The 60948-nt window shown below is 38.2% G+C and overlaps 5 protein-coding genes and 1 long non-coding RNA gene across 14 annotated transcripts in view; 3 read left to right on the top strand and 3 right to left on the bottom strand.

Annotated features, from left to right (window-relative positions):
- The first annotated feature begins 5053 nt into the window (after positions 1 to 5053).
- On the top strand, positions 5054 to 9704 carry LOC110617418 (RINT1-like protein MAG2). 3 transcript variants are annotated; one of them, XR_002488371.2, is made up of 5 exons: positions 5054 to 5514; positions 5649 to 5759; positions 6827 to 6930; positions 7016 to 9026; positions 9514 to 9704. XR_002488371.2 is itself a non-coding variant. In XM_021760170.2 (4 exons), the coding sequence occupies exons 1-4, from the start codon at positions 5217 to 5219 to the stop codon at positions 8936 to 8938; spliced, it is 2436 nt and encodes an 811-aa protein (XP_021615862.1). In that variant the 5' UTR covers positions 5054 to 5216; the 3' UTR covers positions 8939 to 9221. The 3 variants fall into 3 exon arrangements, 1 of the variants encoding a protein (XP_021615862.1); XR_002488370.2 differs by having other exon boundaries at positions 9511 to 9704; XM_021760170.2 differs by lacking the exon at positions 9514 to 9704 and having other exon boundaries at positions 7016 to 9221.
- A 6393-nt stretch (positions 9705 to 16097) lies between these two features.
- LOC110618158 lies at positions 16098 to 16803 on the top strand. Its single transcript, XR_002488470.2, has 3 exons — positions 16098 to 16246; positions 16370 to 16418; positions 16533 to 16803. It is a non-coding gene; the product is annotated as an uncharacterized LOC110618158 (long non-coding RNA).
- A 1701-nt stretch (positions 16804 to 18504) lies between these two features.
- LOC110618182 (40S ribosomal protein S9-2) lies at positions 18505 to 21054 on the bottom strand. The gene is made up of 3 exons (XM_021761274.2): positions 20905 to 21054; positions 19710 to 20091; positions 18505 to 18929 (listed from the first exon to the last, which is right to left on the bottom strand). Exons 1-3 carry the CDS (start codon positions 20930 to 20932, stop codon positions 18746 to 18748), a joined length of 594 nt encoding a protein of 197 aa, XP_021616966.1. The 5' UTR covers positions 20933 to 21054; the 3' UTR covers positions 18505 to 18745.
- Positions 21055 to 22558: 1504 nt separating this feature from the next.
- Positions 22559 to 26581, top strand: LOC110617685 (microtubule-associated protein RP/EB family member 1A). The gene is made up of 8 exons (XM_021760640.2): positions 22559 to 23049; positions 24477 to 24545; positions 24642 to 24728; positions 25201 to 25307; positions 25414 to 25544; positions 25641 to 25702; positions 25964 to 26077; positions 26214 to 26581. Exons 1-8 carry the CDS (start codon positions 22942 to 22944, stop codon positions 26337 to 26339), a joined length of 804 nt encoding a protein of 267 aa, XP_021616332.1. The 5' UTR covers positions 22559 to 22941; the 3' UTR covers positions 26340 to 26581.
- Positions 26582 to 27050: 469 nt separating this feature from the next.
- On the bottom strand, positions 27051 to 30238 carry LOC110617686 (HVA22-like protein a). Of its 2 annotated transcripts, XM_021760641.2 has the most exons (5): positions 29952 to 30238; positions 29606 to 29632; positions 28235 to 28357; positions 27557 to 27803; positions 27051 to 27374 (listed from the first exon to the last, which is right to left on the bottom strand). In XM_021760641.2, exons 1-5 carry the CDS (start codon positions 30011 to 30013, stop codon positions 27312 to 27314), a joined length of 522 nt encoding a protein of 173 aa, XP_021616333.1. In that variant the 5' UTR covers positions 30014 to 30238; the 3' UTR covers positions 27051 to 27311. The 2 variants fall into 2 exon arrangements, with proteins under 2 accessions (XP_021616333.1, XP_021616334.1); XM_021760642.2 differs by lacking the exon at positions 29606 to 29632.
- A 29955-nt stretch (positions 30239 to 60193) lies between these two features.
- LOC110616563 (transcription factor bHLH47) overlaps positions 60194 to 60948 on the bottom strand; it is a 2700-nt gene continuing 1945 nt past the window's right edge. For all 6 annotated transcript variants that reach the window (XM_021758974.2, XM_021758975.2, XM_043957484.1 and 3 more), the window contains one exon: positions 60194 to 60841. In XM_021758974.2, the coding sequence (XP_021614666.1) occupies positions 60473 to 60841 (369 nt within the window). In that variant the 3' untranslated portion in view covers positions 60194 to 60472. The remainder of the gene's footprint in view (positions 60842 to 60948) is intronic.

Here is a 60948-nt window from a genome sequence, read left to right as displayed (position 1 = left end):
TTTAAACTAATTTGAATGAGTTTAAAATTTCAATAATTAATTTAATTTTTAATAAATAATATTAACAGTTCATAATAATATATTATATAATTAAATTTAGTATTTCATAAAACTTATATTTCTTATTCTCCATATAAATTTACAAATATATATCAAATAACTCCCTTCTTTTTAACGGTTTATATATAATTTTTTTACTTGTGTTCAATGACCTCTTTTCATAAATTGATAGAATATCAAGTTGGACAACTATTTTCTAATCTCTTGAAAATAAATAAAATATTTTATTATAATTATAGGATTATATGTTTACAAAATTAACAATTTAAAGAAATAAATTTATATTTTAAAAATAATTTACCAATGTAATTTGCAAACATAATATCTCAGTTTATACATATTATTACTTTATCATATAATAATTTAATTAATTATTAAAGTTTAATATTGTTACTTCTTTAACTTATTACGAGAAAAAGATAAAATTTTTATTTTTATTTGATGAAAATAATAGTACTAGTTTTTTATGCAGCTACATTTTTTAAAATGTAAAATGAAATTTGAAATTAATTAAAAACTAGACAGTACAATAAAAAATTAATTCAATTATTATTATTATAAAAAATACTATCCTAACTCTTTAAAAATCAATAAAACATCATTTTACTTTTGAGAAATTTATTATTTAATATTTAATTCTTGAATATTTTCATTATTAATAAATCAGTCCCTACATTTTTTAAAACTTTTTAAAATATTTTTATTTTTTATCTCTATTAACGAAATAATTCTTCCATCATCTGTTCCGTTAAAAATTATTTCAATCATCTTTTCCATTAAAAATAAATGAAAAATGAGAGATAAAATTTTTAACTGTCAATTTCACTTTTAAATAAAATTATTTATTTAGTCATTTGAATATTGTTATTATTAACAAATCAGTCATTGTATTTTAAGAAATCTATTAAAACTTTTTTATCTTTTTTAAAATCTATTAAAATATTTTTATTTTTTCTTTTCGTCAATGAAACAGTTCATTTTCTTTCTCAAAAAGGAGAAGAAAAGAAGAAATCTATTAAAACTTTCTTATATTTTTTTAAATCTATTTCTTCTTTTCCACCGTTACCGTGCCTCATTCAATGACTTGATATTTCTGATTCCTCATTTTACAAATTTTCGATTCCTTTGATTTTATAGTTCCTGTTGATTTTATTTTTGCAATTTCCTTATTGAATTGTCTGAGTATTGTATTATAACTTGTGATTTCTGATTCAATTCATCAATGTCATGAATGCAGAGGCCCATTTGTGCCTAATAGGTTGTCTGGTTGACTTTGTGTATGGACTTTTATGCTAGGGATTCTTATAAGCTTATTATTCAATAGTTATGCAATTAAGTTTCTGTTTCTAACATTGTTAACTTTGAGGCTGTTGATTTTGCTGCTTAGCTACAATTTTACTGAGTTTCTGTTTTTAACATTGTTAGCTTTCAATAGTTATGCAATTTTACTGAGTTGCTGTTGACCCGTGCCACTAAACCATGCATGCTTTTCTTGTTCTAGGTTAATTGAACAAGAGTTGCAATTTCCTTTTATGGCCCTGCTTATTTCTGGTAAGTAGATATATTTATGCATATTTACATCTGCTTACCTTTTCTTTAGTAAGTTATGAGGTACCTGAGAGGATGACTGATGTTTAAAGATTCGAGCATGTCATTTGAAATCCACGCAGCCTGTAAAGTTGGCCACTTTTGCTCATTTTAACAATTTCAATAAGGTATTATATGAATGACTCAACTAATGTTAGGCGAAAAAAAATGTCAACTTTTGTTGACAATATTAGCTGGAGAACATGGATTTGAGGAACTGTAGTCCTGTGACTTCTGCCAACCTTTTAAATATCAAAAACTACCTCACTTCTGATTTCTTAGAAATCTCTTTGCGTGCTTATACGGCATTGTTTCTCTGTAGACAAAATTGCTGCAGACCAAATTTAACTTAATTGTATTTTAGTTAAGTTTCCATCCTTCACCTCCTCAGGGTTTAGCTTCTTGCTGCACACATTTTGATAACTCAGTGTGTCTTTGATCCCAGGACACAATCTGCTTATTCTGGCTCGTGAACTTGGGCAATATATACAACTTGGGACCACTATAGATGATGCAATTGGTGAAGCTATGATAAGACAGCAAAATGGCTTGGTCTAGATATGAGGAGAAGTGGTGGGCCAGCACTTGAGGAACTTGCTTGAGAGGGTGATGCAGAATCAATCAAATTTTGGGTTAGTTATTATTATTGGTATTTCTTCTCATTGTAGTCTAGTCGTGTTTGATAGAATGTGTATTCTTTGGTTCAAATGGAGAAATTTATGATTCGGGAGTGCTATCTTTATGTTGTTATCTTAATGTCTGAAATGTTTGTTTCTTTATTTTCTCAAACTCCAATGAAGCAACATAAAGATTGCAATTTCTCATATGCTGGACTGAAGACTCGAGTGAGGCTGGCAATTGAATCCAGAAACATGCATGTAGGAAACATTGAAATATGCGTGTGGCTACTGCTAGGAATAAGCAGTTAATTTTCTATTACGTTTTGATTCTGATTGATGCATGTGTGGGCTTTGCCTAGCAAATGCTAACATTCCAATATCCTCTGCAATTTTAACCTCTCTACTAAACCAGAAGTTGCATATTGGTTATGCTTACACTGAAATATTTTGATGTTGCACTGCCTGTAATTATGCATATTTGTAATGATTGAACTGGTACTTCTCCACTCTATCTTATTGAATCGGTGAAAAGAGGCATCTCAATTTTCAATCTGTTTGTTGCTGAATCTCAATGAGACACAGGCAGTACAAATCATGCATAACTTTCAGCTTTTCAGTTGATGGTGCTTGGCATCTATCTTCCTGTGTAGTTCACCTCAAGCACTGTGGTGCAGGGAGGTCAATTTTGATCATGCCTGGGTTGGATTTATAATAGCCTCGCACTGAAGGAAGCTTCAAATTCCTTGGTTTAAAATCTGTTTTGTGAAGGTTGATTTCTTGTTTAGCTTGTGCATTTTTAGTGTATGCATGAATAATATTCAGTCTTTTTAACGCATCTTTTGTCAGTTACGCTATCCTCTTGCTGTTCTGCTTAGTTTTTCAGCTAGCTTATCTTGTCTACGAGATTGGGTTTCTGTGGTTATCTATAATTTTCTGTAGATTCTACACTTTTCTTAGTTTTCGGAGCCTAAAGATTCGGATTCACTATTAATACAGCATCATGACTTAATCAGGTTACTGTTAATGTAATATATTTTAGTTTTTAAAGCTTGTTATCTGCCTTTGAGTTAACTTCTAATTAGAAGGCAGTAATATCTGCCATAAATCTTACAAAACTTCTCATTCCAATCTTATTTATCACTCTTTCTACATGAGAGAGGTTCAAATTGAACTTAATCAGTTAAGTCACTGAGCCCACTACATACGAGTTGGATACATATAATCACATACAGTGTTGGTGGAATTTTCGAGATTCCATGTTGATTGTAAATACGAAACAGAGTGCAAGACTTGTACAAATTAGCATGTCTTGATAAAATTACTATGATTTTATTAAGGAAAGTATAGTATCACTAAACTATACATAAGGGTATATTAAGAATGAAAAAGAAAAAAAAAAAAAAGTAAACTCAGCCACAAGAAATGGTGACAGAAAAGTAGCCAAGGTATGAAATTGAGGAAACTGTGGGTTTTTTTTAGTAAAATATCTTGATGTGAACTTGAAACATGGACTAGCCTTGGCAGGAAAAAGAATTTAGACCAAGAATGGCTAAAACGACTTCACATCACGATGAGTCTAGTCAAAAGGACTTGGGGCCTTGTGGGGGGATAGGGGAGCCCTCTCCATCCATCTTTGGCGTGCCTGTGATTTCTATACAAGAAAAGATGGTGAAAACTGGAAAAAGAAAAATAAACGGCGAAGGCCAAGAATGTCCCAAACAGCGATGCTTGTCGTTATTGAATGTCCAGTACGTCGTCATATTGGCACATTTATAACTCTTGGATTTGTGTACTTCAGTTGTGACATCAGATACTTGGCCTATGTTGCATGAGCACGGCTGGAGTTTTGTGCACGTCAGAGGACAGAGGGCCGAAAAGGCAGTTTTTTAATTTTATTTTTTCTCTTTCTTGTTTTGTTTTTTTTCTTTCTTTCATCTTTTTCTACCTTGCCTTTTTTAAGTTGAATTTTAATTCTCCGGAGTTTTTTTTTTTTTTTTCTCAAACGTATTAAGCTTCATTAGATAACAAAATCACAGTCCAGACAAACAGCCAAACGTCTAAGCATTAAAAATAAAAATTTAGGTCTTTAAAGTTTAAAAAAAAAAAATCAAAAAGAAATTAATTCTAAAAATTCACATTCAAGACAGATTCATTATATACGAAAATCGCTTTAGAAACACTGTTGTAGCTTCTCTTTTCAATTATCTTTGGTGTCATTTTCAACGACCAAACAGCTCCAAAAAGACGTCTCACTCCACAATAGTTAGAAATTTAAAATAAAATAGAATTATAGTAATCAATTTATATATTATTATAATGAAAAAAAGTGAATAATACTTTTAAAATAATAAAAAAAATTAATAAAAATTTATGAGACAGTAATAAATTAATTTAAAATTTAAAATTTATTAATTATTGTACATGACTACATTAAATTAATTTACGCACATAAATTTATTCCTCTCAAGTGATTTTAATAATAGAATTTCCGACATTCAAAATTGTTGTACTTTATTTAAAAAAACAAAAATTGTTGAACATGCTACGTGCTTTTTTTTTTTTTTTTCTTTTGGGTCTTGCTTGCTATGCCGGGCCCAATGAAGAATTCGTAAGTCAAAGTTTCTTCCGATCCCTTCTCTCTACAAAATGAAATTTCGAGCTGCGGGGTCGTTTTGATTAAGGTGCATGGGTCTTAATTTCAGCCCGAGCACAGCCCGAGCTCAGTTACGAGTTCAAGCACAGCCCACCTGCAATCCCGAACCGATAATCCAACCCACGATCTACCGATTGATTTTGGGTCGGAGTCGGAAACAGTGCTCTCTCCCTGGAAGCCTAACAAAACAAACAAACAAGATTCGTTCATCTTCTTTGTTCGTTCTTACGGAATCCGATCAAATCCCAACCTAACATTACCCATTCGATCGAATTTACCTTGCTAATGGCTTAGCTATGGAATCCAAAATCCAAAATTTCCCTCTATTCTCGACTCTCTCCTCCTCAGTTGTCTCATTTCTCAATGAGAGACTCCACAATCAAGAAGATCTAGCGACGGCACCTACCCTAGTCTCAGAGCTCCAATCGCAGTGTTTGGATTTGGACCAAGCCCTACTCGACCTCAACTCGAGGCTTGAATTAAGTCTTCTTGCTTATGCTTCCTTCTCCGATCGAATTCATGGCCTATTCAGTGATGCCAGTTCCAAGTTGACCGATCTGGGCTCGTTGACGCGCGCTCCAACTTCACTATCAGGTCCTGTTGCCTCCGTTTATTTACAAATTGATAATATGTATATGCAGGATCATTATACGTGTTTCGCTTTAAAGATTTTTTTTAATGCTTGTTTTAAATGCTGAAATTCTTAATTTGGGAATTCGTGCGTGTAGATGGAGGAGGAGGAGGTGAGGGAGAAGGGAGGAAGGGGCAGCTATTCCGCGAGGAGCTGCCAGCTCTTGCTAAGGAGGTGGCGAGAGTGGAAACTGTTCGAGCTTATGCTGGTGATTTTTTTTTTTTACATGCTTTGAGATATGGAAATGTGAATTAAGTAAAAGATGAGAAAGGTGCTGGTTTTTCTTTTACAATTAAAAAACATTAACTAGAATGTTATCATGATGGGATAACTTCAAATTATATCTTTAGATTTTTCCTTTCTTTTCAAAAAAATAAAATAAATTTTCTGCATACTTGGTCTTATTTCTAAAGGAGAGGTGAATTGGTGCCTTCAATCAATATGCGTGCACGCGTCCAACATTTTTGGACTTTGTTGCCTTATCACTTTAAACCGAAACTGGATGGACTCATGGATGGAGAAGTGGATCCATGTAGCCAACCCTAGCTGGTTAGGTACTTAGGGTTAAGGCTTAGTTGACTTGGGTTAGTTTTTTTTGCTCTGATTGATTCTAATTTCACTTGAACCATTTCAAAGTTTTTTTTTTTGGTGCTCTCATTTTATTCTTAAACTATGCCACTGTGGAATATAGGAAAAGAGATGGAATAACTTCATTTCATTGGCAAGGTTTCTACACCTCATGCTTTTGTGCTTTTTCATGAAATGGATATCATTTTATCATTGTCGAGGCAAATATAAAGTGCTAATGTCACTAACCTTACGCCTTTGACTAGCTGTGGTGCCATACACTCTCGCTTCTCTTGTGTGAGATGGGACTTCCTTGGATAAACTGTGTAGTTATATAGATTTAAAATTAAAAGATGAATGGAACTGCATTATGATCTCCAACATGGGATTATCAGAATCAGTTAGCAGGGTCCTTGATTATTCTTTGAGGTGGTTTACATGCAGGATGTAAAGGAGGTGTAAAAGTAGCAATTGTCTGTGTTTCACTGGTGAATTGATCGGTGTTATCTTCCACTACTCAGATTATGGGTTCTGCCATTTTATTTACTTGTTTTTCCCCTTACTTTCTTACATATCAGCTGTTTTCTACTTTTACCTTTCCAAGAACTAGTCATTGGAATGCTTTCTATTGTTTAACTTATGCTCCATCAAGATTTTCTAGCCGTCTTAAACTACTTTCATTCTTTTTTTTTTTTTTGCATCTCTCAGAGACGGCATTGAAGCTTGACACTTTAGTTGGTGATATTGAAGATACTGTATCTTCTGCTATGAACAAAAACATGAGGAAACTGTCATCTACGCAGAGTTCAGAAGTGTGTGTGATTCATTTATTTTCAACTTTAATATTTTGTAGCAAAGATTGTTTTTTTACTCCATTTATTATTTTTGTATTTGCAGGAAATGCGCCTGCTTGCAATTGAAACACTTGATCAAATGGAAGATGTTTTAACTTCAATCACAAAGACACGTCCTCAGTGGACACGTCTTGTATCTGCAGTTGATCACAGAATAGATAGAGCTTTGGCCATTTTAAGACCCCAAGCAGTTGCAGATCATCGGTCTCTTCTTGCTTCTCTTGGATGGCCACCACCACTTTCCACCATGACTTCGGCAAACCTTGACACTGGGAAATCAGCTGAAGTCACCAATCCTCTCTTCACAATGGAAGGGGACCTCAAACACCAGTACTGTGAAAACTTTCTTGCATTGTGCCGCTTGCAAGCATTGCAGAGACGAAGAAAATCTCGGCAACTTGAGGGCCATAATAGGGAGGTTGCTTTGCATCAACCACTATGGGCGATTGAAGAACTGGTAAATCCTATATCAATTGCATGCCAACGACATTTCTCAAAGTGGACTGATAAGCTGGAATTTATTTTTGCTCTTGTGTATAAGATCACAAGGGATTATGTTGACACCATGGATGAATTATTGCAACCGCTAGTTGATGAAGCAAGGCTAGTTGGGTACAGTTGCAGAGAAGAATGGATTTCGGCTATGGTAACCTCTTTATCAACATACTTAGCAAAAGAAATATTCCCTGTTTATGTCAGTCAACTAAATGAAGAGAGCACTGCTGGCATGCAATCACAGGCTAGAATATCATGGCTCCAACTTGTTGACTTGATCATTGCTTTTGATAAAAGAATTCAGTCTCTGGTAACACATTCTGAAATCATGTTTTCCCTTGAGGAAGATGGGAACTTGCGGAAGATCTCGTCTCTGTCTGTGTTCTGTGACAGACCTGACTGGCTTGATCTATGGGCAGAAATAGAGCTTAGTGACACAGTTGAGAAGATAAAAACAGAGATGGAAGTTGAGCGAAATTGGACAGTGAAAATCCAAGGGGCTGCTCTTGTATCTGATCCTGAAAAGTACAGATCTCCTGCTGTTTCCAGTGCCTTTCTTCGGCGTCTATCAATGGTGGTTGATCGATGTCGATCACTGCCCACCACTTCTCTGAGGTCTAGGTTTCTCAGGTTGGCTGGTGCACCAGTTCTGCAGAGATTTTTGGATTGTGTTCTTCTGAGGTGCCAGGAGGCTGAAGGGCTGACTGCATTGACAGACGATGATGCTCTAATCAAAGTTGCGAATTCCATAAATGCTGCTCACTACATTGAGTCGGTTTTGAAGGAATGGAGTGAGGACATTTTTTTCCTTGAAATGAGACTTGATCATGGTGATCAGCTGGGAATGTCTATTCATGATGATGAAGGCAGGGAGGCTCCAGTTGATGGACCTGTTAGTGTCATTTTTTATGAGGAGGTGGGAAAGTTGGAGGAATTTAGAAAAGAGTGGGTTGAAAAGATATCAGTGGTTGTTTTGAGGGGCTTTGATGCTAGGTGTCGAGATTATTTGAAAAACAGGAGGCAATGGCAGGACAATGGTGAAGAAGGTTGGACAGTGTCCAGAAATTTGGTTGGGGCTTTAGATTATCTACAAGGTAAGATGGCAGTAGTGGAAGAAAACTTGAATGGGATAGATTTTGTTGGTGTGTGGAGAAGTTTGGCTGCTGGAGTGGATCGCTTGCTTTTCAATTGTATTCTTATGAGCAACGTAAAGTTTCATGATTGTGGAGTTGAAAGGTTTAATCATGACTTGGAGGTTTTGTTTGGGGTATTTGGAGCTTGGTGCTTAAGGCCTGAAGGCTTTTTCCCCAAATTAAGTGATGGCTTGAAGCTGTTAAATATGGAGGAGGAGAAGCTGAAGCTTCAAGGTAGTCTTATGGGAGGTGAGCAATGGATGAAGGCGATCGGAATCAGGCATTTAAGTTCGAGCGAGTCTGAGAAGATAATGAACAGTAGAGTATTCATGGGTTAAGGGCTTTTAATGCTAGAAACTTTTTTCCTTAGTATTGATCACCCAAAGGATTATTCAAACTTGGAAGTAAAACGAGAGGTTCATTCAGGTAATTGATGCAATTGTATAAATTCTTTGTTGTACATGGCTCTACCTTATGGACTGACCAATTCTTTTTTTTTTTTTTTTCCTTCTAAATGTTACAAGAAAACAATAAAATTATTTTGCTTAATTCTGAAGAACTGTTGGAGAGGAGGATTATTCTAACACGTTTTTCATATTTATAGTCAGAATTTGTAGGTCTTAAATTTGATTTTTCTTTGATATGTTTTTAGTTAAATGAGGAATTTCACTTGTTGAAAGTGTTCAATTGAGGGTATTTTAAATTTTTTGTTCAAATTAGTTCAAAGCTTTCAATTTAAGCTGAAAAATGAAAATTTTTAGACTAAATTTCTTGATTTATTGAATTAGATAAAAAAGATTAAGAAATTCAATATCATGGCTTTTCTGTACTGCGTGTTTTTGTTTAGTTGTGTGTGTTTTCAGTTATCACTAGGAATTTGATAATTTAGTATTCATTTGGTGATGTGAAGAAGGAACCAGACAATACAGCTTTATCTTTGAATTGGTAAATGGCTGTGCAATGAGATATTGTTTCCATTTACTGCATGCGCAAGTGGTTCTGCTGAGCGAATGGTCTGAAGATTACAAGGTTTAAGCTTTCTGGGCTGCCTTCCATTTTCTCTTTTTCCATTGTCCTTTCTTCAACAGTAGTTTGATATTTTTGGAAGCATTACCAAACGACACCATTATTAATGGCAAGGTACTTTGTGAAAATTGCCCTATTATTTTCAAATTTAACGTTGTATATGAATAACCTAAATTACTCCTAACTCGTTTTTTTTTTTTAAAATTGTTTAGTAATCTAAAAAGTCTTTCAAATTTAAATATAAATTCATATAGGGTATAGCTAATATAATGTATATAACTTATTTTGATATAAGAGCTCGTGTAATACTCTTCAAATCAAATATTTACTATGAGATTTAACTGTAGCTAATATCCTCATTATTTCAATTATGTTATACATCTTTTTCATAGAAAAAAATAATAATTTAAAAAGTGTTAGATTCTTTTTTATAGGAAAATTTATTGTAATTACATCGATTGTTTCTAATAAGCATTTATCAAAATTCCAAGTAAATACCAATACAATATGACTTCCCATCCTGTGACGAGTATCCTGATAACTAATAGTTTCAGGCGTCGGAACTGGAATTAGGGGGCAACAAATTCTTGTTCTAATTGCACTTTGATTTCAATTCTATCAAATACGACAGTCATTTTTCTTAAATAATTTTAATCTAGAATCAAACTAAATTTAATTCAAAATAATTTTTAAGTCCAATTCTGAAAACCCCTGACGTATCTATTAATACAATATGCTCCTCCCATTATAAAAATAAACCTAATTTTCCTTTTCATTTGTCTTAAATTATATATTATTTTTTTAAATGATAATTTATTTATTAACATCTAAATATACTCCAATTTAATATTTATTAAAAAGTAGACTTTATTAGTATTAACAATAATTTAATAATATAATGATATGAGTTGAGAGTATATTAAGAAAATCATATACAATTTGTTACTTTAACTGCATTAACTACTTTTCTTAACTTTGTGAAAATTATTAGACTTATGTTAAAGGGAGCAAAGAATTATTAAATATGGGTGAGGGCTTCTTCTTTTCTCTTTAATTTCTTAAAGAGAGAAAACTCTCCTTTATCTTCTATTTTCTTTTCTGGGGCTAAAGGCTTTTACTTTGCTGCTTAGACGTTACCTTCCCACTGCTCCTCTGACAAGGGGAAGCTTTCTTCTCAATGACCAGGTTGGTTGTAAATAGTCTTTTTTTTCCTTTTTTATTTGGTTTTTGACCAGGTTGATAGTAAATAGTCCTTTTTTTCTTTTTTATTTGATTTTTGTAGTAAAGCGGTAAATAGTCCTTTTTCTCTTTGTTATTTGATTTTTGTAGTAGAGCCGTAGTAGGATTCCATTTAAATTAAAAAATATAATTGAATTGAATTAATTTAAAATTTTATTTTAATTTTTTATTTATTTCAGTTAGATTTAATTTTTAATTTAAAAAATTTTAATTATTTTAATTTAGTTTGATTTAATTTTAATCAGAAAAATTAAAAAAATCGAATTAAATTTATTAGTAATAATAGTATATTATTTTTAATAATATAAAGGTATTATATTATAATTAAAATTAAAATATTTTCAATTAAATTTTAAAATATTAAAAGTAAAATGTAAAAAATAAAAAATTTATTAAAAATTTAAATTAAATTGAATCGAATTGAAGTCAGACCGATTTAATTCGATTTTTAACTAAAATAAATTTAATTAAATTATTATAAATAATAAATTTTTAATTATTAATTTATTTAATTTGATTTGATTTTGAATTCAAGATCAAGTAATGGAGGGTTTCTTTTGACTGCTTGGTTTCTTTTTGTGTGGTTTGCACCTCCTCCCCCTCCTGCCGGTGGTGTTTACATTTGGTACTACTTCTCTTGATAATACGTGAATGCTTGTAGCGGCTGTCAAAGCTGCTCCTCCAACCTCAATCTTTCATGTCTACCCCATATCTAGATCTCATACCTTAATTTTTTTATTCTCCTTTAACTCTGAAGAATCTGAGTTTTATCTGATTGAGCTCTCCCTTTAGATCTTAGGTGGGTAGGACTAGAAGAACTTCTTTCTCCTTGTTACTAACTGGGAGTGGCATAACTTGGATCTTTAACCGTGGTTGTTAGATCAAGTTTGGGTATTGGGGTCTAGGGCTCCGGATTCCAACTGGCACCTAATTGTTTATGGGACCCAAAGCCCATAAATTAGTTGATAATGTATTATAGATTTTGGGTCCTTTTACCTGGTATAGTATACACCTTCAAACATTTATAAAATCTTTACCTTCTATAAAAGCACAAAAAGGAATTATTAAGTATGGACAGACATCCTATATCTTGTGTTTGAAATAGCATATGTGATTGAAAATTTTGGGGAGTGAATTACTAAAAAAACATGTCATCATTCATTAGTTTTGAACTAATATCTATAATAAATAAAAAAATTGCAAATTTTATACAGATTAAATATAAAAATATTTAAATATTTAATTTTAAAAATATAAAAACTGATTCATAAATTATACTAAAACTTAAAAATTCAAGTGTAGTTTATATAATATAAAATTATTTACCCATATTGAAAAAAATTTAAATGTTTATCAAGGTATTTTAGATATTTGAAATATGAATTATCCGTTTAACCGATTGACTAAAAAAATTAGAGATGAAAAGATCTGCAATTTGAACAGATTAATTATATAGAAATTTAAACGTTGAATTTTAAAGATACATAAACTAATTTGTTAATTACGTTAATACTCAAAAATTAAATTGTAATTTATGCTAATAATAATAAACCTAGTATAAGTTGAATTAAGAAGCATGTTAACAAAGTTCGAGCTTAAAATTAAAAATCTTAACTCAAATTTGTGCTGATCTTGGAATTAATAATTATAAATTATTTTCAGTAATTATTAATTATCATTAATATAAATAATATTAAGGGAGAGTAAATAAATTAAAAAAATTATATAAATACAATTCATAACAAAATAATATAAATAAATAAAAACCACACAAATTTTAATATAAAACGACTGGAATTAAAAAATAAGCTATATAATATCATTTCTTCGTATTTATTCAACTAGTCCTTCATATCTCTTCCTATTTATTCAACTAGTCAACTCGAAGGAGAAAAATAAATCAAACTTCAACATTTATGTAACTTTAAAAAATAACATAAAAAATAATTTTTGTATTTTTTTATAATATTTTCTTTTATAAATATATATTATTTAAAATTAAAATATAATTATAATTTTTTATAAATATAATAAATATTTGTAATCTAATTAATCATTATTAATATACTTTTATAATTATTATCATCTTCAATATATTTAGTGTCAAAAATTAAAATTTTAATTTAATTAATTTAAATATAAATCATATAAATATTAAAATAAATTAATAATTTGTAGTATACATAATAATTTTTATTTAAATAACTTAATTACAAATAATATATTTGAAACTCATTGAGTAAACTATATAATTTTAGTTCAAATGACATAGTTTTAATTATTTATATAAGTTTATAGTTATTTTAATAATTTAATGTTGATTTTTGTAAGGATAATTATAGTATAATTACTATACAAATATTATTTATAAAATATAATTATTTATAATTTAATTTTAATTTTATAATAAAAAATTAAGTTAATATTATAATTATATAATGAATAATTTTAGTATATAAAATAATAAATTTTTTCTAAATATAAATATTAAATATTAAATATTAAATACTAAATATGAGATATGGATGAACGTGTTTATAAATTTACTTAATTAGTTTGTTTAACGAATTAAGTTTTGTTCACGAATTTACTCAATAAAATAGTTTACGAGTTTATTCAATGAATTAACTCGTTAATCTATTCATATTTATGAATTTGAAAATGCATTAGTTCGTGAATCTAAATAAATCGAATACTAATGAGTTTAAATTCGATTCATGTAAGTAAGATTCAATTCGAAATTAATTCACGTAAAAACCGTATCTGAGTTTGATCGAATTTTTATGGAGACGATTTTGAATAATTTAATTCATTTATGCCCTACTTTTAACTCAATAGTCTATATCTATATGATAAATCCAAAATTTGGGAGCTAAATTAAAATGTTGACAATGGAGGCTATCTTCCTTGAATTATTAAGTATTAACTGATATTTTTTTTTTATTGAAATGGAGACTGAAAATTGAAAGAATAGAATATGAAAATTTTCAAATTTAATTAGATGCACTTGTCACCTTTTTAAATTAGTGAGTGCTACTAGACGATTTATATCTTGAAATAGCACATGTGAGTGGACATTGAGGGATGGAGGTAAATGAGACTAATCCACCAAATAAAAACAACACCACACAATTATTGGGAACGGTGTCTCAAACACGTAAAAAATGAAGCTTTCCTATTCCTGATGGACTAGTATGGGGAGTTTGGTCATTCTCTTTTTATCTTGTTGTGCATGCATAGTCACATCAGAATTTAATCCAATTTTCCTTGCATCAGAGATGATAAATGTTTTTCCTTATAATAGACAAATGACCACTTGGAACTACTGTTAAATTTTCAGCATTCTTCTGGGTACCATAGTCTAGTAAGCTCAGTAGTTTCCAGGCTTGCAGGCCTATTAGTACTATCTAAAGAAATTTTCTAAGGCCTTATTTAATTGAGCTAACTAGATTAAAGAAGTGGTACTTTCTATGAAGTGCAAAAATAATTTATCAAAAAGCAAACCTTTCTTTCTCTCTGTGTTGCAGAATTGCCATCTTCTTCCAGGATGTTTCTTTTTCATACGTGGGTTGAGAAACAAATTTCAGGGTAAAATGAGTGCTTATTCCTTATTGAGTTGGGCTGTGTTGAAATACCACTCAGTAAACAAGCCATTTCATATGAATGCACTGAAAAATAATGATAATGTTAGAAACATGAGTATTGTTGCTTGAGTACAATGGTTGGGAGGTGATAACGGTCAACTCTGATGGACAAGGAATTGCTTTCTAAGCAAGTCTACAAGTGATTTTGTCTTTGTCACCCATGGCATATCATAATGCAGCAACCTCATTTATGGCATTAAAGTATAACACAAAGGTCTCTTATCTTTTTGTAAGTTTTAGTCTAAAACCAAAACAAAACTCGTTGACATATGTGGATAAAAACATGGTACAAACTACAAAGTGTGCCTTCAAAGACCCATGAGGCAAGCTAGAGGCAAGCTAGAGACAAGGCATCATCATTTCGGTAGCAAGTAGGCATCTAATTAGAATAACTATTAATTAATTAATTAATTAAAAAAAAAGCAAGAAAAAGAAGTGAAGCTCCTAAGCTTAATTTTATATATAATGATTTTAGTAATCTTAAATTAAATATTTATTCTAAATTTTATATGTTAATTATTTACATGCCTTATTTATTTAAAGGCTATTAAATTTATTTTTATATGAACTTAAATTCTAGTGACACGTGTCCAATTAGCTATATATTTCGAATTAATTTAACAAATAAAATAGCACGTACTTTAAGATTGCTTTTTAAAAAATCTAATTTAATGTTTTATTAGTTTCAAAAAAATATTTTATATTTTAACATTAATTAAAACATTCATTAAAATTAGTTAATGAAAATTTTTAATTAAAAAACAAATCATTTTTAAAGAAGTGATTTTCTTTATTCAAAAAATAAAGTAATTTTCTAGATTTTAAAAAATTTGTTAATACTACTATTTATAAATTTATACTATTTTTATTTTTTAAATTAAAATTAAAGAAAATAAATTATTTAGTATTTTTCATAAAAAATATTTTTTAAAAAATATTACAATTTATTTTTCGTGTGTAAGAATTATTATATTCAAACCAGAACAATTGAACAAACCAAATCAATATGTTTATTTTGGATTTAATTTTAAAAAATTTTAATTAATTTAATTTAATTTTAATAAAAAAATTTAGCAAAATTGAATCAAATAGTTATTTTTTCTATTTGAATAAATGGGTATATAAACTATGGAGCTTTCCTTTTTAATTTTTAGAATTTTTAATTTAAATGTTTTTAATTTATATTATTTAATAATTACTATTAAAAAATTAAAATTAAAATATTTCAATTAAATTTTAAAATATTAAAATAAAACTTAAATAAACTAATTAAAAAATTTAACCCATCAAATCGAATAGATTTATACCAAAATCTTAGCCATTCAATTCAAATCAATTTAACAATTTTGAAACAAATGGACGGTCCTGTAAATGTGCCAAAATTTGTATGAGAACATCATAGGTGGAAGCAAAAGAAAATTTTTTTTTTAAAAAAAATGAAGGACCTACTTGATTATGGACCCATTTGGTGCAGAAATGTGGGACCTAATCATGTTCATCCAAGTCATCAATGTCCTCTCCAACTCTTTTTAAGCTGCTAATGCTTACCATTCCAATCTCCATCTTCCCCCCCTGAGTGCGGATAGTAAAAACCAGCAAAACACTGAAGGAAACCACAGAGTTTCAGCTATGCCTAGAAGAAGATCATCAGGAGCCCTCACTGAAGATGATATCAATGAGCTCATTTTCAAACTACAAGCACTGCTGCCCCAGCTTAATCAAAGGCAGGCCTCCAGGGTATTTCTTCTTTTTATCTTCACTTCTTTAATACTTCCACCAAATAATTGATTTTCCTTCAGGAACACGGGTTTGATTCCTTATTCAACCCTGTCTTCTGTTGAACACGTTATAACCATACAGACATTTTCGACATTAGACAAAAAGCATGCAACGCAAGCTCCTGACTGAGGTGGTTGAATGTATAGTTTTCCCTTTGCATCTTAGATGAACCATGCATGGTCGTTTATATATATACAAGTAGTAATTAAAATGCAAGCAGAAAATTTGTGCTTTGTTGTTGCAGGCATCAGCATCCAGAGTTTTGAAGGAAACATGCAGATACATCAGGAAGCTACGAACTGAGGTGGATGGGTTGAGTGAAAGACTATCACAGTTGCTGGACTCCATGGACATCTCTAATATTGATATAGAATCCCTCGTTATAAGTATTCTACAACAATGATACGCACCCGTTTTACTAAATACTTCCACCCTCATATGTATGGAATTAATAATTATGAAGCTATTTTCCTGTATTAATTAGTTTCTCTAATATATGCTTAATTTGATGGGCATGCAGCTTTCTTTTTTCTTCTTCTTTCTCTGTCTTTCTCCAAACTTTATTTTTCTGCAGATTCTTACTTACATGCACCCAGATATATAATTTAAAATTTAAAAAACGAACCTATTGGTATAAAATTTTAATTTTATCATTATTTATTGTACAAATAACTTATACAGTAAGAATTTTATTTATAATTATAATTATGGGCCACATTAATTTTTTTTTTTTTATAATTATTGGCATTGGTCCCATGTCTTAAATTTTTATTTATGTTTTACCTAGCTACTTGCAATTAACAAAGAAACAAAATAGAATAGGAATGTGGTTGGCACATCAGGGGATTATGATAATAATAATAATATGATATGGCATTCTTTTATTAGGCATTAGAGACAGGAAATGAATTGAAATTGATGGGTTATGAACCGTACAGATGGCAATTCTGGTTTGGATGTGTTGTTAAAATTGCATAACTATGATGAAATTTTAGTATTTAGTATGAAATTAGATCTTCAGATCATCTGCGTGTCGGTGTGAAGACAACCCTGAACCCGCTAAAGTTAATCAGCTATATATATGGCATTAATTCTTACAGCAGAACTTTGGAAGATTGGCAAGCCATCAAGCTGTGAATTGTTGGAGCCGAGAGATTTAAAACAATTCTGCCATTGAGATCTTGGAAGCTTATTTTGCAATCATGTTTCCAATCAATTCTTTTAACTTTGTTGATCGAGAAATTGAACAAGTCTCCACAAAATAATTTATATACGAAAGTACTTTTTTAATTGTTTTTTAAAAACAACTTATTTTTTATTATTTAATTATACTGTTAAAAAATAAAATTATATATAGAAAATTTAATAATTTTTTATTTCAAAAAAATAATATTAATAATTTTTTTAAAAATCTTAAAATGATTTATTTTTAATTAAATAAAATAAATATTTTCTAAAAACGAATGTAGTTTAAATTGTCCTATTCACTCAAATGTGATTTTAGATTTTATTTGATTGAGAGTAATTTAGTTAGATAATTTAGAATTTTCAGAAAGTACTAAATTTATATTTGTGTGGTTGACATTTTTTTTGAATTTTCTAAAATTCAAAATCTTTAACAAAAAGTAACTGAAAAGTGAATTTTTCATTCCTGACCAATTTGAACTGTCAATTACTTATAAATACATTTTAAAAATCTCATGAATGGAACTGATTGCTGTCCGTAGCTCACTATAGGTGCAAGAAATAAAGAGGAAATGTGTAACAACAAAATATCCAACAACAAAACGATAAGATTCTGGATTGTCGGAACACAGACCTGTTGGATTCATCAAAGTAAATTAATAGAAGTGCTACCGCAGCTATTAGCAGGGATCAAAACGATAAGACTCTGGATTTGTGGTGCCTCCTCTGACCAGGAATTCAAGACCCCTGATTCTTGAAAGTTTAACATGCAGAAAAGCCCTCCATTTTGCAGGGAGCAGAAAACATCTTAATGTTATAGCTGAAGGCGATTCTTTCATTACCATAGTAAAATCCTTCTAGTCATTTATGACATTTGTAAATTGCTTTCTCGTTTTGATGTAATCCATTTTTATAAATGGTCTTTATTGTAATATTTTACTGCCTGAACGGTTTTTATCAATGAATACCATATCCTTCTTGATTCCAGGGAAAAAAAAAACAAGGTGCATGGGTTTAACACAAATACTCTATAAGCAGAAAGCAATATTGTCACTTGGTGGGAAAAAATTATAATAATCCTCAGCACAGGTCATAGCTACATAATTCATAACAAAACAAAACCAATATCAAACTTCAGGAAGCAAACCATTTATGCAGCAATATGTAAACTCTAAAAAAGGAAAGAAAAAACAAGCCTAGCCCTTAAGAGTAACAATAAAACTAGCCAAGAAAGTAGCACAGGCTCTAATAGCATGGTGCTAAACTCAAAGCTCACTCCTCGTCCTCCTCATCACCATCTCCACCAGAAGCCTTCTTGCTAGCTGCTCTCTGGTTCTTTCTCTTCACTCTTCCAGGACGCCCACCCCCAAATGGACTTGTCAAGGAGAAATCAATGTGCTTCTGTGAATCAACCCTCACCATAAAAGATGGAATGTTCACCACCTGCCTTCCAACCCTGCCAACCCAACAAGTTAGAGGATATAGCATATTATGTAAATGGCTGTGTCATCATTACTACAAAAGAAAAAGAGGGAGCCAAAATATTTTGAACAAAAGTCAACAATGATGTTAATGATGACAAACTGTATTTCACAACAACATGGAATCTTATCTACAATACTGATTCTTCCAAACATGGTGAAAAAACCAGCAGCAAGTGATGACACTTGCTAAAATTACGTTCCCAATTTCTAACAGGGCCAGAATGCATATCAATACATGTAAAGAACCAAAAGCCTCAATCCAGAAACTTAATCAGCGCCAAACGCTTAATTAGAATTTCAACCGATCATCAAACAAGCTGCTTTCTAATCTTCTGTTTTCCCACCCTTTTGATAATCAGAGGGATTTGAACACAAAAATCCCAATACTTCTACTTCAACAAATTGCATGGTAGTCTTCACAAACCCATGCTATTGGCAAACCTGGTGAAACTTTTCCTATTACTTTCCCACAACATTAATTATCAGTCCTTTCAAGTCAATGCAACACCTGATAATCATCATATTGCACTACTCCAGTGATTCTGCGAGAAATTATTTATCCTAAAGCTCAAAATTTTGTAACTTCACTGGAAATTTAAACCTTTACACCATTAGCAGAATAACTAAGATGGCTAAGTTATTACAAGTCACGAAGCAACAGGATGTTATGAAAATCTTCAAAAAGCATAAAATGAAACGAGACAAATACTGACATTTTCTATTTCTACTACCAACTTGCATAATAAGCACACCTGATATGCCTCTGCCTGATAAGCACACGGGCATGGTGGATGGACTTTGCCATACCAGACTTGAAGACAAGTGTTTGCAGACGGCGCTCAAGGAAGTTCTCCACAGTCAAGGCCAATACATAATCAAGCTTGTTCTGACTCTCATCCAATAGACCATAACGGTTCATCCTGCGGAGAAGAGCTTCACCCTCAAAGATCCGACGAGGGTTCTTCTCATCAAGAGTCAAAAGCATTCTAGCAGCATTACGAATTCGGCTCAGTGCATACTGGACTCTCCATAGCTCTCTCTTGCACCGCAAACCATACTCTCCCACCAACTTTAGCTCTGCATCCAATCGCTCTTTCTCATAGGGGCGACGGGGCTTCTTAAATGTCTTCCCATCTATTTATTCAGAATTTGCAGTAAAAATCATAAATAAATCACAAAATCAATTATCAGACTAACATGTATATAAAACACATATTCTGCTTGGAGTCTGTTTGACACTAACAAGAAGCAATGTCTTCCCATCTATTTATTCAGAATTTGCAGTAAAAATCATAAATAAATCACAAAATCAATTATCAGACTAACATGTATATAAAACACATATTCTGCTTGGAGTCTGTTTGACACTAACAAGAAGCAGGCTCTTTAGCTTGCAGAAGGCTATATAAGCCTGAGATGCTTAATCAAGCTTCACATATAACCATAAATGATGAAAGCTTTCATTTCGTTAGATCAAAAAATTCCAACCTAAAATTTTACAGCTTCAAAACTAATTTACTTATTATTGTCTATCACTTCGCTATCAACTAAAAATATCATGAAACCTTGAAGCCTCAAAAGTTCACTATGCACCATTCAGATAAACAAACACACTCAAACTGCAAAACAACCATTTTCAGACTAGTCGCAAATCAAAAGAAATAATATATAGATCTCAGCGTGGTTTCTACTTTCCGTTTGTTTTCTTTAATTCTCAGCAACCAAACATATAATCCAGCTTAGGACCAGCAATTTACGGATCAACCATTCAATAAATAAATAAACAGCAAACCAAACATATCGAAGTACATATTTTTCACAGTTAAATGCTTCACTCATACAAGATGAATCACTATTTAAATATTTAAAAAAATTGCTACACTAATTGCATAGAAAGAAAATGCGCGAACGGAGGGAGAGAGAGAGAGAGCAAGATGTATAGATTACAGTTGCGATAGAAGGAAACGTGCACCATCGCTCAGCTCCTATGGGACTGTTCTTTCACAGAGCTCTTGGTCTCAAGCTAGGTTTAAGTTCTTAGAAAATGAACATTTATAAGGCAAGGAAGCACTAAAACCCTAATCCCAGTTTCTCACACACTCGCGCAGAGCTTTGCTAATGGTCTTCTTTTTAGGCCCGGCCCATCAACCATCTTTAGTTCGTTTCCAAAGCGGTCAGCCTATGAACTTAGCCCAAGATCAATTCCCCCTAATTTCTAGTGGCCTCTTTCTTTCTCTATGTTTGAGAAATTTTTTTGGAGAAAGAAAATTTTAAAAAAAAAAGTGAACTTAAACAAAAAGAAAAAAATTGGTTTTTATTGTGTTCTACTATTGGAAACTTTATTTTTTGAAATAGTTATTATTGAGAAATAAGATAAAACTACAATATCATCGAAAACTCACAAAGTGTTTTGCTTTTGTAGGAGATGTTGAAAGACAAGATTTGAATAAAGATTCTCGTAGAGATTAAAATGAAATTGGTACAACTTTCTGCCTTCACATTGAAGCCCTAGACTTTTTTAACAAGCTTTAGCTTCAAGCCTTAAAGAAAACTTCACATCACATCTACCATCTCTTCCTTTTAGCTTTTCACCTTTTACATCTTCAATTTTCCCATTATAACTTGGAAGTTTGCATCATTTGTATATAATATTTTCTCCATTTTATAATTTTATATAGGACCTTTTTAATTCTTAAAGTGCCAATTTTACCAACTTAAACTGCTATTGGTCTCAGTTTTTTCTTATAGCAGTAATGTTAAGAATTCAATTTTATTTTTATTTTTATAAAAAGTCTATGCATAGAGATATTTTACATATTTAAGGGAAAACTAAAGTAAGTTATTTATTTATATTATTGGGAAAAGGTAATAGAGTTAATAGCTTTTGGGGAAAGAAGTCATAGTTTGAGATGAGACTGAAAGAGACCAAGTTATCACCTAAAGTTTCATTGTTATGTTTTGGTGTTTTATTGGTAAGTGTTTATTTATTTATATATTTATTGTGATGGATGATGTGAATCAGATTCTTCCACCCTCACTGCACAAGCAAGTATTTTCACTCCGAGTTGAGTGATGGTGACAACGACTCTGCCTCACATGCATAAACAGGATTGTCCAAATGTTTCCTTTTCTTTTTTAAGAATTTAAGTCATAAAATTTTAAAAAATAAAAAATAAAAAAATTAAGGTATTCAGATGCATAAATTTTATATCTCAATTTGTTTCGTCAAAATATGAAGGACTAGGGAATTGATCGCATACAATCATGTAAAAATTAAGGAAATGAATTATCGAAAAGGGAATTTGAAATAAGTAGAATATCAAAACATAAAAATAAATAATAATTTTTTAATTTATTACAAATAAAAAATTATTTAAATACAGCTAAATAATTTTAAAAATTTGAGGAATTTACGTTTGCGGAGGGAGTATAATTTTGGGTTAGAAATAATCAACATGTAATAAATGATTTAACTAAAGATGGGAAATGATTTGATTTTTTTGCATTAAAGGAAAAATTAGATTCGTTAAAATTAGGCGTTAAAAATTGTTTGAAAGAAATAAACCGCATTACAAATAAGGGCCGGCCGGGTTGTTGCCAGCCAACAAAAAGCATTACTTCCATTTGTCCCTTTCACCAGTCCCTCTCTCTCTCTCTCTCTCTCTCTCTCCTTCCCTCTCACCGGTCATTTCTCAGTACGCTTCAGTTTATAAAATCACACACTACAATTCAATTTCGAAAATTAGAACCCCCCTAATTTCTTGCTCTTTCACCTAATCTCTCCTTTACACCGAATGCAACATCCTGCATTTTCATCCCCATTTCTTCTTCTTCTTCTCTTTTATGCCCTTTTGTGTGTGCAAGTTTTGTGCTTTTGAGTTCAGTATTATAATACAAGAAGAGACAAAATTTGGGTTTTTGGGTTCCCTGGGGATAGAGAGAGAGGGGCAGAGAAGCACGGAAACGTAAAAAGGAAAGAAAGAAATGGCTTCGAATATAGGGATGATGGATAGTGCATATTTTGTGGGAAGGAATGAGATATTGACGTGGATCAACAATAGGCTTCAGCTCAATCTTACCCGCATTGAAGAGGTTCCCCTTTTTAAGTTTTCTGGTTTCTTCCGTAGTGTTGTTTCAGAGGATTTATGTTGTGTATTGGGTTTTGATGGTTGTTAAATTTTTATTTTTTATCTAATTTGAGGGATGTTGCCTGTGATTGTATGGTTTGCATGCATAAACAAGTGTTTCCAAGCAATTATATATATATATATTTTGCTTTTAAAATGTGCTCTGTTTTCCAGAAAAGGTACCTTTGAACATTTGTTCGTCTTTCTATCAACTCGCATTTTCATGTTTCCAAGTACCAAATGGAGATTTTTTTTCCCGACTTACATTATTTCTCTAATCTTCTTTGTATGCTATTATACTTGATTTTTTTTTATTTACTGGCAATTGTGGAGGTGGAATTTTTGTGACAAAAGTAATTGATCTAGATGAATTTTGATACTGTTTCATGATTTATGGCATTGCCTAACTTGAAACTAACTTGGCCTGAGGTGCATTTTTCATGGGTCAGATTAAATTAGCTATTAGCAGTACGTATATTAACTTCTGTATGCATAGCGGTTGTCAAAGCTAAGCAATTTGTTATCATGAGATAGATGCTTCTGCATCTTGCTAAACCCTCAACTGAATTTGTAGAATAACCTTATTGAATGTAGCTGAAATTTGTTCAGGTGAGATCCCATTAGAAGTTCTCACAACTGTACAGTTCAATTGATGATAATGAATCATCTGGCTGGTATCACAGGGAAGTACCCATTATTTAATTCTTTCTTGAAACTGAGAGTGCCAAGGAATTAGACATTTTAAGGATGGTGAAACTAATGTTTTTCAGGATGTTTTCCTCGTCATCTGATTCTAGTAGAGGGTTTGCATTTTTTGGTCTCAAGTGCCATTTAGGTTTAGGAGCTAATGTCCATGTTACTTGAGTAGCTATGGTGGTCTAATAATCCTGATACCCTGGGAGCATAATTTATGTGCAAAGGAATGCTGCTTTTTTTAATTTTTTTTTTTTACGTTAATTACTATCCCTTTTTCTGAAGTTCATGAAAGGATTTTGTATTCAAAATCTGTGCTGTCTGCATCTTGCTTTGCTTTAGGGATAACTTATGGAGATTGATATATCTTTTAGTGTCATTATAATTTGGCCTTCAGAATTAGAACATGTATTGCTAGGTTGCGAAACATGACTATTAACATTTGTTTTTATAGGTAACATGAATTTCATAAGGGTTTATGCAAGTAATTTCCTTTCAGTTGATATGCCCTTCTGCTGAGCTCGTTCCAGCTATGAATTATTTGAGTTGAATTGTTGATTTCATAAATGAAACCTAGTTTCTTAGCTATCGGAATCATAAACTTTCTTTGAATTGGATAGGTTTTGTATGATTTTTCTGTGAAATAAATTTTGGGCTTCTCTATCTCTTTAATTTTTCTTATACCAATCATTTGGCTAGGCTGCATCCGGTGCTGTGCAGTGTCAGATGATGGATATGACTTATCCAGGAGTTGTTCCCATGCACAAGGTGACAATGCATTCATGTCTTCGTATCAACCTCATCTAGTTTGTCATTGTAATTGTGGTATAGCTTCACATTGGTTTCAATTCTGGTTTATTGTAGGTGAATTTCGATGCAAAAACAGAATATGATATGATCCAAAACTACAAGGTTCTGCAGGATGTATTCAACAAGCTGAAGATTGAAAAGGTACTTTTGTTTTCAAATATAATCTGAATTTGTTGCACATCACTTGATCTCAGTTTCACTTCTCATGTAAAGTGTTAGACTCATTAGTGAATCCACAACAGGAAGTTTACATTATATCAAAGATGAGCTTGTAGTTTCTATCCTTAGACAATAGTTGGATTTTGTTTACACAATTCCATGATTTTTAATGTTGCTAGATTTTTCAGCCCAGCATATAATTTTGGCCTCTATTCCTTGGAGGATCAACCATTGTGCTGGCATTATTATGCCTGGCTTGTTTATTTGGCTTTAGAAGGAAGACATGAATATGATTAAAGATAAGATTGAGAAGACTGCTTTTGTCAACAAATGAATTGACTGACTTGTAGTGTCAGCATTTTATGTTGGAAACATGGTTAGCAAGTTCAGTTCTAATATTAGAGCTTGCAATTGTACTTTTCTTCACATTTCTTTTCTTTTGGTTATATGGCAGCATGTTGAAGTTAACAGGCTCGTTAAAGGTCGACCATTGGACAACTTAGAGTTCTTACAATGGTTGAAGCGATACTGTGATTCTGTCAATGGTGGCATCATGAATGAGTTTGTTGCTTTCTCTCTCATCATCATCCTTCTGTCATATTGTATTCTTTAACTAATATTATCTTAACCTTGAACGTATATCATTGCTTATTTAATGTTTTAATAGGAATTATAATCCTGTGGAACGGAGAATTAAGGGTGGAAAGGACCGTAGCTCCAAGGGAACTCTGAAGACCTCAAAATCACTGCAATCAAACAATATGTCTGGTGACCCTGTTGGCCTAAGTAAAGTGTCTGGTTAGTTGCATTATAAAACATTTTGTTTGTTGGTGCCCTACATTTTCACTTCATTCCTTTGCAGTCATGTGCACTGTTTGATGCATCTTACTACAGGGCCAAAGCAAGGGAGGGGAGGTGGGGCTAATTCTTCAGAGATAGAGACTTTATCCAGGGAGGTATCCAGCATTAATTTCAAAAAAATGAACAGGTTTTCTAGCTTGAATTACATAAAATGAGCAGGTTTCATTTCCCTTGGCTTTTGTGTTTATGATGGTCATCAGTGCAGATAATCTTTTTCAGTGGTCAAGGATTATGTACTAGACAAGATAAACTATCTTCCATTATTTAAAAATTTTGTATTGTTATTATTGTTTTTTTCCTTTTGTTTGCTTGTAATACAGAACTTTTGAGTATTAAAGATTGCCGTGTATTTGCAGATCACTGAACTCAAGCTGTCTGTGAGCCATTTGGAAAAGGAAAGAGATTTTTACTTTGCAAAATTAAGGGATATAGAGTTACTTTGTCAAACTCCTGAATTGGAGGACCTCCCAGTAAGTGTTCTAAACACATGATCATTCTAATTGTATTTATATAAACGAGACAGACAAGAAATGATTAGTGCTATTAATGTGGTGGGCAAGGGGTTACATCTTCAACTTACGACTATGTTTTTTTATACGTTCGCAGATGGCTGTTGCAATCAAGAAGATATTGTATGCTGCTGATGCTAAGGAATCTGCACTTGAAGAAGCTCAGGAATATTTGTATCAAGCTATGAATGATGGTGAAGCTGACGATGAAGATGAGGCCTGAATTTTGATCAGCAATGGAAAAAGGGAAGACACTTTCAGGGACTTGTTAAACAAAATCCCAGGAGACTGATGATCTTTCATTGTGCTCTAGACTTTTCAAAACTTTTGACAAAAATAAAAGTTGTCTTTCTGGATGTTATCTTGAACTGGAGCAATCTGCTTTTGTTTCATATGAGGTTGTTGGTTTCCAATGTATACTCATATTGTTCGCATCAATGAAAATATTTTTCAAGTGCTCCACAATATACTTGTATTTCTGGGTTTTTTCGAAAAGGGTGGGTTGTTCATGTATATTTTTCTTCTTCAAAAATTTTTTATTATCAGAAAAATTAAGATGACTTGAACAAGGAAACAAATTAAAATTTCATGATTTCTATAAAAAAAATGTAGACTTTCTGTTGAAGTCAAATAAAACGAAAATAAAATTTTTAATCTGCAAATCAGTGTGTCCACGCTTTAGCAAGAGATCCGTATGATTATGCATTGAGAATCATGACGAAAAGAATAAACAGGAAAAAGGCAAGTGAAAAAACAAAGTACGGCGAAAATCGACTTCATTAAGAGCAATATAACAATTCTGTGGTGTTACTTCTTCACTCACATTTACTGTATACAGCACTAAAATCATGTGCTTCTGTTGTGCTCAATAATTTTCCATCGTTAAGTACCTAATAAATGCTAACTGTGAAAATAGAAATCCAACATTACCAAATAAGAAGAAGAATTGATGCACGATATCTTTAGATAATCTTTACTTCCATGAGAAATGTGCAGTGTTGAAAAATAACTTCAAAAAAAAAAAAAGAGAAACCAAATGATGACAGGTAATTACATACTATATAAACATTAAAACATCCAGTTTTCTTCACAAAAGAAAACTCTGGTTTTGCCCATGAAGAGAAGCCTAGAACTCAAGTTAGTCATACCCAATGCAAATTTACCTCGTAACAGATCAAAACGAGAGTTACAAGCCTTAATATCTATAGTCCTCATCGAAGATTTTGTTTGTGTAACCGTTACTCCTGGACTTATTACCCTGCAAACAAAGGAGGAGGAAGGGGAAAGATGAAATTTACTGATATATACTCTAATGGACTATCTAACGAGCCATAGTCACTGTCAACTAGGTAGAAGGTATAACAACTCACTATTAGAATCAGTTAAATCTCAAAACCAGTACTAAGGATAAAAAACAATCATTACTTCTTCAATGCATACCCTGTGAATGAGCTTCTCAAATGCTTCAGTCCCATTCTCATCAATGTATCTTTCAGCAGCAGTTAAAATGTCATCTGTATTTCTGATGACATCCTTCTGTCTGGGGACATACCAGACATTAATGGTTTGCTGTGGGTTAACAAAGAGAGGTCTCATAAAATGCTGATAAACATATGCAGCGCCACTGAAGTATGGGATCACCAACCAGCATGTGAGAATGAGCTTCGCATATGACCAGATTGGTATCCTGCCATTACAGATATAGAAAATTCCAGCAATGCATGCTTAGTCTCAATAAATGACATTTTATCAACATATGAGAAATTTCAACTCTTGGTGAAATTACCAAAACAAAGGCAAAGTTTCAGATTATTTGATATTTTCCCTGGAATTTTATTCACATTGAAAGAATATACTGAATTTGCAGTTTTACACCAAACAACCACGTCACACATAAGCGAAAGCTGCTCTTCAAAAATAAGAGAAATGTGAGCAATAAATTCTACTGACAACAAAAGCATATTTAGGATAAATTTGATATTGGATATATATGCACTCCAAATTCAATCAAAATGGACATTGAATGCAGTTCCTACTGTCAAAATTCACAAACAATGATGCACATAACAAACAGAAAACAAGCATATTACAAGGTCAAGAGCACAACACGCTCCTTACCATTCGATGACTTTGGCAAAGGTGAGCTCGAAGAGAGTAATCATAGAATGAAGGACCCAATAAGTAAGCCATTGTTGATCATCAACAGAAGATCTGGTCTCAATTGCCCTAATTGAGGCATATCTGCCAAAAAATTGAAATTAAATACCATAATAAATATGCATTTCAGTCCCATAACCCCGCTTCCACCCCAAATTAGATGTAGCTACTACGAAAACAAAGAGAGAGAGATAGATTAACATTATGTTTGGTTCAATTCTGTTAAATTTAGAATAACAAAAGAGAGAGAAGACAATAACACAAGAAGATTTACGTGGTTCGGCTATGAGAGTCTACATCTACGGACACAAAACTTCAAAGGGTTACATCTTTATTGAATTGGGTTATTTTTAATAGAAGATCCAAGACATATATGGCATGATACCATAAATGAAGGGATTCTCCAACTTTAATAGGAATATATCAAATCTCATAATTATAGGAATATATAAACATAATTATTCTATCTATTTAGGAAAACAAATCCTATATTAAATAGAATCAACTTTCTATAACATTCCCCTTAATTATAATTTAGAATCTCATCAATTCTAACATTCCCCCTTAATGAGATTCTATGTGAAAGCCAAAAACTTCCTTATAACAGCTTCCAACCAGCAACTCACGAGCACATTAAAAAATACTCGCACAAAAGCTCTCACACAAAGTACCATAATACAAAATAATCCTTAGAATTGCACTTTCCTCCCCAAAGGCAATACCAGCTAGAAAACACCAACATAAAATTCCTCTCAAGAGGTAATACCGATGAGAAAATATCACCACAAAACAACTCTTAGGATTGAACAAACCATACCAATCGAACACAAAAATAGGTGTGAACAATACCCATCAGTGTCAATAAATAGAGCCCATGAACAGTAACCAAACAAAAAATCTCAAAAAATTAGAAGTCCTGATATTATGTTAAATTTATAATAATAAAGAGAAAGAAGACAATAACACAGGAAGATTTACTTAGTTCGGCTATGAGAGCCTACATCCACGAACACAAGACCAAGGGCTACATCTTTATTGAATTGGATTATCTCACTAATACAAAAGGTTCCCTGTAACATATACGGTATAATACTATAAATGAAGAGATTCTCCGACTATAATAGGAATACATCAAATCCCATAATCATAGGAATATATAGATATAATTTCCCTTAATTGTAGCTTGAAATCTCATCAATTCTTAAAATTTTGTGAAATTCAATTGAATTCCATATTTTGTGTGTTTGGTCTAAAGAGAAATTAGAATTCAATTGAATTCCACACAATTCTAATCATAGAATTTAATCAAACACTATGTAAAAGGCAACTTACAGAGGATAAACAAGACTAACCACAGGCCTGCAGATTAAACAAATTAGAAATTAGTTACGAATCGTCAGTGTCAATTCATCTTTTTTTTTCTGAAAGCAAGTGTCAATTCATCTTTATAATTAATTTTCTTCACTCTCTTGAGATAAAAAAACAAAAATTATCGTTTTTTAGCAAACTGGCAAAATGATATATCTTCAAAAAGAAAAAAAAAAAACAACAACAATAGAATGCCATCTTTTTATCACTGCCTTAACGAATACCCAAACTTATTGCTGTCTTTGCCTCCGTTAAGCAATCAGATTCAATCGAATAGGTAAAGAAAAGGAAATTTGAGAAAGAGACGCACCCAGCAAGAACATCAAAGTTCTTGAGAACCACCTTGAGGAAGCTTCCAGCTCCAGATCCCATTCCTAAAAGCAAGCAGTGTGCTATTTCCTCGTCTTCTTTCTTGTCCTGTTCCTCAATCTCCTACAACAAGTAGCTACGGTTTTTGAGTTTTATTAAATTTCTTTTTCAGGTTATGCTTCTGCAGACAAGTATGTTAAAGCTGAAAGAGCCGATGTAAGAGAAACTGCCGAAGCTGCCTGCCAAAAAACCCGGTAGCTAGCCTACTAAGTGGAGTTTAACTAGTCCCTCCAATCAATCCGTTTAAATAGCGGACCCAGAGTAAGAATCTTAATTGTCCCAAGTATTGACCGTCGATCTGAGGTAGGCCCACCCTGCTCTTTTCTTTTCTTTTTTTTAAGCTACTCGTGGAATTGGTTAATAATATATATATATAATAAATTTCGGTTGCAATTTACGACTATATTAATAGTATTAATTTTATTTTGCGAATGTTCAATTTTACTCTATCTTTTTCTTGAAAACATATTTTTTCTCATTAACTTTTTTGTCTTTTTTTGTTTTTTTTTTACTCTTCTCCTCAAAATTTATTCTCACTTCATAACTGTTTTGCCTTTTAACAAGATGTGTTTATTATTTTTCTGTATAGTCTGAAAAATTATGTCTATATCCTTCTATGTAATCTCATTCTACTACTCCACTTGCATGATTTTTTCGTCTTTTCAGTGTTTTCGATCTGGCTTCATATTTGCGTACCATTGTACTTGCTAGTATACTCTCACCCTCACAAAACGACGTCGTCTTCTCATTAGCTTCCTATCTCCCTTAAAAAGAAAGACCTCAAAGACGACTAAGGTAAAACTCAGAAGAGCAGACCACTAAAGTCAGGCTAGAAGGGCAGACTACTGATATCAGACTGGAAAGACAGCTCACTGATGTCAGGCTGGTAGGGCAGACCGCTAAAGTCAGGTTGGAAGGACAAAACCTGAAAGGGCAAACCACTAAATTTAGATTGGAAGGGAAAGATCCGGAATGGTAGACCACTAAGTTCATGTTAGAAAGACATGACCTGGAAGGGCAGACCACTAAAGTCAGGCTGGAAAGGCAGATCACTAAGGTAAGGTCAGAAGGGCAAGGCTAGAAAGAAGACCACCAAGGTCTAACTTTCCAAAAGAGTAGACCACCAAGGTCAGACCTTCCAAAAGGAAGATCACGAAAGTTAAACCTTTCAAAAGGAAGACCACTAAGATCCGACCTTTCAATAGAGTAGACTACCAAGGTCAAATATTCCAAATGGAAGACCATCAAAATTAAGCCTTTCAAAAGGAAGACCACCAAGGTCAGACCTTCCAAAAGAGCAGACCACCAAGATCAGACCTTCTAAAGAAAGAACACTAAGGTTAGACCTTCCAAAAAGAAAGCCTCAAAGAGGAAGATCTCACTAAGGTAAGACTCGAAAAGGCATACCATTAAGATCAGGTTGAAAAGGCGGACCACTAAGGTTAGGCTGGAGGGACAAACCACTAAAGTCAGGTCGGAAGGGCAAGACCCGGAAGGGCAAACTACTAAGGTCAGATTGAAGGTGTAATACCCGGCTAGACCCCGACACCGGAATTCCTACCTTCCGGCGAAATCTCCGTTGGAATCCGAAATTTTTCGGATGTCGGAGCCTTCTAGAAGGGTAAAATAAAGATTTTCTAAAATGTTTTTATATGTTTTTATAGTTTTAATACTAAGTTTTTGAGTTAAAATTTTAAAAATGAAAAAGAAAAGAGCTTGAGGGAAGGACCCAGGTTCGGCCGCCGAACATGGGGCAGAAGCGGAGGCACTTTTGGCCCCCGAAGGTGGTATGGCCAGCCACCTATAAAAGGCCCCCTATCCGAAAATGGGCGAGTTTTCTCTCTCCATTTCCTGGCAAGGTGAGTCTCCGCCACCCCTTGTCGATCTTGTACTTTTCCTTCGAGTCTCTCATGATTTTTATGAGTTTTTATCTTGTTTTTTGAAGATTTTTAAGCTAAGATCAAGTTTTGAAGCTTGGAGACCCCCGGAGCTCTTTTCCTTCTAATCTCCAAGTTTGGATCACATCTCCTCTTGATTTTCAAGAGGTAAGTGTAGATCCACGCCTTTTATGATGTTTTAAGTAAGTTTTAAGAAGGGGTTAAGGGTTTTAATGCATGTTTAGAGTACATGTAAAATGTTAGGGTTTATGTTAGTTTAATGATAAATGTATGTTTATTTGATGCTATGTTGATGTTTGTTGGGGTTTAGGCTAGTTTTATGCCCCTATATGTATGAACAAGTGTTTATGCATATTTTAGAATAGTTGAATGCATGTTGAAAAGTTTTGGGTGGCTGGATGAGTGAGGCGGAATCGGGTTCTGCCCTTCGAGAGGACCCAGGTTCGGCCGCCGAAGGCAGTTTCGGCCGCCGAACCTGCCTGTGGAGGCAGTTTTGGCCAACTAAGTTCGCCCCCGAAAGTTGGACTTTCAGCTCTGGAGAGAAGTTTTGACCGCCGAACCTGCCCCCGAAAATGCCTGAGTTTCGGTTCTTGAAGGACTTTCGGCCGCCGAACCTTGCCCCCGAAAGTGCCCGACTTTCGGCTCTGCAGGGACCTTCGGCCGCCAAACCTGCCGCCGAAAGTCCCCTGCCCAGCCTTCGTTTGCCTGTTTTCAATGCATGTTTTGTGATGTTTTAGGGGGTTTTTAGGGAGTTGTTTAGAGTCATGATAGAGTATGTTTGGTCCCTCATTTGAGTCCACCTATGTAGGATCGGACCTGAAAGACCGAGGAGGTCGGTAGTGAGCTAGTTGCTACAGAGTCAGTAAAGTATCAGCCAGAGGTGAGTAGAACACAACTCTTTTATTTTAAAGCAAATAAACTTTTAAGCATGTTCATACATCACGATTGCCATGTTTATAGGTTGTTGCATTAGAATCCACGAATATGACGCATTGCATTGTTCATTGTTGATGTGGATGGATATTGGATGATCCATTAGCCCTCGAGGTGATATGATATGATATGAGATGGAAAGACCAGATGTGGCCGTATTCGCCCCTGGCATAGTTGGACATGTTATGATATGCAGAGGGTTACTGGTGACATGTCCATCCATGATGTGAATTATTTGTGATATGATGCATTTCATGATGGCATATGTTTAATGAACTGTTTTTACTGTTCTGCTCACTGGGCTTTAATAGCTCACCCTTTTCCCCTAACCCCCAAGTTTGCAGGGTCAGAGATAACAGAAAGTCAGCAAGGGTAATGGCTATGTCATGTAATATAGTTTTAGTGAACATGTAATGTAAAGTAATATAAAATGAAATGTAATGTAAAGTAATGTAAAATGAAATGTAATGTAAAGTAATGTAAAATGAAATGTAATGTAAAGTAATGTAAAATGAAATGTAATGTAAAGTAATGTAATGAGGATTAGTATTGTGCTTGGCCCTAATGTATGGTTAATCCCTGTTGTACATGATCTTTATGAAATATTTTTAATGATGATATATGTTGAACCAAGCTTGATGTATGAGATATTGACCCAGCTGGAGCATTTGATGAGGGCTCTAGTAAAGGGTTTTATGTTTACAGTTATGGTGCATGCACAGGTCAAGCTTGGTATATGTGAGAAATTCAAAATTTTTATGAAAATGTATGATCATGTATGAGATTTTATCAGATGTACAGGATGTATGTTAGGCTTGCTACGGGTTCCAGCGACCTTAAGTCGATCTGAATCCTAGCGCCGGTAGCGGTCCGGTTTCTGAGTCGTTACAGAATGGTATCAAAGCCCTAAGTTCATATGGTCGGACCTAGAGAGTGTCGGGCTCATAGATGTCATAGAAGGGCAAGCATAATAGAGAAAAATCATGTCCACTAGGATAGGATATAGAGTCCTGTCTTGAGAATGATGTGAAATGCCATGATGATATGCATGTGCATTAATGATATGTGATGTATGTGATGCGGGTAAAGGATACTTGTTCTTGGTAGTGACTTTGTTCAACTATCTGTAGTCGATACAAAGTCTGAAGGATCCATCCTTCTTCTTTACAACCAGTACTGGAGCACCCCAAAGTGAGGTACTCGGTCGGATGAAACTCTTATCTACCAACTCTTGCAGCTGATCTTTCAACTCTTTCAACTCTGCAGGTGCCATCCTGTAGGGAGGGATAGAGATCGGTCTGGTTCCAGGCATCACTTCTATTTCAAACTCTATCTCCCTAGCAGGTGGTAGTCTTGGAAGCTCGTCTGGAAAAACATCTAAAAACTCTCTGACTATGGGCACTGAGGCGGGCTCCCTGACCTGACTATCAAGCTCTCTCATATGAGCTAGAAACCCCTGACAACCCCTCCTGAGCAACCTACGAGCCTGTAGGGCTGATATCAAACCTCTAGGTGTACCCCTCTTGTCTCCTCCTGAAGACAACCTCTGACCTATCTTGACTCTGAACCTGACTACCTTGTCTCTGCAGTCCAAGGTAGCACCACGAGTAGAAAACCAATCCATCCCTAGAATGACGTCAACAAAAATCGGTCGATTCTAGAACCACAACGGTCAGCTGGAAGGCATCTACTCTCAACAAACACTGGGCTATACTGGCAGACTGACTCTGCCACTGATGGATCACACTTGGGTCCACTGACCCAGAGGGAACACTCTAACCCAAAGACTATCAAACCCAACCTCTCTACGGCTCTCGGAGCAACAAAAGAAAGAGAAAAGCATTAGGGTTCATAAGAGCATACACATTAGAACATTCAAAAGTGAGCGTACCTGACACCACCGTGTTTGATGTGTTAGCCTCTTGCTGAGCCAGGGTGAAGATCCGAGCTGGAGCTGACGGACCTTCTCCGCGGGAACCTGCGGAAGAAGAGGCTAATCCTCTCCCTCTGCCTCGACCACTGCCCTTTGTCATGGCTGGAGCTACTGGCTGAGCCACACTACCTAAAGCTGTCTGCTGGGACCGTGCCAACCAGGGCGCAATGGGACACTCACGTGCCACGTGGCCCTGCTGTCCGCATCTGTAGCATGTTGTAGTCCCATACCAACAGACTCCCTTGTGTGGCCTTCCACACCTCATGCATCTAGAACTATCTGAACCGGAGCTCGAGCCACCACCTAAACCCAGACTAGACTTTAACCTTTTCCAGAACTTATTCTTCTTTGACCTCTTGGTTTTGCCCCACTTTTTACTTCTTGTGGGGGCTACACTCAGAGATGAGGGATCAATTCTCCTTGTACCCGGGGTTATGGAACCTGAGGCTTGAGCGCCTTCTTGCGACTCTCTAATGCCCTTTTCTAGCACACCTACTCCCAAACTTTCATCTCTTCTCTGAACATCCATCTCTGCTTCCCTCACATCAGCTGACATCCTTCTTAGATCCATTCCTCCTCTTATTACATCAAAAGACCTTCTAGGGTCCCTTGATGTTTCCCATTACTATTATTATTTTAGATCACATATCATGTGCTATAAAATATTCATTAAAGTAAAATTAATCATCGTTAAAAAGTATTAATTGTATATTCAATAACTAAAGTGATCAAAATTATATCAAAATGTAAATTTTGAGATAATATATCTAAAATTTAAACTTTAAATTAAAATATAAAAGTACTCACAGGCTTAGTCTGGTGGTAAGTGCATTTGAATAAATATGAGAGGTTTTAGGTTCTATTCCTTCAATCTCCATTGAAAAATAAAATAAAATAAAATAGAACTTCAGTAGATCCTGCAGATCGATGAGTGCCTCACATCCTGACTTCTGAAAAACAACATGTTCACATAAACATTAACATCATACGGTTCATGTGGAAACACATGAACCCACATCACATACATTGTAACGCCCCGGAAATCCAGACCGCTACCGGCGCTAGGATCCGGGTCGACTTAAGGCCGCCGGGACCCGTAGCAAGCCTGACATATAACCTGTAAACCTGTATAATCCCATACATGATCAACAACATGCATAAAAATTAAAACTTTTCTTCATACATACTGTCATCAACTAACTCAACCTGTGCGTACTCTGAACATATACATAACATAGTCCCTCTGTGGGATCTCATCAAGCCTTAAAGGCAAAACAACCTGTGTTGAGTTAGTTTACATAAACATCATAACATAAGATCATGTATATACAAAAGGGATTAACAACATAATATGGTCAAGCACAACTCTATCCTCAATAACCTCATTACATAACATCCTGAATACTTTTACATTTCATCATAATACAATTGTCATGTCCACACACTAACTATTACATACATATGACTTTTCTTCTTGCCTTCTCTATCTATCCCGTACCTGCAAACCTGGGGTTAGGGGAGAGGGGTGAGCTAGATGCCCAGTGGGTAGAACTATAAAAAGAATATTTAAAACATGCTATCATGAAATGCGTCACTGCACAAACAAATCACACCACGGATGGACTGATTCAAAAATCCCTCAACTCCATGCCCGGCCCTATTATGGGCACCACAGGACTTCGTATTGCCCGGCCCTATTATGGGCACCACAGGACTTCGTACTCGGAGTTATTGCCCGACCCTATTATGGGCACCACAGGTCTTCGTATTGCCCGGCCCTATTATGGGCACCACAGGACTTCGTACTCAGAAGGCTAATGAATCATCCTAATGTCCATCCACTGTCATCTATCACAACAATACAATGCGGCATAGTCGTGAATTCTAATGCAAACAACCTATAATATAATCATGATGCATGAAGCATGATAAAAGCATTTCATTTCTTAATTTAAAAAGGTGAAGTTTAGTTCCACTCACCTCTGGCTGACTCTGACAAACTCTGTAGCAGTTGGCTCACTGCTGGGGTCCTTGGTTCCTCGGGTCCGAACCTACACAGGTGGACTCCAATGAGGGACCAACATACAAAAACATAACTCTAATATATTCCCCAAAAACCCCCTAAAACATCCTGAAAATATCACATAGAGATATGCATGAAGTGGCTGAACAGGGCACTTTCGGCGGCACCTTCGGCGGCCGAAAGTCCCAGACAGAGACGAAACTCAGGTAGGTTCGGCGGCACCTTTGGCGGCCGAAAGTCCCAGACAGAGACGAAAGTCTCTTTTCGGGGGCAACTTCGGCAGCCGAAAGGCCTGCCTCCCCAGCCATGTTCGGCGGCCGAAAGTGCCTTCGGCTGCCGAACCTGGTTTCTGCCAATGGGCAGAAACTTGGCTCCTTTGTGCATTTTCGCCTCCAAACTCACCAATCATGCATATATCTCAACCAAATCATGCATACAAGTTCCTAGGGGCCTCAAAACATCAAATACCCCAACTACAACACTTCAAGCATACACAAACATGCCACATTGTTCAAGAATCACATAAAACCTAACATTTGCTTAAAAACTCATACAACCCTATACATGCCATTCTACCCCATAAAATCACTTAAAACTTACTTAAAACACATGAGGAGCTTAAGATCGGCTCTTACCTCTTGAAGATCGAGAGGGAGACGACCTAAACTTGGAGATCCACGAAAATGAGCTCCTGAGTTCCCAAAGCTCCAAAACTTGGTTTAAAAGCTCAAAACCTTCAATGTGAGTTTAAAACTCAAGAAAAATGGAAGAGATTTGGAGGAAGAACACTAGATTTGCAAAGGGAAGGTCGGAAGCTTGCTGTGGCCGAAAATGGGAGAAAGCTCGCCCATTTCGGCTAAGTGCCCCATTTATAGGTGGCTGGCCAGGCCACGTTCGGGGGCCGAATGTGCCTCCGCATCCATGCAATGTTCGGCGGCCGAACTTGACTTTCGGCGGCCGAACCTGGAATGCCCTCACTCATGCTTTCGGGGGCCTAACGTGCCTCCAAAACGCATGAACGTTCGGCGGCCGAACTTGACTTTCGGCGGCCGAACCTGGGTTTTCCTCCAAAGACTTTTCATGTAAAACTCATTAAATTTTCATATTTAAAACCATGAAATACTTTAAAACATTTTATGAAAACATGTTTCTACCCTACTAGAGGCTTCCGACATCCGAGATTCCACCGGACGGTAGGAATTCCGATACCGGAGTCTAGCCGGGTATTACATTCTCCCCCCCTTAAGAACATTCATCCCCGAATGTTCCTCACTAGCACACATAGCATGGCAAAGAACATAACACACATACAAGGCACATAAACACATAGGGATCTAACCTTAAAAGAGATGAGGGTACTGCTGGAGCATAGACTCCCGTGTCTCCCAAGTGCATTCTTCCAAGTTGTGGTGGTTCCACAGGACTTTCACCATCGGGATTTTCTTGTTTCTTAACTTTCTGATCTGGGTGTCTATGATCCGTACTGGCTGTTCAACATAGGTGAGATCCTCTTGGACCTCCACATTAGGCTCACTAAGAACCTTGCTCGGATCTGACACAAACTTTCTCAACATTGAAACATGGAAAACCGGATGGATTCTTTCCATCGAAGCAGGTAAATCCAGCTTGTACGACACATTCCCAATCCTTTGCAAGATTTCAAAGGGTTCGATGTATCGTGGGGCTAGTTTACCTTTCTTTCCGAAGCGAACCACTCCCTTCATTGGAGACACCTTAAGCAATACCAGATCCCCCTCCTGAAACTCTAATTGTCTTCTGCGGACGTCTGCATAGCTCTTCTGTCTGCTTGCAGCAGTCTTGATTCTTTCTCTGATTATGGGTACCACCCTACTGGTGATCTCTACTAACTCAGGCCCTGCCAAGGCCTTTTCTCCAACTTCCTCCCAGCAAACAGGTGATATGCACTTCCTTCCATACAAAGCTTCATATGGAGCCATCCCGATGCTAGCATGATGGCTGTTGTTGTAGGCAAACTCCACCAAAGGTAGATGCTGCCTCCAAGAACCGCCAAAGTCCAGCACACACATTCTGAGCATATCCTCGATAGTCTGGATGGTCTTTTCCGACTGTCCATCAGTCTGGGGGTGGAAGGCAGTACTGAAATCCAACCTAGTACCCATGGCATTCTGCAGACTCCGCCAAAACCTGGAGGTGAACTGGGGCCCTCTATCTGACACTATCGAAACAGGAACCCCATGCAGCCTGACAATCTCATCCACATACACCTGCGCCAACTTGTCCACAGAGTAGCCACTCCTGACAGGAATGAAGTGAGCAGATTTGGTGAGTCTGTCCACAATCACCCATATGGAGTCCACTCGGTTGGACGCCGCCGGTAACCCCACTACGAAGTCCATAGCTATATTCTCCCATTTCCATTCTGGGATAGGTAGCGGGTTAAGCATTCCAGCCGGCTTCTGATGTTCCAGCTTCACCCTCTGACATACTTCGCAGGCTGACACAAACTGTGCCACTTCTTTCTTCATCGCTGGCCACCAATAAACCTTCTTTAGATCTTGATACATCTTGGTGGCTCCGGGGTGAACGCTGTATCTTGCATTATGAGCCTCTCTCATAATGTCTCCTTTTAGCCCAATGTCATCTGGTACACATAGTCTGCTCCCATAGCGGAGGATCCCCTTACTGTCGAATCTGAACTCACTGTTATTGCCTGACTGAACAGTCCTGACAATCTTTACTAACTCCGGGTCCTCATGTTGTTTCTGAGCCACCTGCTCCAGAAACACGGGTGCCACTCTCATCTGGGCTACCAAGGCACCTGTACCAGACAACTCCATCTGTAGACCTTCCTCAATGAGCTTGTAAAGCTCCTTCACCACTGGCCTCCTCTCTGCCGATATGTGGGATAAACTACCGAGTGATTTCCGGCTTAAGGCGTCTGCCACAACATTCGCCTTACCCGGATGGTACTGAATCTTGCAATCATAGTCACTCAGCAGCTCTACCCATCTCCTCTGCCTCAAATTCAGATCCCTCTGACTTAAGATGTACTGCAGGCTCTTATGATCTGTAAAGATCTCACACTTTACCCCATAGAGGTAGTGCCTCCACATCTTGAGTGCAAAGATTACGGCTGCCATCTCAAGGTCATGTGTGGGGTAATTCAACTCATGCTTCTTCAGCTGTCTAGAAGCATAAGCGATCACCCTCTCATTCTGCATCAGTACACAACCCAGTCCCACACGGGACGCATCACAAAAGACTGTAAAGTCCTCATCACTAGATGGCAGAGCTAAAACCGGTGCTGAAGTCAACCTCTTCTTAAGCTCTTCAAAACTCTCTTCGCACTGGTCGGTCCACAGAAACTTCTGATTCTTCCTGGTTAGTCTGGTCAGAGGAGCTGCTATCTTTGAGAAGTCCTGAACGAACCTCCTGTAGTAACCTGCCAAACCCAAGAAACTCCTGATCTCCGTCACTGAAGTGGGTCTAGGCCAGTTAGCCACAGTTTCTATCTTCTTGGGATCTACCTCAATACCATTCTCTGACACTACATGCCCCAAGAACGAAATGCTCCTCAGCCAGAACTCACATTTAGAGAATTTGGCATACAAGCCATGTTCCCTCAAAGTCTGCAAGACCAACCGCAGATGATGGGCATGCTCCTCTGCATTCCTGGAATACACTAAGATATCATCTATAAAGACAATAACAAAGTGATCCAGGTACTGGCTAAACACTCTGTTCATGAGATCCATGAATGCTGCAGGGGCGTTAGTTAACCCGAACGGCATCACAAGGAACTCAAAATGCCCATATCTGGTCCTGAAAGCCGTCTTTGGCACATCCTCTTCCCTTATCCTTAGCTGATGGTACCCCGATCTTAGATCTATTTTGGAGAAACAACCCGCTCCTGCTAGCTGGTCGAATAGATCATCGATCCTTGGCAGAGGGTACCTATTCTTGGTAGTGACTTTGTTCAACTGCCTGTAGTCGATACAAAGTCTAAGGGATCCATCCTTCTTCCTCACAAACAAGACCGGAGCACCCCAAGGTGAGGTACTCTGTCGGATGAAACCCTTTTCTACCAGCTCTTGCAATTGCTCTTTCAATTCTTTCAACTCGGCTGGAGCCATCCTGTAGGGAGGGATAGAGATCGGTCTAGTTCCAGGCACCAACTCTATCTCGAACTCTATCTCCCTAGCAGGTGGTAAACCTGGAAGCTCATCAGGAAAGACATCCTGAAACTCTCTGACAACTGGCACCGAGGCCGGCTCCCTGACCTGACTGTCTAGCTCTCTCACATGAGCTAAGTACCCCTGACATCCCTTCCTAAGCAACCTACGAGCCTGAAGAGCTGATATCAGACCTCTAGGTGTGCCCCTCTTGTCTCCTCTGAAGACGACCTCTGACCCGTTCTGATCTCTGAACCTGACTACCTTGTCCCTGCAGTCCAAGGTAGCACCATGGGTAGATAGCCAATCCATCCCTAGAATGACGTCAAAGTCTGTCAAATCTAGAACCACAAGGTCGGCGGAGAGGCATCTTCCCTCAATAAAAACTGGACTGTACTGGCAGACTGACACTGCCACTGACGGGTCACACTTGGGTCCACTGACCCATAGGGGACACTCTAACCCAGAGACTATCAGACCTAACCTCTCAACGGCTCTCGGAGCAATAAATGAATGAGATGCACCCGGGTCCATTAATGCATACACATCAGAACACCCAATGACGAGATTACCTGACACCACGGTGTTGGATGTGTTAGCCTCCTGCTGTGTCATGGTGAAAATCCTGGCTGGAGCTGATGGACCTTCACCTCGGGAACCAGAAGAAGAGGCTGCCCCTCTCCCTCTACCTCTGCCACTGCCCTGAGTTGTGGCTGGAACTGTAACAGCCCGAAAACCGAACTGCCACCGGCACTAGGATCCAGATCGACTTAAGGTCGCCGGAACCCGTAGTAAGCCTGCTATCCTGTCTGTATACCTGTGACATCCCATACATGATCATACATCTGCTGTAAAAACATAAAAGTTTTCTTCATTCCAAGGCTTAACCTGTGCATGCACTCTCTCTGTGCTCTACTAATCCCTACTAGAGCTCCTCATGGCTCTAGGCGGATCAAACTCATCATGTTAAGCCTGGTTTTGCTCATAAGCATACAACAATAAAGAAACATACATAAACTGATCATGTGACTCCACAAAGGGATTACAAGTCTTATAAGTCAAGCACCATTCTATACACTGTACATATACACTATCTCTACACATTGACATGTCCACACTAGCTATTACAATACTTTGTACTCTTCCTGTACCTTGCTGAGTTCTCTCTGCCCTCTGAACCTGCACAACTGGAGTTAGGGGAGAGGGATGAGCTACTCTAGCCCAGTGAGTAGAATAGTAATAAAATAACAGGTGATAAAACATGCTCTCATGGAATGCAACACATAATCACATCACCTCGGTCGGACGGATCAAAACTCCCTCTATCTCATCTGGGGTACCTAAGTACCATGTGCCTGGTCCCCGTAGGGCTGTTCCAGGTCTTTGTGTGCCTGGTCCCCGTAGGGCTGTTCCAGGTCTTTCCTCTGAGGGCTAATGAATCCTCACGAAGTCCGTGCCGTCTCACATAAGCAATGTACAAGGAGCAATGCCAAGTACAAGGATAAATGCAATGCATCATCTTTGTGTACACTAATGCACTCACCCTAGAGCATAGTCATGATGCATGAAGCATGATAAAATATTCAGTTCTCATATTAAAACATTAAGTTAAATTCCACTCACCTTGAGTTATCTCTGAACTGACTCTGCAGGTTCTGACACTGGACTCACTGCTGACCTCCCTGATTCCTCTGGTCCGTACCTACACAGGTGGACTCAAATGAGGGACCCAACTTACTCAAGCACATCTCTAAGAAACTCCCCAACACCCCTCTAAACAATCCTCAAACCATCACATAAAACATGCAAAAGAAAGCTGGACAGGGCACTTTCGGCGGTAGGTTCGGCGGCCGAAACCCCACTCCAGAGACGAAACTCATGCATGTTCGGCGGCACATTCGGCGGCCGAAGGTCTCGTCCAGAGACGAAACTCACACACTTTCGGCGGCCGAACTCCCTCTTTCGGCGGCCGAAAGTCTCTATCTAAACCGAAAGCCTAGCTTTCGGGGGCAACCTTTGGCAGCCGAAACTGCCTCCACAAGGGGTTCGGCGGCCGAACCTTCCTTCGGCGGCCGAACCTGGTTTTGCCCGAAGGACAGAACCCTGCTCTGTTTCATGCAAACTTTGCCCAAAAACCTACAAACATGCATATCAACTCCTCCCAACTAGCATATACATATATATATGCACAAGGGGTCTAAACCTACCCTAAAACCCCAAACAAACATAGCACATAACACGGAAACATGCTTGAACACCACAAATCATCAAAAACCTCACCTCAACCTAAACATGCATACTACCCATACAAACTTCATAAAACCTTTCAAAATCATCAAAGAAGCTCAGGATCTTCACTTACCTCTTACACAACTTGAGGATGAAGGATCCTAACGTGGAGATATGAAGAAAAGCTCTTCCAAAGCTCCAAGCTTCAAAACTTGGTTCTTTTGCTCAAAACCTTCATAAGTCACCAAAACTCTTAAAACTCTTGAAAGATTTGCTGAAAATCATGGAAAACATGAAAGTCAACGTAGGAGAGGCTGAAACTCACCTCTGGCTGCAAGTGGAGGAGAAATAACCTCCTTCCACCGACCCTTGGCCCTTTTTATAGGTGGCTGGCCAGACCACCTTCGGCAGCCGAACGTGAAGCCGCAACCATGCAATGTTCGGCGGCCGAAAGTGACCTTCGGCGGCCGAACCTTTGCATTTCTCCCTTGTTGCTTTTCTTTCAACACTCAAGTCTTTTAACACTTCAACACATGAAAACAAGTGAAAAGACTTTGGAAAACATATGCATTACCCTTCTCGAGGGTTCCGACACCCGAGATTCCACCGGACTACAGGAATTCCGATGCCGGACTCCAGCCGGGTATTACATTCTTCCCCCCTTAAGAACATTCGTCCCCGAATGTCCCTAACACAACATAAACACATAGAAAAGGGGAAAACTAACCTTAAAACAGATATGGGTATTGCTGGAGCATGGACTCCCGAGTCTCCCAAGTGCACTCTTCTAGGTTGTGGTGGTTCCACAGCACTTTCACCATTGGTATCTCCTTGTTTCGCAGCTTTCTGATCTGGGTGTCAAGGATCCGCACTGGCTGCTCTACATAGGTGAGATCACTTAAGATTTCCACCTCAGGTTCATTAAGAACCTTCTCTGGATCTGACACAAACTTTCTCAACATAGAAACATGGAATACCGGGTGAATTCGTTCCATAGAAGCAGGTAAATCTAGCTTATACGACACAGGCCCGATCTTCTGCAAGATCTCAAAGGGACTAATGTACCGTGGGGCCAGTTTACCCTTCTTTCCAAACCGAACCACTCCCTTCATCGGAGACACCTTAAGCAATACCATATCCCCCTCCTGGAACTCTATCTGCTTCCTACGGATGTCTGCATAGCTTTTCTGTCTGCTTACAGCTGTTCTGATCCGCTCTCTGATGATAGGCACTAACTTGCTGGTTAACGCAACTAACTCTGGCCCTGCAAGAGTTTTCTCTCCTACCTCTTCCCAGCAAACAGGTGTTCGGCACTTCCTCCCATACAGAGCTTCATAAGGAGCCATCCCTATGCTAGCATGATGGCTGTTGTTGTAGGCAAACTCCACCAGAGGTAGATGCTGCCTCCAAGAACCGCCAAAGTCTAACACACACATTCTCAGCATATCTTCAATGGTCTGGATGGTCCTCTCTGACTGACCGTCTGTCTGTGGATGGAAAGCAGTGCTGAAATCCAACCTTGTGCCCATTTCATTCTGCAGACTCCGCCAAAATCTGGAGGTGAACTGAGGTCCTCGATCTGATACTATCGACACTGGAATTCCATGCAATCTGACTATCTCGTCTACATACACCTGCGCCAACTTGTCCACAGAGTAGTTACTCCTAACTGGAATGAAGTGAGCAGATTTAGTGAGTCTATCCACAATCACCCATATGGAGTCTAGTCTGTTAGACGTCGCCGGTAACCCCACTACAAAATCCATAGCTATGTTCTCCCATTTCCATTCTGGAATCGGCAGTGGGTTAAGCATTCCAGCCGGCTTCTGATGTTCTAGCTTCACCCTTTGACATATCTCGCAGGCTGACACGAACTGTGCCACTTCTCTGTTCATTGCTGGCCACCAATACACCTTTCTCAGATCTTGATACATCTTGGTGGCTCCCGGGTGAATGCTATACCGCGTATTATGAGCTTCCCTCATAATGTCTGCCTTCAAACTGTTATCATCTGGTACACATAACCTCGTACCGTGCCGAAGAATCCCCTCACCGTCAAATCTGAACTCTGCACTGTTGCCCGACTGAACAGTCCTGGCAATCTTTACTAACTCGGGATCTTCGTGCTGTTTCAGAGCCACTTGCTCTAGAAACACTGGTGTCACTCTTATCTGTGCAATCAAAGCACCTGTACCAGATAACTGCAACTGTAACCCTTCTTCCACGAGCTTGTAGAAATCCTTCACCACCGGTCTTCTCTCTACTGTAATGTGGGATAAACTGCCAAGTGACTTTCGGCTTAAGGCACTGAGCAATTCTACCCACCGTCTCTGCCTCAAGTTTAACTCTCTCTGACTTAAGATGTGCTGCAGGCTCTTATGATCCGTATAGATCTCACATTTTACCCCATAGAGGTAATGCCTCCACATCTTAAGTGCAAAGATAACAGCTGCCATCTCAAGATCGTGTGTCGGGTAATTCAGCTCGTGCTTCTTCAGATGTCTAGAAGCATAAGCTATCACTCTGTCATTCTGCATCAACACACAACCTAATCCCACTCGGGATGCATCACAGAACACTGTGAAATCTTCATCACTGATCGGCAGAGCTAACACCGGTGCTGAAGTCAACCGTCTCTTCAACTCTGCAAAACTCTCCTCACATTCCTCTGACCACACAAACTTCTGATTCTTTCTGGTCAGTCTGGTCATAGGAGCAGCTTTCTTCGAGAAGTCCTGAACAAACCTCCGATAGTAGCCTGCCAAACCCAGAAAACTCTTGATTTCTGTCACTGTAGTGGGTGTAGGCCAATTGGCTACGGCCTCTACCTTTTTGGGATCTACTGCTATACCTTCCTCTGATACAACATGTCCCAAAAAGGAAATGCTCCTTAGCCAGAACTCGCACTTGGAGAACTTGGCATACAAGCCATGCTCTCTCAAGGTTTGCAGCACTATCCGCAGATGCTGGGCATGGTCCTTTGCAGTCCTGGAGTACACCAAGATATCATCAATAAAGACGATCACAAAACGATCCAAGTACTCCCTGAAAACCCTGTTCATGAGATCCATGAATGCTGCAGGGGCGTTAGTCAACCCGAACGGCATCACAAGGAACTCATAATGCCCATATCTGGTTCTGAAAGCAGTCTTGGCTACATCTCCTTCCCTGATCTTCAACTGGTGGTATCCGGATCTCAGATCTATTTTAGAAAAACAACCTGCTCCTGCCAACTGGTCGAATAGATCATCGATCCTGGGTAAAGGATACTTATTTTTGATAGTGACTTTGTTCAACTGTCTGTAGTCGACACAAAGTCTAAGAGGTCCATCCTTCTTTCTGACAAATAACACTGGAGCACCCCAGGGTGAGGTACTCGGGCGGATGAAACCCTTAGCTACCAAATCCTGTAACTGCTCTTTCAACTCTCGCAACTCTGCTGGTGCCATCCTGTAGGGAGGAATAGAGATCGGTCTGGCATTGGGCATCAACTCGATCTCGAACTCTATTTCCCTATCCGGTGGCAATCCTGGAAGTTCTTCAGGAAACAAATCTGGGAAGTCTCGAACAACTGGTACTGAGGATGGTTCCCTAACCTGACTGTCTAGCTCTCTCACATAAGCTAGGAACCCCTGACACCCCTTCCGTAACATCCTTCGAGCCTGGAGGGCTGATATCAAACCCCTAGGTGTCCCTCTCCTGTCTCCTCTGAAGACACACTCTGACCCATCCTGGTCTCTGACACTGACTACCTTGTCTCTACAGTTCAGGGTAGCATCATACGTAGATAACCAGTCCATCCCTAGAATGACATCAAAATCTGTCAACTCTAGAACCACCAGGTCAGCTGGAAGGTATCTACCCTCTATGCACACTGGACTGAACCGACAGACTGACTCTGCCAAAGATGGATCACATTTGGGTCCACTGACCCATAGAGGACACTCTAACTCAGACACCATCAGACCCAACCTCTCTGCAGCTCTAGAAGAAATGAAAGAGTGAGAAGCACCGGGGTCCATTAAAGCATACACCTCTGAACACCCAATGATGAGATTACCTGACACCACCGTGTTCGACGTGTCTGCCTCCTGCTGAGTCAGGGTGAAAATCCGTGCTGGGGCTGACGGACCTGCACCTCGGGAACCTATCCCTGATGAAGAGGCTGCCCCTCTTCCTCTTCCTCTGCCACTACTTGGTGGTATGGCTGACGCTACTGGCTGTACGACACTGCCCGTACTCATCTGCTGGGATGGTGCAACTAAAGTCGCCTGAGGACATTCCCGTGCATAATGTCCCTCCTGCCCACATCTATAGCAGGCTGTGGATCCCAACTGACAAGCTCCTCTATGCTGTTTGCCACACCTCTTGCACACTGGAAACTCTGCGCCAGAACTGGAGCCACTACTCATTCCCAGACCCGACTTAAGCCTGTTCCAGAACTTGCCTCTCTTTCCTCTGAATTTCTCCCATCTCTTCTTACTCGCACTTGCTGTACTCTGTGAGGAGGAACCTGGTTTAACACCAGAAAACTGTGCCTTGACTATGCCTTGACTTATGGCACTGGCCTCCATCTTTCTAGCAGCATCCACAATAGAGTGGAAACTTTCCTTCTCCGCATGAAGAATCAAAGAGAAATACCTGGGATGAAGCCTTGTGGCATATCTCTTTGCCTTCTTCTGATCTGTATCATATGCCTGACCGACATATGGCAACAATTCCAGGAACTTATCTGTATATTCATCAACACTCATCACTTCCGTCTGTCTCAACTGCTCAAACTCCACAACCTTTAGTTCCCTGGAACTGTCAGGAAAAGCCCATCCAGCAAATTCGTTGGTGAACTCTTCCCATGTCATACTCTCAAGTCTCGGGTCCACATAGTTCTTGAACCATTCTCTAGCTTTCTTGCATTTTAAAGTGAACCCTGCCATCTCAATGGCTCTACCGTCATCAGCTCCCAACTCACTTGTTATCATTCTAACTGCACTGAGATACTCAAAGGGATCATCTCCTGTATTGAATTTAGGAGCATCCAACTTTAAGTACTCGGTCATCTTCACCTTACTTCCCCCTGAAGAACTGGGTTGCTGTGCTTCCACAACAGGGGCTACTGGTTCAGGAGGTGGTGGTGGAGGAACTGGTTCCCTCACTTCAGGCTGTACTGGACTTGGATGAACAGGTGGGGGTGGATACATGTGATATGGTGGATAGAAGGAAGGATAGGGCATATATGGCATGTAGGGTGGATATGGGGCAAAGCTGGAGTACTCCGACGTACCTCCCATCGGATACTCTGGGCCCTGAGGAAAGGGTGGATAGCCAAACCCCGAGGCCTGCATGCCTCCCTGGGACTCCCCCATACCTTCGTCTGACCTTCCTACACCCATGCTTACTTCTCTACTCTGCTCCTCTTCCATCACACCTCTTTCGTCTACTGACCTTCCCCCTCTGCTTACTCCTCTCCTGCTCTCGTCAGAAGACCTTCTAGGGTCTCGTGACGTTCCTTCCCTGCTTGACCTGTGCGATCTTGCCCTTGGCAAGGCAGGTGGACGAGCAGCTGTACCCTCACTTACAGGTGGGACTCCAGTCAATCTCGCGGATCGACGAGTTCCTCGCATCTTCACTCTCTGGAAAACAACAAATCACATAAGACATAAGCAACACATCAAAAACATGCACATGCATAACTCATGGCATTGCACAGCAGCATATAGACAGGACTAACATCCTATCCTCGTGGACATGTTTTCCTATGGTGCTTGACCTGATAAACCTATCTATGAGCCCACAACTCGCTCTAGAGGTCCGACCATGTGAACCTAGCTGCTCTGATACCAATCTGTAACAGCCCGAAAACCGAACTGCCACCGGCACTAGGATCCAGATCGACTTAAGGTCGCCGGGACCCATAGTAAGCCTGCTATCCTGTCTGTATACCTGTGACATCCCATACATGATCATACATCTGCTGTAAAAACATAAAAGTTTTCTTCATTCCAAGGCTTAACCTGTGCATGCACTCTCTCTGTGCTCTACTAATCCCTACTAGAGCTCCTCATGGCTCTAGGCGGATCAAACTCATCATGTTAAGCCTGGTTTTGCTCATAAGCATACAACAATAAAGAAACATACATAAACTGATCATGTGACTCCACAAAGGGATTACAAGTCTTATAAGTCAAGCACCATTCTATACACTGTACATATACACTATCTCTACACATTGACATGTCCACACTAGCTATTACAATACTCTGTACTCTTCCTGTACCTTGCTGAGTTCTCTCTGCCCTCTGAACCTGCACAACTGGAGTTAGGGGAGAGGGATGAGCTACTCTAGCCCAGTGAGTAGAATAGTAATAAAATAACAGGTGATAAAACATACTCTCATGGAATGCAACACATAATCACATCACCTCGGCCGGACGGATCAAAACTCCCTCTATCTCATCTGGGGTACCTAAGTACCATGTGCCTGGTCCCCGTAGGGCTGTTCCAGGTCTTTGTGTGCCTGGTCCCCGTAGGGCTATTCCAGGTCTTTCCTCTGAGGGCTAATGAATCCTCACGAAGTCCGTGCCGTCTCACATAAGCAATGTACAAGGAGCAATGCCAAGTACAAGGATAAATGCAATGCATCATCTTTGTGTACACTAATGCACTCACCCTAGAGCATAGTCATGATGCATGAAGCATGATAAAATATTCAGTTCTCATATTAAAACATTAAGTTAAATTCCACTCACCTTGAGTTATCTCTGAACTGACTCTGCAGGTTCTGACACTGGACTCACTGCTGACCTCCCTGATTCCTCTGGTCCGTACCTACACAGGTGGACTCAAATGAGGGACCCAACTTACTCAAGCACATCTCTAAGAAACTCCCCAACACCCCTCTAAACAATCCTCAAACCATCACATAAAACATGCAAAAGAAAGCTGGACAGGGCACTTTCGGCGGTAGGTTCGGCGGCCGAAACCCCACTCCAGAGACGAAACTCATGCATGTTCAGCGGCACATTCGGCGGCCGAAGGTCTCGTCCAGAGACGAAACTCACACACTTTCGGCGGCCGAACTCCCTCTTTCAGCGGCCGAAAGTCTCTATCTAAACCGAAAGCCTAGCTTTCGGGGGCAACCTTTGGCAGCCGAAACTGCCTCCACAAGGGGTTCGGCGGCCGAACCTTCCTTCGGCGGCCGAACCTGGTTTTGCCCGAAGGACAGAACCCTGCTCTGTTTCATGCAAACTTTGCCCAAAAACCTACAAACATGCATATCAACTCCTCCCAACTAGCATATACATATATATATGCACAAGGGGTCTAAACCTACCCTAAAACCCCAAACAAACATAGCACATAACACGGAAACATGCTTGAACACCACAAATCATCAAAAACCTCACCTCAACCTAAACATGCATACTACCCATACAAACTTCATAAAACCTTTCAAAATCATCAAAGAAGCTCAGGATCTTCACTTACCTCTTACACAACTTGAGGATGAAGGATCCTAACGTGGAGATATGAAGAAAAGCTCTTCCAAAGCTCCAAGCTTCAAAACTTGGTTCTTTTGCTCAAAACCTTCATAAGTCACCAAAACTCTTAAAACTCTTGAAAGATTTGCTGAAAATCATGGAAAACATGAAAGTCAACGTAGGAGAGGCTGAAACTCACCTCTGGCTGCAAGTGGAGGAGAAATAACCTCCTTCCACCGACCCTTGGCCCTTTTTATAGGTGGCTGGCCAGACCACCTTCGGCAGCCGAACGTGAAGCCGCAACCATGCAATGTTCGGCGGCCGAAAGTGACCTTCGGCGGCCGAACCTTTGCATTTCTCCCTTGTTGCTTTTCTTTCAACACTCAAGTCTTTTAACACTTCAACACATGAAAACAAGTGAAAAGACTTTGGAAAACATATGCATTACCCTTCTCGAGGGTTCCGACACCCGAGATTCCACCGGACTACAGGAATTCCGATGCCGGACTCCAGCCGGGTATTACAGGAACTGCTGGCTGTGCCACACTACCAGAAGCTGTCTGCTGGGGCTGGCCCATGAAAGGTGCTCTAGGACAATCCCGAGCCATGTGTCCCTCCTGTCCACATCTGAAACATGCATTAGTCCCAGCTCGACACACTCCCCTGTGTGGTCTTCCACATCTCTGGCATTCTGTACCATCTGAGCCTGAGCTCGAGCCACCGCCAAATCCCAGACCGAATTTCAACTTGTTCCAAAACTTATTCTTCTTCGGTTTCTTGGTGGTACTATCCCACCTCTTCTTACCTGAGCTCTGAGAAGAGAAACCTGGTCCTCCTCTGCTTGGGGTCTTAACCCCTGAAGACTGGGTCACTGACTGCTTCACTGACCCCTCAACTATGGCACTTGCCTCCATTCTTCGAGCCATATCCACCACAGTGTGGAAACTTTCTCTCTCAGCTGACTGAACCAACGAGGAGTACCTGGAATGCAGCTTCATAACATATTTCTTGGCTTTCTTCGTATCTGAATCTAGAGCTTGCCCTGAAAAAGGCAATAGCTCCAAGAATTTATCCGTGAACTCCTCTACACTCATGTGCTCTGACTGCCTCAGTTGCTCAAACTCAATCATTTTCAGTTCTCTAGAACTGTCTGGAAAAGCCCATCCAGCGAACTCATTCGCAAATTCTTCCCATGTCATACCATCTAGTCTCGGGTCCACATAACATTTGAACCATTCCCGTGCCTTCTTGCACTTTAAAGTGAACCCTGCCATCTGAATGGCCCTGCTGTCATTTGCCCCTAGCTCATCAGTTATTGTCTTCACCACTCTCAGGTACTCAAAGGGGTCATCCCCTGACTTGTATTTGGGAGCATCTAGCTTCAGGTAGTCTGTCATCTTTACCTTGCTCCCATCGACTGAGCTAGGTCTAGGAGGTTGAGTAACTGGGGCTGCTGGTTCTGTAGGTGGTGGAGGTGGAGGTGCAGCATTCCCCGAGGTGGGGTTTGCCGGGTTTGGATAGAAGGGTGAGGGTGGATAAGCTGGGTACTGTGGGTAAGGTGGATAGAAGGGTGGATAAGGCATGTAGGTGGGGTAGGGGTGAAAGCTGGAGTAATCCGATGTACCTCCCATCGAATACCCTGAACCCTGTGGGAAGGGTGGATAATGGGGTGGAAAACCATACCCCGAGGCCTGAACGCCTCCCTGTGACTCCCCTGTCCCTTCTTCCTGCATGCTCACATCCAGGTTCCCATCCCTCCTCTGATCCTCTTCCATAACCTCCCTCACATCTGAAGAACTTCCTCCTCTATCTGTCCCCCTTCTGCTAGCATCAAAAGACCTTCTAGGGTCCCTTGACACCCTTTCTCTGTTGGCTCTACAAGACATTGCCCTAGGCAATGTAGGAGGACGGGCGCTCGTGCCCTCATCCTCAGGTGGCACTCCAGTCAATCGCGCAGATCGACGAGTTCCTCTCATCCTATTCTCTGAAAAACAGCTCATAACAAGCAAACATTAGCATCATATGGTTCATGTGGGCACACAAGAACCCTCATCACATACATCACATAGCATAGCATATCATTAATGCACATGCATAAAGTCATGGCATTTCACATCATCATACAAGACAGGACTCAACATCCTATCCTAGTGGACATGACCTTCCTATTGTGCTTGACCTTCTAGAACATCTATGAGCCCGACACTCTAGGTCCGATCCTATGAACCTAGGGCTCTGATACCACTCTGTAACGCCCCGGAAATCCGGACCGCTACCGGCGCTAGGATCCGGGTCGACTTAAGGCCGCCGGGACCCGTAGCAAGCCTGACATATAACCTGTAAACCTGTATAATCCCATACATGATCAACAACATGCATAAAAATTAAAACTTTTCTTCATACATACTGTCATCAACTAACTCAACCTATGCGTACTCTGAACATATACATAACATAGTCCCTCTGTGGGATCTCATCAAGTCTTAAAGGCAAAACAACCTGTGTTGAGTTAGTTTACATAAACATCATAACATAAGATCATGTATATACAAAAGGGATTAACAACATAATATGGTCAAGCACAACTCTATCCTCAATAACCTCATTACATAACATCCTGAATACTTTTACATTTCATCATAATACAATTGTCATGTCCACACACTAACTATTACATACATATGACTTTTCTTCTTGCCTTCTCTATCTATCCCGTACCTGCAAACCTGGGGTTAGGGGAGAGGGGTGAGCTAGATGCCCAGTGGGTGGAACTATAAAAAGAATATTTAAAACATGCTATCATGAAATGCGTCACTGCACAAACAAATCACACCACGGATGGACTGATTCAAAAATCCCTCAACTCCATGCCCGGCCCTATTATGGGCACCACAGGACTTCGTATTGCCCGGCCCTATTATGGGCACCACAGGACTTCGTACTCGGAGTTATTGCCCGGCCCTATTATGGGCACCACAGGTCTTCGTATTGCCCGGCCCTATTATGGGCACCACAGGACTTCGTACTCAGAAGGCTAATGAATCATCCTAATGTCCATCCACTGTCATCTATCACAACAATACAATGCGGCATAGTCGTGAATTCTAATGCAAACAACCTATAATATAATCATGATGCATGAAGCATGATAAAAGCATTTCATTTCTTAATTTAAAAAGGTGAAGTTTAGTTCCACTCACCTCTGGCTGACTCTGACAAACTCTGTAGCAGTTGGCTCACTGCTGGGGTCCTTGATTCCTCGGGTCCGAACCTACACAGGTGGACTCCAATGAGGGACCAACATACAAAAACATAACTCTAATATATTCCCCAAAAACCCCCTAAAACATCCTGAAAATATCACATAGAGATATGCATGAAGTGGCTGAACAGGGCACTTTCGGCGGCACCTTCGGCGGCCGAAAGTCCCAGACAGAGACGAAACTCAGGTAGGTTCGGCGGCCGAAAGTCCCAGACAGAGACGAAAGTCTCTTTTCGGGGGCAACTTCGGCAGCCGAAAGGCCTGCCTCCCCAGCCATGTTCGGCGGCCGAAAGTGCCTTCGGCTGCCGAACCTGGTTTCTGCCAATGGGCAGAAACTTGGCTCCTTTGTGCATTTTCGCCTCCAAACTCACCAATCATGCATATATCTCAACCAAATCATGCATACAAGTTCCTAGGGGCCTCAAAACATCAAATACCCCAACTACAACACTTCAAGCATACACAAACATGCCACATTGTTCAAGAATCACATAAAACCTAACATTTGCTTAAAAACTCATACAACCCTATACATGCCATTCTACCCCATAAAATCACTTAAAACTTACTTAAAACACATGAGGAGCTTAAGATCGGCTCTTACCTCTTGAAGATCGAGAGGGAGACGACCTAAACTTGGAGATCCACGAAAATGAGCTCCTGAGTTCCCAAAGCTCCAAAACTTGGTTTAAAAGCTCAAAACCTTCAATGTGAGTTTAAAACTCAAGAAAAATGGAAGAGATTTGGAGGAAGAACACTAGATTTGCAAAGGGAAGGTCGGAAGCTTGCTGTGGCCGAAAATGGGAGAAAGCTTGCCCATTTCAGCTAAGTGCCCCATTTATAGGTGGCTGGCCAGGCCACGTTCGGGGGCCGAATGTGCCTCCGCATCCATGCAATGTTCGGCGGCCGAACTTGACTTTCGGCGGCCGAACCTGGAATGCCCTCACTCATGCTTTCGAGGGCCTAACGTGCCTCCAAAATGCATGTACGTTCGGCGGCCGAACTTGACTTTCGGCGGCCGAACCTGGGTTTTCCTCCAAAGACTTTTCATATAAAACTCATTAAATTTTCATATTTAAAACCATGAAATACTTTAAAACATTTTATGAAAACATGTTTCTACCCTACTAGAGGCTTCCGACATCCGAGATTCCACCGGACGGTAGGAATTCCGATACCGGAGTCTAGCCGGGTATTACATACATCACATATCATTAATGCGCATGCATAAAGTCATGGCATTTCACATCATCATCAAGACATGACTCTATATCCTATCCTAGTGGACATGATTTTTTCCTATTGTGCTTGCCCTTCTATGACCTCTATGAACCCGACACTCTCTAGGTTCGACCATATGAACCTAGGGCTCTGATACCACTCTGTAACGACCCAGAAATCGGACCGCTATCGGCGCTAGGATTCATATCGACTTAAGGTCGCCGGGACCCGTAGCAAGCCTAATATACATCCTGTACATCTGATAAAATCTCATACATGATCATACATTTTCATAAAATGTTTAAACTTTTCTTTCACCAAGCTTAACCTGTGCATACATCATATCTGTAAACATAAAACCCTATACTAGAGCCCTCATCAAATGCTCTAGTTGGGTCCATATTTCATATATCAAGCTTGGTTCATCAGATAACATCATTAAAAACATTACATACAGATCATGTACAAAAGGGATTACCACTACTGTTAGGGCCAAGCACAATACTAATCCATAAAACATTACTCTACTTTACATTACATTACATTATTTTACATTACATGTTCACTACTAATCTATTATATAGATTATACCATAACCTTGCTGACTTTTCCATAGCTACCTGTGCTCCTGCAAACCTGGGGGTTAGGGGAGAGGGGTGAGCTACAAAAGCCCAGTGAGCAGAACAGTAAAACAGTTTAATTAAACATATGCTTTCATGAAATGCGTCACAACACAAACAATTCACATCACTGATGGACTGACCCAAAAATCCCTCTACTCTGTGCCCGGCCCTCGGTGGAGCTCCTCAGGACTTCTATTACATAACATAAGCTCTGTGCCAGGGGCGTAGTGCAGGCCTCACCTGGTCTTTCCTGTACTCTATGCCCAGCCCTCGATGGGGCTCCTCAGGACTTCTGTTACATAGAAATATCTAGAGGGCTAATGGGTCATCCTGTTGTCCATCCACACCCACAATGAATAATGCAATGCGTTATATTTGTGAGGTCTAGTGCAATCAACCTATTACATATACATGATGCATGAACATACTTAAAACATTTGATTTCTCGAAATAAAAGATTAGTTTAGTTCTACTCACCTCTGGCTGACTCTGAACTAACTCTGTAGCAGCTATCTCACTGCTGATCACCTCAGTTCTTCAGGTCCGATCCTACATAGGTGGACTCAAATGAGGGACCAAACATACTTTAACATGACTCTAAACAACTCCCCAAAAAAACCCCTAAAACGTCATAAAACATGCATGCAAAACAGGCAAAGGAAGGCTGGGCAGGAGACTTTCAGTGACAGGTTCGGCGGCCGAAGGTCCCTCCAGATCCGAAAGTCAACCACTTTCGAGGGCAGGTTTGGCGGCCGAAACTCCCCTCCAGAGCTGAAAGTCCAAACTTTCGGGGGCGAGTTTATGCGGCCTAAAACTGCCTCCACAGGCAGGTTCGGCGGCCGAACATTGCTTCGACAGCCGAACCTGGATTCTTCCAACATGGCAGAACCCGATTCTGCCTCTCTCATCCAGCCACCCAAGACCCCACAATATGCATTCGACTATTCTAAAACATGCATAAACACATTTTCAAGCACATAGGGGCATAAAACTAGCCTAAACCCCAACAACATCACATTTAACATACATTTATCATTTAACTAACATAAACCCTAACATTTTACATCTACTCTAAACATGCATCATATACCCTTAACCCCTTTTAAAACTTACTTAAAACATATAAAAAGGTATGGATCTACACTTACCTCTTGAAGATCAAGGGTAGGCGTGACCCAACTTGGAGATGAGGAGGAAACGAGCTCCGAAGGTCTCCAAGCTCCAAAACTTTGATCTTAGCTCAAAAATCTTCAAAACATGGTAAAAGCTCATAAAAATTCTGAGAGACTTGAAGGAAAAGCACAAGATCATCAAGGGGTGGCGGAGACTCACCTTGCCCGAAAATGGAGAGAGAAAACTCGTCCATTTTCGGACAGGGGGCCCTTTATAGGTGGCTGACCAGGCCACTTTCGGGGGCCAAAAGTGGCTCCGCATCCGCCCCATGTTCGGCTGCCGAACATGAGGTTCGGCGGCCGAACCTGGACTTTTCCTCCATGCTCTTTTCTTTCAAAACTCAATTTCTTTCTTTCTTTAAAACCATAAAAACACATAAAACATTTTAGAAAACCTTTATTTTACCCTTCTAGAAGGCTCCGACATCCGAGAAATTCTGGATTCTAACGGAGATTCCGCCGGAAGATAGGTATTCCAATGTCGGGGTCTAGCCGAATATTACAGTCAGACCCTTTCAAAAGGAAGACTACCAATGTTAGACCTTTCAAAAGAAAGACCACCAATATCAGACCTTCCAAAAGAAAGACCTTAAAGAGGAAGGTCTCACTAAAGTAAGATCTGGAAGGGCAGATAACTAAAATCAGCCTGGAAGGACAGACCATTAAGGTCAAGTTGGAAGGGCAGACCACTAATATCAGGTCAGAAGGGCAAGACCTGGAAGGACAGACTACTAAGGTCTGACCAGAAGGGTAGACCACTAAGGTCAGGTCAGAAGGATAGACTACCAAGGTAGACCTACCAAAAGAAAAACTAGCAAAGTCAAACCCTTTCAGAAGGAAGACCATCAAGGTTAAACCTTTCAAAAGGAAAACCATCAAGGTCCGACCTTCTAAAAGAGCAAACCACCAAAGTTAGATATTTCAAAGGAAGAACACTAAGGTCAGACCTTCCAAAAGGAAGACCATAAAGGTCAGACCACAAAGGTCAGACCTTCCAAAAGAGTCCACCAAAGTCAAACCTTCCAAAAGAATACTAAGATTAGACTTTTCAGAAAGAAGACCACCAAAGTTAGACCTTTTAAGTGGAAGACCATCAAGGTCAGACCTTTCAAAAGGAAGATCACCAAGAGGCAGATCATTAAGGTCAGGTCAGAAGGGCAGACCACTAAAGTCAGGTTGGAAGAGTAAGGCCAGAAGTAAGGTCAGATCAGAAAGGAAAAGCTTGCAGGGTAGGCTACCAAGGTCAGACCTTCCAAAAGGAAGACCAGCAAAGTCATACCCTTTCAAAAGGATAACCACTAAGGTCAGACCTTTCAAAAGTCAAACCATCAAAACCAGACCTTCCAATAGAGTAGAATATCAAGGTGGTATCAAGTTGTTATGTTATGCGTATCCTTTGTGCTTTTCAATCAGTTCCTTCATTCTCGAAGGAATTTTATCTTAATGTTAAATGGAAACCTCTATATAATGTTTTTATATATATATTTATTATAATAACTTTAAATTTAACTATATTATTGTAAATATATATAATATATTTATTAAAAAATAAAATCTTAATATATTTAAAAGAATATCACCGCAGCACCACGCACTTTAAATTTAACTATATTATTGTAAATATATATATAATATATTTATTAAAAAATAAAATCTTAATATATTTAAAAAAATATCACCCCAGCACCACGCAGATTTAAAGCTAGTATCATATGTTAAAGCAACTATCTCTAGTGGTTGTTTAGTTGAAATGGTTGCTTTCTAGAGAGTTTATTTTCCTTAAATTTAATTGAGAAAAAATCATTTTAATATTTTAAAAGAATAAAAAAAAATAGTCAAACCAACATTTCATAAAATTTAAAATTTTTTAGTTGAGTTACTCTAACCAAATAAGATTATTGGCGAACTAAATTATACATTTATTATACATCTAATTTCTCTTACTATTTGGAATATATGAAAGGTAAGAATTATTCTAACCAAATAAAATTATTGGCAAACTAGACTGTATATTTATTATGCAGCTAATTTCTCTTACTATTTGGAATATATGAAAGGCACGTAATAAAAGAATATTTAAGTTTATTCTTCCAAATCTCTTTGCCACTTCATCACTTCATCTCGTGTTACTCTTAACTATTTGAAATTTCAGTAGTATGGTATTTTTATTACTCGCATTTCTCGGCGCTTACTTAGATAGGAGATCTAGTTATCTTCTCCTCATGGACTTTGAAATTTAATGTTGATGTGATATGTAGGATCAATTTTCTTTGTTGTTATAATAATTTGAAACACTATTGGTATTTTATTAGATGATAATGGTTAAATATGTTTGGAGTTATATTGTTATATATTGTTATATGGATGCAAAGATTCTTTTTTTATGTTGAATAAGTATGATTTTTTGTATCTTTTAGACGTAATGGTTATTATTACTAATGCTACAGTTTTAAGTTCTCAACTATTTTAACTCTTATTTTTTTTTTATCTCTCATTTGAATTTGTGCATCAATAATAATTTTTCAACTGTTTTATCTCTCATTTGAATTTGTGTATCGATAATATTGTTTTATCTCTCATTTGAATTTGTGCATCGATAATAATAGAGTTGTTAACATGACAATGAAATTTATTTGAGGAATATTTTTTTCATTTAATTGGCTAGTGGCTATTGTTGCTTTCATTAGGCAGGTCATGCAATAAATTTTTTTCGGTTTAATATGCTTTGTATGTAGAAAAGGAAAAAGAATGTTACAAAATTGAATAAATTATGAATACTTAGTAATTAGACTTACATCCATCCCCATCCCCTTGATAAGATCCAACGGGTAGGTTTCGAGCAAATGGGATTTGTATGCAATTGGGCTTATAATTCAGCTTTTGCGAAAAATTCATCTTCTTGATATAACAGATTTAACTGGTAATTTTGAGCTCGATGGAAATGAGAAAAGGAGTACCGGTTTTAAAACAAGGTGAATGGCTGCAAACAAGTTCAAATCATCTACGAACTATGTTACTTCCACTGTGCGAATGAATGCGGCTCAAATTAATTCGTTTTTTTTCCAATTCATAATTTTATTGTTTTTCCTGGATGGCAGCTATTAATTATTTAATATAAAATGATTTTAACAATTCTCATTTGACATCAATATATTATTGAACACTTTAATGGTTGCTGATACAATTAAATTAAATATTAAAATTTCATCCACTTCCCAGATTCTAAATTTGAATATGAAATTCGATCTTTATGATAATGAAGAAGAAAAAGAAATCCATTAAAGACAGAAGACTGATTTCACCACTACGGTCAATGAAAATATGATCAGGGTCAGGCATTCCCATAAGGGGGTTATCCAATTTTCTACCATTTCTCACAATGTTTAGTCCTGCTCGTCATACGATATTTTTTTAATCCTACCAATAAAACTATTTGAATTTGGTAACTAACCCAACCAAGCCAAAACAGAATATTTTACCTTCATTCACTTCCTCCAAGCAATATACAAACTCTACAAAGGGTATTGCCAAGGTCGCTATTGAACTTCTTTCCTACCCCTTAGCTGCTCCTCAAGAAGTTGGGAAGGCCATGAATCTGTAGACGTTGGATATCTAGCATGTGGTTTACTCACATTTGAGTTGGTCACTGGATAACCTTGGAGTTCAGGATGGAGGGGGACGACAATAACAGCTTGTGCTTGCTGCAATGTAGCATCTGCTGCAGGTAACCTCAGAGACTCTCCTGGGAAATGTTGTGTCAATTCGGGATGGTGAAACTCAGGAGGAGGCACATTCAGGTCAGGTTTTGATTGGGATACCCTTGCTTCCAGCTCACTTTTCAATCCCTCAATCTGAGTTTCTAGAGCAGAGTTCTCTTCCTTCAGCTCATTCTTCTCAATTGTCACCTACAATTCAAACTTGTTCCATTATTGACAACAGAAAAAAATTTTAGTAAATGTCTTTCTTCTCAGTTCCCAGGGATGCCTATTTTAACAGGTACATCAATTTTTGC

This window comes from Manihot esculenta, chromosome 6, assembly GCF_001659605.2.
Source record: "Manihot esculenta cultivar AM560-2 chromosome 6, M.esculenta_v8, whole genome shotgun sequence".
Taxonomy (NCBI): domain Eukaryota; kingdom Viridiplantae; phylum Streptophyta; class Magnoliopsida; order Malpighiales; family Euphorbiaceae; genus Manihot; species Manihot esculenta.
This window is presented reverse-complemented; position numbering and strand designations above follow the sequence as displayed.

Excerpts from the sequence above, each read along its gene's own strand:
- LOC110617685 (XM_021760640.2), top strand. The coding sequence starts at position 22,942 with ATGGCTTCGAATATAGGGATGATGGATAGTGCATATTTTGTGGGAAGG. Across the intron at positions 23,050-24,476 it reads ATCTTACCCGCATTGAAGAG|GCTGCATCCGGTGCTGTGCA; the intron begins GTTCCCCTTTTT and ends TCATTTGGCTAG. Across the intron at positions 26,078-26,213 it reads CTGAATTGGAGGACCTCCCA|ATGGCTGTTGCAATCAAGAA; the intron begins GTAAGTGTTCTA and ends ATACGTTCGCAG.
- LOC110618182 (XM_021761274.2), bottom strand. The coding sequence starts at position 20,932 with ATGGTGCACGTTTCCTTCTATCGCAACT. Across the intron at positions 20,092-20,904 it reads CGTTTCCTTCTATCGCAACT|ATGGGAAGACATTTAAGAAG; the intron begins GTAATCTATACA and ends CTGAATAAATAG. Across the intron at positions 18,930-19,709 it reads ATCAGGCAGAGGCATATCAG|GGTTGGAAGGCAGGTGGTGA; the intron begins GTGTGCTTATTA and ends TTGGGTTGGCAG.
- LOC110617686 (XM_021760641.2), bottom strand. The coding sequence starts at position 30,013 with ATGGGATCTGGAGCTGGAAGCTTCCTCAAGGTGGTTCTCAAGAACTTT. Across the intron at positions 28,358-29,605 it reads GTTAGTCTTGTTTATCCTCT|ATATGCCTCAATTAGGGCAA; the intron begins GTAAGTTGCCTT and ends ATTTTTTGGCAG. Across the intron at positions 27,804-28,234 it reads TTTGCCAAAGTCATCGAATG|GATACCAATCTGGTCATATG; the intron begins GTAAGGAGCGTG and ends CTGTAATGGCAG.
- LOC110617418 (XM_021760170.2), top strand. The coding sequence starts at position 5,217 with ATGGAATCCAAAATCCAAAATTTCCCTCTATTCTCGACTCTCTCCTCC. Across the intron at positions 5,760-6,826 it reads AACTGTTCGAGCTTATGCTG|AGACGGCATTGAAGCTTGAC; the intron begins GTGATTTTTTTT and ends TGCATCTCTCAG. Across the intron at positions 6,931-7,015 it reads CATCTACGCAGAGTTCAGAA|GAAATGCGCCTGCTTGCAAT; the intron begins GTGTGTGTGATT and ends TTGTATTTGCAG.